The sequence below is a fragment of the Pyrus communis genome, chromosome 6 (assembly GCF_041283825.1).
Source record: "Pyrus communis isolate YQ-2024b chromosome 6, ASM4128382v1, whole genome shotgun sequence".
Taxonomy (NCBI): Eukaryota; Viridiplantae; Streptophyta; class Magnoliopsida; order Rosales; family Rosaceae; genus Pyrus; species Pyrus communis.
The window spans coordinates 21,607,940-21,668,887 of record NC_142570.1 but is presented as its reverse complement, the minus strand read 5'-3'; the positions used below and the strand labels follow the sequence as shown (position 1 = coordinate 21,668,887).

Here is a 60,948-nt window from a genome sequence, read left to right as displayed (position 1 = left end):
TAGCATCCCAACGGAGAAAAGCATTGCCTAGGACTTGTTCTCTAACCGGAATGCTTTGGGCCTAGTTTTTGGAAGCTCACAGCAGAGGGCACGAAAGCTTCGTCTAGTTCTTTAAACAAGTCCAACAAAGTCCTCGAACAAAAAAAGCCCAACAACTTATTATTGAAATGACTAATTTATCTCTAACATATTTAGTTCATGAGGTTTTCATTAGTCAATGGCAATTTTGGAATTTTCAAACTATTATTAGGATGACTAATTTGGCCCTATTATATTTAGTTGCTTCTTGTTGAGATTTTTACTAACCAGGGACCTTTTGGGGTTTTTCAACCATTTTGTCTTTTTCTGAGTAGAACGATATTTTACATTAAGAGGAAGGGGAGTTCGGCTAAGCCATGTAATAGACAACCTAATTTGGTATCAAATTCGCCATATATGAGATTTGAACTTAATACTTCTCACTTGAGGAATACTACTAGACCATTGTACTGAGTGACAACCATTTTGTCTTTTTAAAGAGTTTTAAATTTCTTTTTCAGTTCATAGAACAAAATAAAAAAATGCATAAGGTGAGTAACTTTCATGGAATGACTTCACTGTCCTATAATATGTTAGTGACATATCAACCCATTAAGATGTTAATGAGTTGCCATTAACAGTAGAGATTTTTCAGCCCATGACGTTGTGACATAATATAAAACTGAGATTGATAATATAAGATAAAATTAAACTAAATAGATTTTAACGAGTATTGATTAACAACTCGGTTAATTTTTCACATGTGACAGTGTCATAGGCTCAAAATTGTTGTCATTGTTACCGCATGAGACAAATGGACTAGAGGGCCAGCCGTCCGACCAAAAACAAAAGAACACGGCGCCAATTTCAATCCCAAGATAAGGTTCTTGCGTTCTCTATTTCCCTCTTCTAATCCTCTCTCGCGCAATTTTGTGGCTCTCAATCTCCTTCCTTGATATACCACCCACGCCCTTCTGTTCTGAAGAGAAAGAGGAGAGAGAGGGGGAGAGAAACAAAGCCATTCTGATAAACCCTAAACCATGACTACTCTACAAGCTTCACTTCTTCTCAGCCTTTCACTCTCTCCAACACCTTCTTCTAAATTCAAACGCTTTCAGCTCTCCCGCTCCTCCGCCTCTTTTACTTGGACCCCTAATCTTTATCAAGCTGCGCCTCCAAGTTGTCAAAGTTTCGGATTTGTCCATCGTACTTTATCGATTTCTTGCACATTGCACCCTGACAATGCCAGTACGAATCAAGAATCGGACTTGGCGGTGAGTTCTGAAGTTGAAGAATCGAGTTTGAATGAATTTAGTGGTGGGAATAATTCAGTATCCAATGTGGGTAAGCCGGAAACTGAGGAATTTGGCGGAGAAAGGTTGGATTTTGAGGTGGAGAGTACGTCTGGGGAAATGGGTTTGGAGAATGGGGACGGAAAGAGTGAGAAGGTGGTGGAAATGGAGGGAAAGAGTGGGAACTTGGTTGGGCAGAAGAATGGAAATGGGATGCCATTGGTGGTGTTCTTGATGGGGTTGTGGGCAACTACAAGAAGTGGGTTCTCGAAGGTGTTGGCTTCCGATTGGTTCAGTTGGTGGCCATTTTCGCAGCACGAAAAGCGGTTGGAGCGTTTGATTGCAGAGGCTGATGCCAATCCCAAGGACGCTGTAAAGCAGAGTGCTTTGCTGGCTGAGCTCAACAAGCACAGGTTAAGCCATAGAGTATAATAATTATACTTTGTGTTATAATTTAAAGATAAGTTTTCCATTTTCTAAAGTTTATAATGTTATGTTGCTGTTCGTATATAATGGGATAACCAATTCAAGTGAACCATACGACTGTATTAGTCTCAGTCAACGGTGGAAGGAAACCATTTGCTATGGAAAGATTTCAAATGTAAATAATCTCATTAAACTACGAAAGGTAGTTTGGTGTTCCAAGAGCTGTGCGGTTATGTCCTTTCTTTGGTTGGTGTTCCCTTTGATAGTTTCATATTCTTTGTTGAGTGGCTATGCTCATGGAGTGGAGGTTTTGTTAAGAGGAATAATAGGGCTGTTGGAAGTCTTGAAAGATTATCCTCTTGGGTACTTTTTGTGCTCTCATTGGTTGGAAAGCAGTAGGCGTAATTTTTGGAGTGGAAGTTTCTGACTGGGAGTTAATTTAGACTTAATCAGTGTTTTGAATTTGTCCTTTCTTTGGGCATGCAATTTTTGAATTTGTTCTTTATTCATGTTTAATGATTGATAGGAAACTTGGTAAAGGAAAAGAGAATGAAGTTCTTAACTAATTACTAAAGAGGCTTCAATTTGATTTAACTTTTTATTCATATCTCTGGAGATTAAAATATAAAACTTTTTTCTTTGTTGAATGAATAGGATAGATTTTCAATTTTTGGCAATCCAAAGATGATTTCATGTTTATACACTTTAGTTACCATTTACTTAATTCTACTTCCGCGTCATGTTTGATTCTATCAAAATAGATTTGGTTTCATATTTCAATATATATACGAAATACTTTTGCATAATATGTAATTTTTCATCTTCCTTGGAGGACTAACACACGAGCAATTGGTTTGATTTATTTGTTTGTCAACCTTTGGGTATTCTCCCCCCTGCCTAGCACTGTTCCAGTTAATTAATCTTTTGGTATTTTCTTTCAGTCCTCAGTCTGTCATCAAGCGCTTTGAACAAAGGGATCATAGTGTGGACAGTAAAGGAGTTGCTGAGTATCTTCGAGCTCTTGTGGTCACTGATGCTATTTCTGATTATCTTCCAGACGACGAATCCGGAAAGCCGTCTAGCCTTCCTTTATTGGTAATCATGTTGTCCTGCATTATTTTTTTGTAGCTCTTCCCTATCCTCTCTTAAAAGGAAAAAAACTCTTCTTTATTGTTTTTATCTACTATAATATCACATCCTTTATCTTCCTGTTTTGGGTTCTTAGTTCTTACATACTGATCCTTGAGTGTGTCACTTCCTTTCGTGGTTTAATAAAAGTCCAAATTATATGAATGAACCAATAATATGCTAGAGGAGAAACGAAAAGAGGCACTAAGGCCTTTCACAGTAGTTTGAGTGACTGTTATAACTATATATAGGAATCAGGCAGCCTGAGTTTTACTTATAACACTACTGCTACACTAGTGCAAGTTCAATAACTGTAAGAGTCATATTCTTTTTTATAAAATTAGATTTTGCATAATTATAAGTATCACACTCATGAGTTTAATATAATGATCATGAGTTCAATACATTGGTATCACACTCAAATTTTTTGGCCAACTGTAGGTGGTGATTCCTATATGAGTTCAATATATTGGTATCACACTCACTTTTTTTGTCTTACTGTGAAAGGCCTTAGCCTATGAAATTAATTCGGATCAAAATATTTAATGGGTAAAAATGTCCTGATGGTTATGTAGTTGTAGATCCATATATTATAGTAGGCTACCTAAGAGTATTTAATCTAGTGGTCAGGCCCTTGGTTTGCTCCCAAGTGGTCCGGGGTTTGACTCTCTCCCATGGTACCCACCTAGCAAATGCTAGAGTTTCTTGCTCCCCAAATGTTGTGGGGTCTAGCGGGGGGGCCTAGTGATTAGTTGGGTCAAAGACTTGGAGGCACTAGTTTAAAAAAAAAAAAAAAAAAAAAAAAAAAAAAAAAATATATATATATATATATATATATATATATTAGAGTAGGCTTGAAAAGATTGGAAAATGGGTCAAAGCATATATAAGCTCATTTCATTAATGCAGAAGTAGGATTGTTATTTTAACCCCAGGAGCTTCCCATGGACACTTGCTATTCATACGGTGTTCCATGCATTCAGATTCTACGTGAGATGAGTGTGTGTTGCCAAAATAAAGCACTGCATAAACTCAGTCATTGTATAAGAATGATATGTACAATAACTTGTCTGTACATTTTAGTTGGAATGTTACCAAGACAAGATTGTAATGGTTCTATGTCACTTCCTGCACAATAGATAAAATTAGAAGCTCTTGATGCACCGATATTATGACTGGAAGACCGATTCTTTAATCACAGTAGGAACAGATTCCAAATGATTAGCATCGGAAATTAGAGAGATTAAAGCAATACAATCAATGCAGAGTAGGTCCACACAACAAGCATCTTCTTCTTGTTTTCAAGAAATAGTTAGATATCTTTATTGAACTTCAGTAGAGACATTTAGGCAAAACAGAATGAAACTTTTTGTTAACTATATAATGTCAATCGTTAATAGATCTGTTAGTTGGTTTTCTGTTCTTTGTTTTTGTTGTGGTGTTTGGGCTGGTCTGCTGGACCACCCTCTCTGTTTGCCTTTTTCTTTCTCCTAATAAAATTCTCTCTTTATCAAATTTTTTTTAAGTAAAACTAATGAAAAGGGCTCGAAAACTTTAAGTTTTAACGATAAGGACAAAATAAAGGGTAAAGTGAATAGTACCATGATTGACTTTTTAGTTTTAAAATGTGGTTTTTCGTTAAAGTGAGCAATACCGGGAGCTTTTCGTTAAAGTTCCCATTTTTTTATTAGAATTGTACTCATATTTCCTGCTGTACTCGAGTAACCTCAGGGAAAAAAAGCTCCCCACACCTTTCTATTACTCTTAACTGTGCTCTTGCAACATTTAATTTCTTCCTAGTTTTTATTTTTATTTTTATTTTTTGTGGCATATTTCCCTTGGTTCGGTACTTTCATTCTCTGGACATGCCTTTATCTTCTTTTTGTGTCCCCTGTGATATAGTAGTTTTATTTGAATGAGTGAGTATATATGCAGCTGCAAGAGCTGAAGCAGCGTGCATCAGGCAACATGGACGATCCCTTTCTGAGCCCTGGCATAAATGAGAAGCAGCCATTGCATGTGGTGATGGTAAGTTTCAGTTCGAACTGTAATCTTGGTGCAGACAAAGGTTGTCAGCGTTGTGTTCTTTTGTACTGGTTTGCATTGTTTTGATTTTCATTACATACTCTCTCTCTCTCTCTCTCCCCCTCTCCCCCTCTCTCTCCCCCTCTCCCTCTCCCTCTCTCTCCCCGCCCCCTTGCTTCTCTTTTAATCCTTATTCCTGAATCCTAATACACATCTCATTTATTAGGTTGAACCTAAAGTATCAAATAAATCTCGTTTTGCACAAGAGATTATATCAACTATCTTGTTCACAGTTGCGGTTGGATTAGTGTGGTATGAACATTTCATTTTCGTAGTCTCTCTCCCTCTCTGTGTATTTACTGGTTGTTTGCATTTAATCTCAAGTGTTCATGCTCTTTAATGTGGAACTTGGTAAGGTTCGTGGGTGCTGCTGCTCTTCAAAAGTACATAGGGAGCTTGGGTGGGATAGGTACATCTGGTGTTGGCTCAAGTTCTTCCTATGCCCCAAAAGAGTTGAATAAAGAAGTGACTCCTGAGAAGGTAGATGCTTAATGATCTGCAATCAGATTATTGATAGTATCTAAGACTTTCTACAATTAATTTCTCTAAATATCTCTCTCTCTCTCTCTCTCTCTCTCTCTCTCTCTTCTCTTCTCTTCTCTTCTCTTCTCTTTTGGTTCCATGAATCAGGAATTAATGTTGTAATATGCGCTGATCGCTTAAAGTCTGCAAAGAAAATTTAACATAGAATTTAATAAAGAGAAGCTAACCTTTTAAATGGGATAATTAGTCTCATGTTTTGCTGCAAGTTGTGTGCTATTTAGTAACTAGATTGGTACTCATCAAGACAAAAATGAATGCTCAAATTGTTACTGTCATGATTTTGTAGTTAAAAATTTGGTAGTCTATGCATTAATTGAGGTTTTCTTTTTGGTTTGGAGGGGCCTATGAATCAGTCATGGAGTTCAAACTGGTTGACAAACCATTTTCATTGTTTTCTTGCAGAATGTTAAAACATTTAAAGATGTAAAAGGTTGTGATGATGCAAAGAAGGAACTTGAAGAGGTTGTGGAGTACCTGAAAAACCCAACTAAGTTTACTCGCCTTGGGGGCAAGTTACCTAAGGTTTGTGTTAGATTTTGGATTGTATGTTTCATTCTTCTCGGTAGATATACTTTTATATTCTTTGCTACTCAAAAGCTGCAAGGAGAATCTTGTTTCCTTAGAATTGCTGTAATACATTAGTATTTGTCCCTCCAACACATACACATACTTTTTTCATGTTTTAACTAAAATCACATACTTTGTTGTTGTATTCTAATTTTGCATGTTTCATTGATGAATTATTGATTGGTTTAACATCTGAAGTCTTATTCAGGCCCTTCATGCTTTAAACGAAAGTTTCATTGATGTCAATATTTCCACTGATTTATCTGTAAATTTCGACCCATTTATATTTCATCGACAATTTAATCGGGATTATGCATGAGCGATTTTTATTTATTTATTCATTTTTTGCTTGATATAACATACGGGTCTAAGATATACTTAAATTGCAGGGAATTCTTTTGACAGGAGCACCAGGAACTGGAAAGACTTTACTTGCTAAGGTAAGTTGATTTATTATCCTCAATATTCTTGAAAATTTATGGTTGGAGTTATCAAATGTTATATTTGATCTCAGTAACGCTTTTTGACACTTGTAAATTAATATGCTCCTTAGAATTCATATCCAAACTTCTCCTGCTGCCAAATGACAAGCATTTTGTTAAGATGTTTTAAATTTGGTTTTAATGTAACACATGTTAACACCAGAATAAAGCTTCTAGAGTCCCTTATCGACCGCAGACGAAAACAGGGGACTCTCCTCATCTATAAAAGGAGATCTTTCTCCCACAATTTACCCCGGATTATCTTATTCTACTTAATCCATTATTAGAACTCACTAAATGATGATGATGTCTAAACCCTTGTTTATGTAAATTCTACATAATGGGAACTCCTCTATCCTGGTGGACATAGCCTAACTTAGGGTGAACCACATGCATCTTGTGTTTGCTTCCCTTATCTCTTGTCTCTTTACATACCATCCTCACTAGGTGACTGAAGCAACCTAGCAAGGGTCATATCTTGACACTTTCCGCTGTTCCAAAGTCAACCCGGTTTTGTGCATCAACACCTATCTTAAATGTTTATTGTGATAGTTCTTGTAATGTGCAAATTATGTATAATCTGATTTATGTTGGACCTTGAAGGCTATTGCTGGAGAAGCTGGTGTACCATTTTTCTATAGAGCAGGATCTGAATTTGAAGAAATGTAAGTCATCTTTGACTATTTTTTTTTTTTTTTTTTCCATAAAAAAATATGTCAACCTTAAGTGTGTTTTTTTTTTTTTTTTTAAGCTTTATGGTTTCCCATATTTCTTTTTCAGTGTCTCCGACACTTTTTCTCTGCTTGGGTTGTAGGATGCACTAAAAAGTGTTAAGAAACAATTTTCTTTTATTTATATAAGTGGGTTTGCTTACTATTAAGCTAGATTCTACTGAGAATAATTTGAAGTACTGGTGTTTTGGACTGGTGAAATAATTTATACTATTTATTGGAGATGGTTAAAATCAATTATCCTATGCAGTACAACTCATATGTTCATCATAAGTTATATTCTGTCATCTATCTCAGGTTTTTTAGAAACATAATTTCCTTGTAATATTTCTCACCAATGAAATACCATTTATCTATTAAATGTTTTATATATTTATTTTTAAAATATCATCTCTGTAAACCTTTTCCTGCATTGTTTGTTATCTAACCCATTATTATGAGGTCAGTACCTGAAAATTGAATTGTAGCCCTTGCTCATTATTTAAATTGTTCAGTACTTTTTTTAAGTGTTTTTTTTTTTATTTCCTTAGTTATCTTGTGTGAACTGATATTGCTTTGATATGGGATTACTTAATATTACCATGTCCGAAGTGATCTCATGTTATTTGAATGACAGGTTTGTTGGAGTTGGTGCTCGCCGTGTAAGGTCCTTATTCCAAGCAGCCAAAAAAAAGGTTTGTGGTTGATGAGGCATTCTTTGGTGAAAATTTGGCACGCATGGAAAACTTTTTTATTAGAATATGGATTGGAATTGATTAATTAAGAAAATAAGACTTTTAATCGAGGCAACTAGTCATCATGAAAGAACCGCAATAAAAAAGATGAAATAATTTGGCATGCAAATACATAAAATAGAGACAAAATGATCACAACTGTGCCCATATGGTATTCCCTGTGTAAAGCGGGACAGGTTAGGGAAAGAAACTATGAGAGATTAAGAGAAGAGACTACAGAGATGGAGTTACAAGCACTTAGAAAAGGATCTTAGTATGGTAGGTAAGGCTTCTAGAGGTGGGGTGATGAGAAATGAGAATCACATAGCGAAATAAATGGATAAGTTATTCCACGAAATTCGACTGACAGCAATGTTCTTGATTCTCGACACAGTTGTTGCGAGGGCCCGTAAAGGAGAGAAGAGGAACCAATCCAGCCTCAGCCTCCATAATGAAACCATAAAATATTCTCATGCTCCTCGTCATTTAACCCCCATTTCGCTCACACAATAGTCTTCATTTTGTTTTCATAGGGTAATAGCATTCCTCAGAATTTGTTATTATTATTTTCTAAAATTGTGCACGCTGCCATACAAATGATTTGTTATGTTCTTTGCACGTGTTTCTTATTATTTATTGTAAGATTTCAAAATGTCACAGGCTCCTTGCATCATCTTTATTGATGAAATAGATGCTGTTGGGTCCACTAGGAAACAATGGGAAGGGCATACGAAGAAAACGCTGCATCAACTACTTGTAGAAATGGATGGTTTTGAGCAGAATGAGGTATATTAAAGCACTGTCAAGCATAGTTCAAGGTTTAATAAATGAAGTCTTTCTAGTTTATATAGTTTAAAGGTAGTTACACCTTTATCTGCAGATTTATTGTTTTGGGTTTCTCTAGGTGACAAGATTAATGTATAAGGTGTCATAAAATATGTCTTAGAGTGCCTAAGTGTATTAGTGTGGATATGTCAGAGTTCCTAAGCATATTAATGTGGATCTTTCCTGTTTCTTACCAATTAGCCTAGAAAAGGTTGTAAGCTTATAAATTTTGAATTAGTAAACCGAGGTCTGTTATTTCCTGCTTGTTTATGCGGCATCAGTTGACTTGGAGTGATTCCAAGGCACCTTCAGTGTGGTCGGTGTGATGCCGGAATTTTTCTAATTTCTGTATAGAATTATTTTGATACACCTTTGGTGATGCCAAAGGCTGGAGTGAGTCCGAACCTATATGTATTCCCATCTCTTGTTACTGTCCTACATCAGCCATTACCTGTATTCATGGTTTCATATTTGATACATCTAAATTGTTATAATTTGTGAAGGGAATAATTCTGATGGCTGCAACAAACTTGCCTGATATTCTTGATCCAGCATTGACAAGGCCTGGTAGATTTGATAGGCATGTAAGTTATTTATATTATCTATTGATTACACTATTTTATTTTTATGATTTCATTTCATTTTATAAGCATCAATTCATTACACTATCTTTTATCTTGGGAAATGGTTGTGGAGATTCCAAGTGCAGATGAAAGCCTTTTGTTATGTTGGCATTATAGTAAGATCACTTAGGGATAGCTCTTTCTTTGAGAATTTTCTGAATTTGAATATACCTGTTGTTTATTGTTTGTGGTATTCTTTGCTGGTTTTCTTTTTGTAATTATGGTTGGTGATGCAGTTTGGTTTCCTGTTTTAGAGCATCCTAGATCTCTGCTCCAGTAAACATGTTGTCCGTTATTTCTACTACTTCCTTTAAATTTGTAGAAACTGAAGCCACAAAGATTAGTGAGCAACAAAACTTTCTTCTAGCAACGATCAAGGTCTCCTTGCTAATTTCCACTTCCAATCACCTATATGATGTTGAAAGCCTTGTTAATCAAGACCACTTAAACACTAGGTTGACACGCAAACCAGAAACATGGCTTGTAAATTCGTAATCCTTCAACATCAACTTCCAACCAAGATCTCTCAAGAAGTACCAATTCCCAATATCTAACACAGCGGAAAATATAGGAAAGCCATAGAGCAGCATCTAAACCAAAGAACACAACAATTTGAATCCATCATATTAATTAAACTCTCAAACTTTGTAATGATGGACTGGAATTTGAATATTACAACAGAAAACTAGGCTTTTAAAATGCCACCATAACCTAATCCTTCTTGGTAATATAACAAGGACAGTGGAATTTGAATGAAAAATCGTAATTAATAAAGGGGAAAGAAAAACCAAATAGGAAAAGGAAAACTAATGAAGTCTTTATAGGATAATCATCCTAATCGAGCTTGTAGTCCATCACCACCTCCACTAGGGAAAAGTTTGACCTCAAATTCTCTACTGCATGCAATGGCATCCCAATAATATGGCAGGTAAATGACATAGGTATTGTCATTAATCTTCTTGAGGATTTTGTAAGGGCCATAATTACTAGACTTCAACTTATTGTAAGTACCAACAGGGAATCTCTCATTCCTTAGAGGAATCATTCAATCATCACATGGTCCCTTCAATGAACACCTTAGCTTTTTCATATGTAAATTTGCACCGGTTTTATACTTTACATTCATGTCCTCTAACTTTTAACATCCTCTTGGATTACTTTTACACCTTTCCAAAGGTTTTAGCTGTCAAACTAAATCCATGGACTTTGGGAAGCCTCCTTAAATCTAAAACATGCTTAGGAACAGAAACATAAACCGGTGACGCTATTGGTTTTAGGATGCGTAATGCCAAACACCTTCCATAAAGTAAGAAAAGGCCAAGAAACTTTTTATCATGACCAGATGTAATTGAGGAAGTCTGTAATATGACCACTTCTCAAATGAACAACCTTGCTATGTTTGATGTATCAGCAGTCTTCTATGAGGAATAAATGTGCCATATTTGAATACCTCAAGAAAAGATTCCACTCCTCTTTGTGTACCAGGCAGTCCCAAAATCACTGCTATGTTATTTTATACAATTCACTTTTTGGGAACACTTTGTATAGGGATGAGGTGGAGATCTCACATTTACACTTTGCAGATGACACTATATATTTTCTACTTGTGAAGGAGCAGGAGTTTGGAACTTATTCATGATTCTGAAAGTTTTTGGTATTTTTTATGGGATGAAAATGAATAAGAAAAATTGTTCAATTGCAGGGATAACATACCGGAGTTTTGGTTTATGAATTACCATTGCCTTTGGTTTGTGTTATGGGAAGATGGCGTTATAAATACTTCGGTCTTCCATTAGGGTGGATGTGGTGAAATTTTTTTCCTTCCAAAGGTGGAAATTTACCATTGCCCTTGGGTTGTGTTATGGGAAGTAGCATGCCAATCTATTGTTTTTCATTGTTAGGATTCCTATAAATGTGGCTAAAAGGCTTGAGTATGATGAAAATTTTCTGTGGGATGGGTAAATGAAAGAAACAAGGATCATGTGGTAAGATGGAATGTGATAGCTCAAGTAAACGACGGGTGTCTTAGGGGTGGGAAACTTGGTGAAGAGGAAAAAAACTATGCTTGGAAAAAAAAGGCTGAATCTTTTAATACTTCCATGGCTAGTTTGTATTTCATCCCTTTTCCTTTTGTCTTTGGATTTTGGGACTCAGTAATTTGAATGACGTAGAGCAGGAGGAGCTAACTGAGCTATTTTCTCTACGAGAAATTATTGTGCTGATCCATCTAGACAGGATAAAGAATGAATTGGAATCTTCAGAAGATTCTTCTTGTAAGTCAAAAGCTAATGGACAAAGCTAAAGTACCACCTGAGGTCAAGGTTCTAGTTTGGGTTATTGCTCAAAGGAAGGTGAATACCTTTTGGTATTGGTGAGGAAACCTTGTTGGTGCCTTTATATTCAATCATGTGCAACGTGCAAAAGTGATCTGAAATGTTTGAACCAACCACTTCTTCTCACTTTTGAGTTGTATTTTCGTTGTGGTTAATGTTAATGCTGCTTTGGAGGCCACTTTTAGTTTGGCAATTCCATTTACTTGCGATGTATTATTAACTGAAGAATTAAAGTTTTCTTGAAGATAGAAAAGGGGTTTGGTGCTAGGAAGATAGGCTGGGCTGGCAATACTTTGGGCTGTTTGGTTGGAGAGGAATAGGAGAATTTTTAAAGTTGTACAGTCCAGAACTTGAACGACCAATGGGAGAGAGTTCAACAATTGGCATCCTTGCTGCATTGGGATTGTTCTTTGCATGTTGCACATGATTGAATATAAAGGCACAAATAAGGTTTCCTCACCTTATTGGTGCCTTTATATTCAATCATGTGCAACGTGCAAAAGTGATCTGAAATGTTTGAACCAACCACTTCTTCTCACTTTTGAGTTGTATTTTCGTTGTGGTTAATGTTAATGCTGCTTTGGAGGCCACTTTTAGTTTGGCAATTCCATCTACTTGCGATGTATTATTAACTGAAGAATTAAAGTTTTCTTGAAGATAGAAAAGGGGTTTGGTGCTAGGAAGATAGGCTGTGCTGGCAATACATTGGGCTGTTTGGTTGGAGAGGAATAGGAGAACTTTTAAAGTTGTACATTCCAGAACTTGAACGACCAATGGGAGAGAGTTCAACAATTGCCATCCTTGCTGCATTGGGATTGTTCCATGTTTAGGAACTGATCTTTTCATCGATCGCCCTCCTTGCCCTTAGCTTTATTGAAATGCTGCAGTAGATTAGCTTATTCTTAGTTGTTGTCCAGGCTTACTCTGATATGCAAGTTTGGTGACAGTTTTCATGAGCACGTATAATTTTCATCTTTTCTCAGTAAAAGAAATTCAGTCTGCTTAGAAAATCAGTTCATGACATTTGTTTTAGATTTATGTAGGTTTTATAATCAATTTATCCGTAGAAATTTTTGTTTGGCTTTGAAAGATAGTAGACTGACAAATATTATTAAATAGATTGTTGTTCCTAATCCGGATGTGCGAGGTCGTCAAGAAATATTGGAGCTCTATCTACAGGACAAACCATTGGCTGATGATATAGATGTTAAAGCTATTGCTCGTGGGACACCAGGATTCAATGGGGCAGGTCAAGTCCTTTCATTCTATTAAATTAGCATTTCTTTCATAGAAAATTGTGTTTTTGTCTCAAAGTTTGTGTCTGCTGGCCTGAACCTCTCCATTTCTGTATTTTCTTTTTTCGTTCTCTACTTGGTCAGATCTTGCAAACTTGGTAAATATTGCTGCCATTAAAGCTGCTGTTGATGGCGCTGAGAAGCTGACTGCTTCACAGTTGGAGTTTGCGAAGGACAGGATTGTTATGGGTACTGAAAGGAAAACAATGTTCATATCTGAGGATTCGAAAAAGGTATTCATATCCTTCACATGTAAATTGAATTTAATGTTACAACCTCCGTTTGTATTGAACGTTTTGTTCATTTTGAATTTATGCTTGATGATTGTTTGTGTTCTTAAAGTTCAGTTTACACGTGCATGATGATAAAACTGTGTTCTTAAAGTTCAATTTCATGTTGAGAACCAGTTCAAACCTGTGCTGCTTTTGAAATCATTCTTGAAATCTGGGTACTCTGACCACACATGTGATTGAAAAGACTAGAATAGTATAATTGGAAAAGATCTAAGGACACAGATTTTCTTTAGGAGATACGGCATATGATAATGGTAACGGTATGAGAATTTATATGAGTAGAACAAAGATAAAGATTATGGCCCGAGCATCACACATTCACATGTGTGACAATCTAAAACAGATCTTTGCTTAGGACTTGCTTCTTAACTGTTGGGACATGGTTTATATTTTAGAGTGTGGCGTCCAGTGTTAGGCTATACTTTTTACCCCGATACCCATAACCTAACTGAACCTGAAGCCTAATTGGGCAAGGAAAAAGAAGCTTCAAAGGACAAGGAGCTTTGTTTAAATGATTGGAGCATCTGTTTAAAAACATGTACACTGGGCACCCTTCTAGAGGGGATGCCCTTGTTGTAGTCATTAGTAGTCATTATTGCATATTCACTAATTAGGAAAGAAAAAGGGTCTGCTTTACGGATGCCTCACAAACAATTTCGACAAAAGTGCCTTGTTGTTTATTGGTTTTAACATTCTTTGCACTTTAATTAAGGGCTGCATTTTATCTAGTCATGCTTTGGGAAAAAAGAAAAATAAAAAAAAGACTGCTGTTTTGTTTACTGTAATGATCCAGCCCCTTTTTCCCTCTCCCACCTGATAGAGAACCAAGCCCACAATTTAAGTGTTTCGAAACTCTATTTTCTCTTGAGACCTACCAGTTAATGCCACGTATATCTTCTCTTCTATGTTTCAGTCTGAAGAAGGCAGTAGCTTGACACACATTTTGACACTTTCTTAGGTCGTACACCCTAATGTATTTCAACAGCCCAACTGTCTATCTTTTAGATCTCTTTCAGATCATCTCTGCTAATAATAACCCAAACCCGAAACTAGTGGCAGCCATTTTCTTCACTACAAATGAATGTCTAAACGGTTTTGAATCTGTCTAATTTTTTGCTAGGATGATCATGAATGCTGAATTGTCCATTATGGAATGGATTGGGAACTACCATATATATATGTGTGTGTGTGTGTGTGTGTGTGTTTATATACACACACACATGATCGGGAGACATTTTTTGACACATCTTAACAGACATGATCGGGAGACATTTTTTGACACATCTTAACAGACATTTTAGACTGTTGGATTAAAGTACTTTCAATGGTTGAGATTGAACCCATTATCATAAAGTAATTCAAATTACCATAACAATTTGACAGTTGATATTTACATTCTTCTCTCTTTCCTCGATTGCCGTGCCCTAATTTTACCTGTCTTAATTTTTCTCTTCTTGTTTCTCTCTTTTCTACTTCAACTCTCATGTTAGGAATCCATTAGTTTCCCTAGCCATTGTTATACTGTTTACATCAATTTAGCTTTGAATCTGATCATTGAAGTATTAACTCAAGAAGTGAGGTCATCCAAGTGAGGGAACCTCAATTCACTGTTACAATAGAACGAAGTTTTTGAAGCCACTGAACCTGTAATCTTTCACATTGGATAATCCCTTGAATAATTATTTTAAGGGACACCTTGTCACCTTGTGGTACTCACTCCAGATTTTATTTCAAGTTTCAACAATCTAATTTATTTTTTTAGGTATCCCTTAACGATGAATCTTGCAAATTAGACAAATCCAAAACCACTAAGCCATCTATTTGTACCCCCAAAAACATAGACAAATAAGGTGTTTCAAGAACCCTGAAAGGACAATCATCTAATTAAGTGGGTTAATGGTTTCGGGGTTGAGTATTTTTCCAAGGATGATCTTTGAGGGAAGACGTAAAAATAGATGGTTCAAATTATTGAAATACAATATAGATGGGGACTAGTTTTGGGGTACACTCCATGTTCTTTTACATTGATGCGAACCATTTATTTTTCAAATCTCCATTCATAGATTATCCTTGCAAGAAATCAAATCAATTTGAAACCATTACCTTTTTTATTCTTATGAGCAAATTTGAATGTTTCTTTGAACACAATGTTCGTCAATTTCTTTGAGCACAATTAGATACCTCAGTCACACCTGATTTTGCTAATATTTGCAAGGGTGTTCCGTGAAGTGAAACTTGAATAGATAGTTCGGATCGTTGAAATTCAATGTGGAGTGGCCCCACAACTAGTCTCCCATATCTTAGAAAACATGTATATACATAATGTATATATTTGTCTATCTTTGGAATGGACGTGCTTCGACCTTATATCAATAATGCATCAATAGCGTGTCAATGGATGCATCAAATTGATACGTTATGTTGGTGACAATGATTATGACAAATTATTGATGCCAGCTTTAAATAAAGAACGGACAAATGTTATTGTAGACGGAATATTAGTAAGGGTTGTCGGACTTAGCTGAGAAGAGAATGAAGTTGGATGTGCAAAACAGATTGAATTTGTGAGTTTGTTCATATGTTGTTGTGGGAATGGCAGTAGTGAGTCAGTGATTGTGATAGCAGCCTCCTTTTTCCTGGTTTGGTTTTTTCAGTGATAGTAAAGAGTTTAAATATATGTATGTAGGTGATGTAGTCATATTGTCATCTGTTTTGCCTCTATATTCTAGTGCAGATTCTAATTTGGACCATTGCGTCCAGAAACGTTTTAGTTATTACAAATAGTCTGCTTACAGTTTGACCTTGCATTGTTATTTGCTAATATGCTTACCCATCGTTCAGCTCACGGCATATCATGAAAGTGGTCATGCAATTGTTGCTTTGAATACTGAGGGGGCACATCCAATTCACAAGGCAACAATTATGCCTCGTGGGTCTGCTTTAGGAATGGTCACCCAGCTCCCATCAAATGATGAGACATCAGTTAGCAAGAGGCAGTTGTTAGCCCGTCTTGATGTCTGTATGGGAGGAAGAGTGGCAGAAGAGATCATCTTCGGTCAGGATTATATCACAACTGGAGCAAGCAGTGATCTTCACACAGCTACAGAGCTTGCCCATTATATGGTATTTCTATTTTTCCTCTTATGTAAAAATTCATATTTTTCAAATCCAGTATTCATTCCCTTAAAAGTATTGATGTAAACATGTTAATATTCCTCCTAATTAATTTTATCTGCTCCTTGGATAGCTTTGCAAATTGTTCAGTCAATGCAATTGTATGTTTGAAATGGCCTTTCTTCATCTTTTGCTTAGTTATTAAATATATGCTCTGCTTTTGTAATGTTTGCCTTCAGAATTTCCATCTTGTGGTGACTGAAGCACTAGTCCTTTCTCAATTTCATCTTTTGCTCAGAAATAAGCACTTTTATGTTAATCGCCTAATGCTGTTGTCAACTTTGTGATTAAGGTATCAAACTGTGGCATGAGCAACATCATTGGGCCAGTTCATATCAAAGATCGTCCGAGTCCAGAAATGCAATCTCGTATTGACGCTGAAGTATGTTCTCGGAATCCTGGGTGATCATTATGAAATGATTATGATATTAGTTTGGGACCTAAATTTGGTTTAAATTGTTCTACAGGTGGTGAAACTGTTAAGAGAAGCATACGATCGTGTAAAAGCACTTCTGAAGAAGGTTTGTACGATATTTTATTGATTTATTTTGCACTAGATGCGTAGAACAGGATATGGGATATGGTCCCATAAAACAATATGAACATCTCCAAAAACTGGAAATCTCTCTCTCTGTCTCTCTCTCTCTCTCTCTCTCACACACACACACACACACACACACACACACACACACAAATGGTAAACCCGATTTGAAATTTGGATATGTCATCATGAGACGAGGCTTCCAATCTAGAAATTCATATCAATCAAATAGATGCAGATGGTGGATAAGGGAAGCAAAAAATAAAAAATAAAAAAGTTGATTGATGCTTTTCAATTTTATAATGCAATTTTATAGTTCAGACCCTGCCTCTTTTGTTTTTGGTAGAAGAGAAGGGGAGGAGAGTGGAGCAGAAAGAAAGAAAGATGGACAAGGAAAGGAGGTTGCCGGTGGGAGAGCTGTTGTGGAGGTTGCCGGTGGGTGGATTGGGTGGCCATGTTTTGGGGGGTTTAATTTCAGTGGGTGGCTTTAACAAGGGATATGGATAAAACAGGAATTTTGATCATATTTTGTAGGTGGGGAGTGATTTCAGCAGATTTAGAGGAGTCTATAGAGCTTCACTTAAAAAAATTACGAAAACCCTTACGGTATCCTGACTGTATCCGCCATGTATTCTTCTAGTCGATTCGTAGCGATATTTGAAATTCTAGTATGTCAAGAAGTTACATGGCATATATCCAGAAACTTCTTTCGGGGAACATTTTATATCTGTACAAAATCTTTTATGATGCAGTCATTCTATTGCCTTGGCACTAGAAACATTACCGCACAAGATAGTTTGATGCGTTAAGCATTTTATGTTGCCTTTACACTTGAAAATTGCACCTCTTGTTTGTTGCTTTGTTACTTTGCTTGGACTTGGCTGACTCCTTTTTTTCTTTAACATTTTTCAGCATGAAGAGGCATTGCATACATTGGCAAATGCACTTTTAGAGTACGAAACCCTTGGTGCAGAAGAAATCAAGCGTATTCTTCTTCCGTATCAGGATGGCTTGCTACCCGAGCAACAAGAGGAGCAACAAGAGGGGGATCTTGTACTGGTTTAAACTTCATCTCCTTTTCTTTGATGTAATTTTATCCTCTCTTTTTTTCGGGAAAAAGGGGAAAAGGAGGGGTGGGGTTTGGGGCGGGCGGAGCGGCGCCGGTGGTTGTATAGTGTATCTGATGCAGTACTGCTTACGAAACTTTTCCGATAGCATCCACACTGCATTTTAGGAATTGTGCCCATTTAGTTTGGAACATCACTTTTACTCTCGACTTCAATTGAAGGAGGATACAAATAAACACAAATAAAGAATATTTCCACAATCTTGGCAGAATTTTTTTTATACGAATTTTGAACAATGAAATGCATTATTTTGTACTAAGCTATGTTGATTGCTTTGGATGATTGAGAATACAATATGTACCGATTGTATTGTCAATCAATTGCTTTGGAACAATTGAGGGTAACATATGGTAAAAGGTCTGTATCAACAGAGTTCATATGGCTTCGCCACCTTATAGTGAGAATGATAACTCACTACTCAAGGATATTTCACGACTATGAGTGATATCTAGTTGTATATCTTATTTCCCAAGTTAATGTAAAACAAGTACATAGAACTTATTCAATTGAAATTATAATGCAATATGATTCTTCTTAATAGGTGCGGATAATAATGTCAAACCCCTAGTGTGATTAATCGCTTTACTTTCGTGATCCAAACTCAAGTCAATTTGATAATTATTACCGAAAACACTTGACATTCTGGCCGAAGAATTTCAGGATCATAGTAACGAAGTTTTGGACCTTCACATGTCATCACGAATAAGTGGATGACCCGAACGATACAGTTGTTAGCCCACTTAGAGGCGTAGTGCATAATCACAAAGTTATGGACTTATTCATATGCAGGGCCGGTTTAGAGATTTTTGAGGTCCAGGATGACGTTAAAAAATATCTTCTGTTTGGCTAATCACAAAGTTATGAACGGTACACTCATGCTTTGTAACTTCTGTTTGGCTACCAAGAAAGTATCTTTATATAAAATTACGAATACCGTTTTGTTTTTGGTTAATTTACAAATACCCTTTTGTTTGTTTGCTGAGAAAATGTGAATTTCGTAAATTTCAAGAAGCTGGAAAAGCGGAAGGTCCTCAGCAACATCGAGAAGGCTGGGCTTTTGTCCAAGGCGGAGGAGCTCGGGGTCAACCTGTCGTCGATTGAAAAAAAAAAAAAATGTTCAACAGGTGAAACAGATCACCCATTAGCTTAACAGGTTGGGTTTGAATGATCCGTTAAATTGACGGGTCGGGTTAAACCAAACTCAAACCTAATAAACCCGACCCGTTTATAGGTCTAGTTTACACATTTGACATGTCGATAGAACTCTATGCAAGAACTTGGCTAGTTTGATCACGTTCGGTGTACTCAATCTCTATTGAACACTTACATACTTATCTTAGTGTATAACACTAATGGCAAGAGACCCACCATTCTTTATTCGAGAGGATATAGTACGTAGCGATCTATCTGAAATAAAGATATCCACAAATATAATCCTATCATCGCCAATAGTTTAGGATTGCACATACTTAAGAGGGTCTCTATCAACAGAATTCCTATGAGTTCTCCAACTGAGATGGACTACCTCAATTTACGTGTAATGTTATTACGGATCCACTATTCCGTATTAGTTTCTTAATCTCCAATTGCTGGTCTCGGACCACGTTATTAATTACGATTGTCAAGGGTTTGTCGTTTGATGATTGACTTTTAGGCATACAGCCAACACGGCCAACAGGTTGTAGTACGACTCGAGCCGAACAACCCGATGCCCACCACAACCCAACACCACCCACACCACCCCCCCTCCTCCTCTTCCCGATGTAACGAAAGTGAGGGACATACGACAATTACATAATGTTCCCGTTTGTCAGGCAGAGTCTCACAAAATCTTCCCTCTTTTCCTTCAATTACATCTGAAATCGACTTGTAAACCTTATTGTCACCGTTCCGAAAATTTCTACAATAAAATTAGTTAGGTCGCTAGTATAATTCCCTATCTATAATTTTGCTATGTACTTGAATATTAAATATAAATAAATCTATTGGAATATTAAAGGAATCCCTTGGATGGGTAGTACGTACAATTTAAATGTTTTGCTTATGTGCAAAGTAACAAATATTATAATTGAGTCGTTTGACCACTTTTCAATCATTCATTGAATGATAAATCACTACACTGAATGAAATTATTCAGGAATAACCACTGAATGCTAATATGTCGTTCATCTAATTTGGGTTCTCCCTTCCCAAACACCTTAATTCCCATAAATTACCGATTCATCTGAAATGCGAATAGATTTGGACAAACTCACTCAGCCACCATTGACATGCGGATGTATATCATATAAACTCCCAAAATCTCTCAAGAAAGGACACAAATCAACTACTCTTTGGTCTAGTCGTACTTCACTTCCCGACGTTTAAATAGGTTCTACGAAAGCACGCATAACCAACTACCTTTTGGTCTAGTCGTACTCGACTTACCATGACGTTAAAAGAGGTTCCAAGTTCGTCACCCTCCGTCATTGATCCGAAAACAAGTCTGAATCCCAAAATAAAATAAAAAGATCCGAATCAAGAGACAATTAATCGTACTACCAAAACCTGACAGCTACTTGCTCCTGTTCCTAACAAAACTGCACAAGGGATGGGGTGTTAGCAGTTCAGAAACCTATACAAGCACATTGTTACCATCATCCATCCTGCTCGCCGTTTAAACCACTACCACAGCACCGCCAGTTAACGTTTCTAAAGCAGCAGCTTGATCCTGCACATTTTGGGCATTTAGGTCGCCAACAACATTTTACGCACTTTGGCTTCCAGCATGTAGGACATTTTAGACACCTTGGTCTTGAACATTCAGGGCATTTAGGTCGGCAGAGTTTTATACTACAACACATGCTTGCACACATTGCACATGATCTCTTCTTCTGCAAACGCATATTCTGCCGAATCTTTTTGAGACGGATTTCTGTGGTCATGTTCTCCATTTCTAGGATAAACCTGCAAAGATGGCGGATGTAATCAGGGTAAAGCTCCAAGTTGCAGTGTCCACCTCCTTTAATCCACAAAGGCTCATACGGATCCCTTGCCATTTTCCACAGCGCATTGCCATGTAACCAATTCACAATATCATCGTCTGTACCCTGGAAGACGAATTTTTCGACACATTTCAAATTATAATCATAATAAAACAAATCAGATGAGTTCAGTTGAGTTAGAGCACTAGTTGGATAATCATATGCGGCACACAAATAGTGAGAAGCTTACTTTAAAAGGTACAAAGATTGTGAACATACACGAGAGAGCCAGAACAGAATTAGCAGACAATCAAAGAAAATTCAGCGGAGGAATGTATGCGCGAGGGAAAAATCAACTGAGGGTGGAAAAAGTCAAGAACAATGACCAGTCTTAGATCCGATACCACTGTTAAATGTAGTAAACACAAGTTAATACATACAATGGCTTTGGTTCGATATACCCTCTAAAATGAAAAGAAATCACATCCCTTTATGTCTAAGGGGAAAAGCAAAAAGCAAATATCAAATACCAAGTAAATTTGGGGACAAACCCAATGCTTGCACTCCATTCTGAGTCGCTGACGTGTCCCTTGTATTCCCATCCTTTCATCTGCTTAACCCAAATATATCTAGAAAACAAACGTTGTAAAAACCCAAGACCTAACCCAAAAGTGCTAGCTGGAGGTGACTATTAAACTCATGGACCTTACTTAAGTACCAATATTTCATTTCCGGTACAAGATTCAGGGTATCACAATCTCCATACCTTGATAGCTTGGGATCCTCTCCAAGTTGTCTTAACCACTAGACGGACCTTTCCGATGTGGGAATAAATACGTATCTACATACGGATCACATCATTTTAACCACACTTTCCCTGTATATTATGAACACAGTAGGAGTGTAGGGCACACAGAAGCATCTCCTTCTTCATTGGACACTCAGTTTTTGCTTTAAACAAACAAGTTAATAGTGTTCTGATAAAAATAGAACCCCAAGAACAGGTCCAAATAGACATGACATATTAATCTTAAAATGGTCATATTCACTTGTTTAATCTGCTGGTGATTTGAAAAGCTCCTTTTTCAAGTAATTCAACAGCTCCGTTGAGGAAACGGAAGCAAGACTAATTGGACATGTTTATTTGGTCCTTAAGAAGCTAGGTTATTTCATCGAGTTTTTAGCATATTTTAAAGAGAGAAAATGTAAGAAACTCACAAAGAGAAAATTATCACACATGGCCAATGATCAGAGGTTACAGAGTCGAAGAGGAACTAAATAAAGATGCAATTCATAAAAGGAGCATGATAGAAGAGGAACTACGATTTTATATACATTAAATAATACTCAATGCATCTAAATGAAAAACGGCTCATAAAATTGGATTTCTTGAGAAGTTTTTAAACTCCTGGAATAAATTAATTCTAGCTTCCATGTTTTGCCTTCTTAAGTCCTCAAACTTCACCGAGCACTTACTTTACTGTCCTTCACAGATCATCAAGAAATTGGATTTATCAACTTATACCCCAAAAACCCTAAGTGTTTGATGTGCCTAACTGCAGTAGATCGCTTTCTTATATGCTAAATGCTGCACAGACTTTCACTCAAAATTGTCCCATTACCTCTAATAAACTTCTTATCTTTACCAGAAAAAGGTTTTGTGCATCAGTTAGATGAGATCACGAGAGCCATGAGGACACATAATTTCTATCTACAACTTTCTACCTCCCATGCATTCTCCGATAGTTCTCTATTAGTCCTGTATGCCAGTATCAGACCCTTGCATCGTATCCGAACCAAAGCTCTGTTGGTATTGAATATTTTGCAGGTTGCCAATCAAATCTATCATCTAATGTTCCATATAACTACAACTAAATTTGAATATATTTTAATATGCCCACAAACTTATCTTAAATACATTTTAATATCAACTAATTGGGGTTGGCTCTACCTAAGCTGTTTAGAGGTTGTTTGGTATTTCATTTATGACGAATTTGGGTTTAGGGTCCAAGAAGGATACCAAACAGGCTTTTATTTTCTCAGAGCATTGTCAAAGGAGCTAAGTTTTGCACTGGCCTATGATGTATAAAGTACAACGTCCTTCATTCAGGCTTGCAACTGTTAAATTTAAGCCATGACACACAATGAAGAGGTAAAAATCCAAAGTATACAACTAAAAGAGTGCATCTTTCCTTTAAAATCAAGAATCACCACATAAAGCCAGAAGTTCAGATTATACCAAACAATTTGACGATCTGATTCCGGAAGAGTCCTACACTACCAAGAAGAGTGGTTGACCAGCCAAATAGGGTTTTCCAGGCCCAAAAAACAAGGCAGTGACATATTTGATTAAGGGGAGAAAAGTCCATATTTGCTCAAAAGCATTGACATATTTTCTTAAGGGGAGAAAAGGTCCTTACTCAGCTAAATGACAATGGGGTCAGAGGTCAGTGAGGTACTAGCATATAACCTAATTTTATTTTTCAAGTAAATGATGGTGTGCTGCAAAATATGCTAATACAAAAAAAAAAACAAATGAATAAATTCAAGTGGAAGGATATTGTAACTTCAGCGGGCCAGGCCTTCAAAAAAGATCTAGCTTACTACTGTTTTAGGCACACGAACAATATGCATTCACATAGTTTTGTTTCACAGAAATTCAAACAGACAAAAACAATGGAAAACTGAAAGGGATCCTTGATTAATATAATTTTTGAACATTTCAAGAAGACAAGAAATACTTACATGTATTACTAGCACGGGGCACTTCACTTTCTTAATTTTATTGATGTTCTGCACACCATTAGAATAGTGAACAGCTTAGAATAGAAACAGAACGAGCTTTAGCAATACATAGTATTAAATCACTCTAACAGTCTATGAGGACGTCACCACGTCAGTGAGTCATTATAATAAGTTAAAAATAGCATAGTTGATAGTTGATAGACTGTTAAGCAAGATATAATCTGTACCTTGTAAATGTCAAAGCAGAATTTGAATTTCACATGGCAAAGAACACGGAGGCCGGAAAGAATTGCACTGTGCAGAACTACACCCCTCAGCCTTGGCAACTTAGCTGCCAAGTGCAATGTTGGTCCACTTCCAACTGACTGCCCATACAAGATCAAATCTTCCTGGCTAACTCCATACTCGGTCTCAAGGCACTCATATACTGCCTCTATGTCAGCATATGTATTTGTTTCACTAGGCTGGATTACATTTGTAAGAAGAAACAATTAAATATTTGTGCTGACAAACACTCAACGAATATGAGCTTTTCGGGATTTATATAAGATGACAAGCAAATCTAGAACAACTGAACTAACAAAGCCTTATCTCACTAAGTGGGGTTGGCATAACCCATAAGTTCCAAAGAAAGAAACAAAAGCATAACAAAATCCAGAAGATCAATCCACTCTAATATATCAATAGTTAAATATTGTGGCTACCAACTCTCATGTATGCATAAATATAAATAATTGAATGTAGATACATGTACAATGCAACATTGCTAAGCCATACTAATGATGGTCACAGATAACTGAATCCCAAACTGTTTTTGGAATTATTGATATATCCGATTCCTCGGGCGATAAATGAATCCCAAACTATTGGCATTAGAATTTAATAACAAGGAGGAACAAGAACAAATTTCACATAAATGACTGCAGTACCTTGCCAGTAGAGGCTCCATAGCCAGAATAGTCATACCTGCATAAAAAAATTACATCAGATGAGCGATTAAAGTGGAAAAAAAAAAAAAAAAACAAGAGTTGATGAAATGGGCATTAAAAAATCTGAAAATCCCATCTCTCACGGTCTTATAATTGCGAAGAAAACGCAGATAATTCGTCAATGAAAATCACAGAAAGCAATTCCCTTTTAACACAGAGATTAAAATAAAGAAACCCAATGATATTGATAGATCATATATCTCAAGTGCCGGAAAGACAAGGCACAAAAAGCCAACAAGAAAAAACCAGTACAGCTGGCTGCTGCGTCTCCATCCAATCCATCCAAACAAAACAAATTAATGACTTTATAAAAAGGGAAAAGGTAATAGCCAGAGATCTAAAACCCCATCCAGAAATCACTCCCAGAAAAAAAAAAAAATTATTTACCATATGGAAGTAAATAAATTTGATTGCAGGAAAGGCAAGGCAGTAAATAAAAGTAATTGATTCAAGTGTTATTGTTGTTTTAGCCTCAAAATAAATAAAAACCCCACAAAAAGTGAAGAAAAAAAAGTGTAGAGAGAGAGAGAGAGAGAGAGAGAGACCCAATGAGATTGACGCGCAGAGAGAGGTTGAGCTGGAGAAAGAGGTCATAGAGCTGGCCGAGGTCAGCAGCATTGCCATGGGAGTAAAGCAGAGTGAGGCGGGCGTAAGGGTTTCGCAGATAAAAAGCAACGATCTTGTTCCCCCGCTTTGTGTCAATCACCAACACGTCCAAGGATTTGTTATCAGGCGGAACAGCCGGCAACGACGTGGTGTTGGTGGTGGCCGATGCTGCTACTGCGCTGAGCTTGCCGTCGCGCTCCCGCTTTTGGATCTTGTAGGTCGGTGGAGATGGCGGAAAGAAGGCAAATTTCGCTGCTACCTGAGACAACATGCACCCCATTCCATTCAACAATATTCCAAATTCCAATCACAGTCCACCCCCAACCCTCTTTACTATGAATCTAATCCAATCCAATGCATGTGTGAAGAGACTCCCACCCACCCAGGTTCTATCTGAACTAGTTTTTGAAGCTAAGGTGGAGAGGGAATGAGAAAGGCCTAAGGTGGTGGAAGTGGTGGTGGGTGGCGGTGGTGGGGCAGTACAAAATAGTGCAAACTTAGTTGGGGGTTTCTGTTTGATACAGTACACAACACACTTGAGAGAGAGAGAGAGAGAGAGAGATAGAGATGAAGTTAAAAAAGCTGAGTCAAATTAAATTGCATGACTTCATTGCTTGTCAGCTGGACACTGTTGTCTGCAGTGGCAGCGAAAGAGGTCAATATTGTATCTCAACTGGTTTGCTTGCTCGCTACACGACATCTCGTTTTTCGGTCAATTTTGAGGACTCGTGCTTATTCTCTCTTTTAAGTTGATACGACTCAAAAACTGTAAATTGTTCTGGTCGTTAAAATCTTTTATTCAATTTACTCTTTTGGATTCAAAATTTTTTTCCTCTCTTTTTATTACTCGTAAAAACATAATTTGTAAAATTTACACGGCTCCCATGCTCGTTATTGTTTGTTTAGATTTGTAATCCTTTATCTAAGGTGACCAATGGTGCCCGCCTACATTTTTATTACCTTTTCGATATTTTACTAAAAGAAAAATATTATGACACATTTATGATCTATCGCATATTTAACTTATTTATATGATTAATTTACAATTTTGTACTATTTAAATATAATTTTTGGAATAAATTTATAAGATACTTACTTTTAGCACCTATTGTTGGAGACAAATATTTTAAATTGACATGTGTAACATTGAGAGCTATGTAGTAAGATTTCGTATAAAATTTTAGTCCAAGTGACACATTTTTCATAAATTGCATCTTTATCGTTTATGTAATGACCCAAAATAATTGGAAGCTAATTATGGGGATACACCAAACATACAACCATGGTTAACCTTTACACTATTAACCACAATAAATTTTCTTATTCGATAATTATTCATAAAATTTATTTCGATTACTTTATTGCTGCATCTAATCTTTTTATTAGACTGTCTACGTACCCTTAAACGGGATCAAGCCATTTGTAGTTCACAATCATATTTAAACCGTTTATCACTTAAATATTCAAGTGGCGAACTTTTACAATATGAGATTCAAACAATCGAATCACATCAATCGAACATCAAATATGAAATAAGAATATCGAAATTAACTTAAAAAGGCAAACTCAACTCACTGGCGTGCGACGGTTTCCTGCAAACGGAAACTCAATTTTCCAACTAACTCCAAAAATTACCAAAATTTATAGGATTGTAGAACAAGACAAGGGGAAGAATTTTCATATCTGGGCCAAAGTCCAATTCGCCTAGGAAATACCTGAAATTGCCCTTGATCTGTTGAAAACCCTAGAAATAGGTGTTCCTGATTCAACGCCAAAACAAACTCCAACGCCTCAACTAGTGCATGGGTCTTGTTCTTGAGGTTAAGGGGAGTCCTTTGGTGGTGGTGATCAACGGTGAAGGTTGTAGGTACATCGAATCGCCGCCATGAAACCCTTAGAGCCACCGACTGCGTTCTTTTCTCAAAATGGAAGCCAAACCTAGTCGGGTTTGGGTGGAAATGGAAAAAGGGAGGGTTGTGGAGTTTGGTTCTAGGTGGTGGCTCGATGCAATTAGCCAGAAATTAGCCCAGGAAAATGTTGGATTTCATGGCTGTTGTCAGGTTGAGTCGCACAGGGAAACAGGTCGAGGGTGGATATGGTTCTCTCCTTCTCCATTTTTTCCTTTTCTTCCTACTGGGCAGACCACTCTCTCCTTTCCCTCTTTTCTCTCCTCCTTTTTCCATCACAACCACACATGTGGCGCCCTAGATGGCTGCTCCAACAAAGCAGAAGCCTTTTAGATTAATGGTCAAATGACCATTTTACCCTTATCTTTGCTCGTTTAGATCTCTTTCGTTATAACTTCGTTTGGCGAACGGTTTTTGCCTACACACTCGTAGGATCGACCTCTATCCAAATATGCCAAGAAAAACGGTGAAACTTATAAGGATAAATTACGTCCTCGTATAATTTTGTTTAGCGAACTAGGGACATTTTCGTCTTTTTTCACTTATCAAACAAACTTAGGCCGTAATATAAATGCGTCCTAACTCCGAATACAACTACAAAATACTTAATTTAACAATAAAATCCAGGGACGAGATTTTACATTTCCCTTCACTTGGATTTCATAATCATCAATTAATTTGAATGTCATAACTAAATTACATATTTAAAAATAATCATGGTATTACAACTTATCAATATGATTTCGAGTGACATGTGCTAGTTCATGACCAACTTTCTAGATTTCCTATTTAGATTTTGTCAACGTGCCAAATCTTCTCCTTTAATCATTTTTCATATGTGATTTAGAGTGACACATATCAGTTCATGAGCAACTCTCTATATTTTCAATTAGAATGTTGTTGACGTTGTACCTTTTATCTTCAGCGTTACATGTCAATTTTCATATTGTTGATGAAACAACAATCGGAACTAAGTTTTATTCAATATAAATTAAATAAATACAGCAAATTGTACAAATATCAACATGTTAATACGAGATCGTTTTAAGATCATTAAAAATCAATAAAGTCCTACTATGAGCAATTAGACCATCACCCCAAAAAGATATAGAACACCACTTCAACCCAAGCAAAGCCCCATGAGCTATAAGGAAAAAGTGGCCGGTTTTCTCGATGAGTCCAGATATAACGATGTACCTCGAGCGCTAAGCCAGAGTGTTGTCCTAAAAAGAGATTTTTGGTTTTTGGGGTTGTGTTGGTGTTGGATTGTCGGCCTTAAATTGAGTTTTATTGATATTGGGCCTAATTATGGTATAAGATGGGTTTAAATTAATTGAATATTAAAATAATAACAAATAAGTAATATACGGTTCATACAGTTTTCACAATGCATAAACCGGGACTGAAACTGATTTGAACGGTTCGGTTCTCGAAACTAAGTTGAATTTTTTTTTTTTGTCAATGCTGTTTTTTACGCTTTATTTTGTTGTGATTCGATTCACGGTTCCACGGCTTTTACGCCCACCCCATTGGTGGGTGACTCCATGACGAGAGGAGAGATGAAAGTATAGGTCTTCCAAGTGAGCGATTTGGTGCAAATAGGGAGTGGACAAGCTAGGTTAAGAGGGACTGAGAGGAGGAGATCAGAGATGGGGGAGGATGGAGGAGGGGACTAGATTTGTTCAATGATAAGGGAACAAAGAAGAAAAAGAAAAGGGACGGAAGAATAGGAGCAGCAGAAAAAGCCAGCAAACGATCACAAGAGAGCAGGCATTTTCCTTTCTTAGCAGTCAGTGGAATTTGATTAACTTATTTACTCCATGTAGTTTGAGATTAAAAAGGGATCAATGTGGCACGCAGCACAAAATGAAATGAGAAGAGGTTTGGCCACCCACAATATGAGAGAGCAGTTTCCTTGTATTTTTAACTCTTTCGTTTCCTCCGATGTGTGATTGACTATTTAATAACTTTCATATAGTTTACCTCCGGACTGTGGAGTGTGGACTAACGGAAGGATTTGTAAACCCATATTACGGATCGAATACAACCAAACCATGGAAAATTATATATACAGCAGAGGATGATGGAATTCATATACTGCAGCATTTATTGCAGTGCATGCATATTAGGGTTTATAACTCTAATGGAGATCACTTACTTGTAGTAGCAGACATCGAAGCCATGATTTTGTCTCCTCTTCTCTTGGATTCGAAAAAGGATCTCTATATTCTCAGTAGGACTAGTATATCACAGTAAGAACCAACAACCCCGATAAGAGAGACCAATCATCTCTTCTCTATTAATTAATGTAACCCTATTTGTCAACCAAAATGGGATGAAAAGACTACTTAGTCTTCTATCACACAAAAAAAATGATGGGCAATAATGTAATTTCACAGATCCAAATTTTACTATTTTTTATTGAAGTCTCACTTACCGATGATGTTAAAATATCTTCAATATTAAAAAAAAAAAAAAAACCAAAAACAAAAACCCCCCACTCACCCCACGTTCTCTCTCTCTCTCTCTCTCATTCCCTCCTTCTTAGTTTCTAAAAAAATATGTTCATATACACAAAGTGTGTAGGCAATTGCTTGTATATATACATATATATATATATATATGTATGTATGTATGTATGTATGAATGTATGTATGTATGTATGTATGTATGTATTTCACAATTACATCTTCCTTTCAAAGATGCGGTTGCCATCAGTTTGCTTGGGTTTCAACTGCTGTAGTTTCAAATTGATAACCACCTTAAGTTTCCCTCTAATATGGTATTAATCCGGTGTATTCCATATTATTGAGTCCATATGAAATACAATCTTTTTACTTAATATATTTACATCTACATTATGGTTTAATGACACTCAAAAGTCATTAGATTATCTAGTTCACTCCTTTTGCTGTCTTGAGTATGTCACACCTTCAATTTCATATGTTCCAGTAGGTTTTTACCGTCGAGTTTGCTGGTTACGACGTGTTTAATATACTCCTCGCTGCTTACGGTCTTGTAGTTTGCTGCAGTATCCTTGACAAGATCTGGCAAGGGACCAATCGCGGTCCTCATATTCGGGCTGTGAAACGCTGCAATTGAAAGCCGTTCCCTTTCTGTGTTCACCACAGCTCTGTGCTCTATGCTCTTATACTCTCCATTACTCATTATCTGCAATAACAAAGTAATATTATATGCTAAGTGAAATCTACTCGTTAAATCAGTAGTTATATATTCAGTTACACATAACTCGTCCTATAATGCAGTAAAGAAATGTGTTTCATGTGTCGTATAATAGTATTCCACTCAATATTCATCGTATACCTCAATGATGTCGCCAATGTTGACGATGAATGCACCGGGTACCGGTTTAACGGCTACCCATCTGCCATTTTTCTTGATTTGTAAACCTTGAACTTCGTTAACTTGAACTAATAGAGTCAAACCCACAGAATCTGAATGTGGAGTGAGACCCATAACCCTGCTAGCTTGCTGACAGGGTGGATAATAATTCATCCTTAGACCTTGCGTTCCATCCTCGAACATGCTTGCCAGCTCCTCTGAATCGAGCCCCAGATTCTTACTTATCAACTTCCATAGATAGAGTGTGATTTGTTGAAGTTCCTCCGAGTACTTATCCAGTGTCTCCCTAAAGTTAGCAATATGACCAGGAAGAAGTACATTTAGTTCAATGGATAAAAAACCTAAAGTAAAAGTAAAAGAGTTGAATGTTCTTCTGTTTCAGGTTTTGAAGTTTGATGGAGTCTTAACGAAATATAGATGCAAGAGGCTCGTAGTTAAATAAGAGCATTTACCACTACACCGAAGGTTTCGTGATTGAATGTTTGATTAGGTCAAAATTGCTTGTAGATTTACACGATTTACCTGAAAGAAGTGGGGAGGGTAGGCCAGAATGTGAGATTTCTGACGGAGAGCGGTTGTGAGAGTAGGAAGAGCATGTCTCCCCAGTCAAGTTTTTGGTCTTCAGAAACTACAAAGGCTTGGCCATAACCTTCAATATGATTTGGCAGCTGTGCATAAGTCTTCTTTACTTCTAGTGGCAGCTGGAAGAACTCCTCAGTGTCACTCTTCATTTTCTTAATCACTTCTTCTGGTACATCATGATTGATCAACTGCATCAACGACGCAATTTTATATCAATGAATTGAATTGCGATTGTAAAACCTTACGAGTAATACAAGACAACTCAAGTTTTGGTTTTAACGGAGTATTGAACATATGATCTTAGATGCAAGAGTGAATGCTTTTCAACTACTTGCATCATGATGAATTTAAAGATGGGAATTGTAGAATATGTATACCTGAAAGAAACCCCATTCCTTACAAGCCAAATGAAGTTTAGCTAATTCATCATCATCATCATCATCATTAAGCTTGTTCATATCAACAACTGGAATTTGAAGCGAGTCCTCAACGGAAGCTGGCTCATGTTCGATTTGAGGTCGGATGTATCGGGGTGGTATTTCTTTCAAGGTGTTGGAAGCAAGAGCTTGAACATTCTCAACTGGTAGAGAACCGCCCAAGTCTTTTCTGCTGAATACTACCTCATCAGTTTCCATTCTCACACCACTAATCTGAAACTCTCAAATTCTGTTGTGTATATAAATTATGTACTTTGTGGACGGCATTTATAATTTATTTGCATCTTTTTATTTAATTTGTGAAAGCTTGTCTACATATGGCCTGCAATTCGTGGATTGCTAGTTTGTTTTCATGAAAGAAACAAAGATGCTCCAAACAAAAACAACACAGAAAAAGAATCTATATTCGGCCAAAAACGACAATTTCTCCGGCCTCAGTCTCTTTCGCAAACACATACAACCCCAACATTTTTGTTAATTCGACCACACTTACGGCAGCGTGGCAATATATTTCTTACTAGATGACCCTACAAGTCGGACCACACGATTGACATCATTATAATTCGAGTATTATTTAAATGTTGTAAGGGGCTAAGAAGTCATAAACACAGTCATAGATCAGCATGAAATAGTAGAAATACAACGTAAACTAATATTAAACACTCTTGAGTCTCTGAGCTCCCTCAACCTCCATGCATTTCTTATTAATTAGGTGTTGACGAACCTACAATTCTTTCTGATCTCTCCATGGCTTCCAGTGAGTACATTGATATTTCCCATCTTGATCATCGACTCTGCAAACGAAGCGAAGAACAATTTCTCATTGGATGCGTAAGCCCACACCTGCTTCACTATCTCCCCTTCATCATCTTGTGTGACCAACACATTATCAGACCCCAGCAAGCCCTTTCCTTGGAGTAAGTTGATGTAATAATGGTTGTCAAATCTGGTTGGTGTTTGAGGATCGAGCGGTGCTAGGTCGTGGTCCCTCCCCGATTCAGGGCATATGGACCTTAAGATTCTTCGAAAGGTTGTATATCGCTTGTATTTATCGTGCAATTCATATTCTCCTCTCAGCTGCACATCATACACCCTCTGCCTGAAACTCAAACATTGTGCCTCTCCCATTGTGTGGCTACCTGATAAGGCAACCAAGTCTCCTATATCAAGGCCCTGTTGTTTGAAATTGGCAATGAGAGTTTCTAGAGAGGAATTCGGAGAAGGGATGAACTGGTTGGCACCGCTGAAGCTTGCTTCCAGCGAGTCTCTCCTGCCTAGCCACACATTCCACCGTGGTCCGCCTCTCTTTTCATGAGAAGAAAAAGGAAAATGTGTAACGAAAGAAATACAGTTTGAGAAACAGTGTAATGCTACATGTACCACATTTATTGACTATATTTTTTGATCGGTCACGCTAAAATTTACTGCAAGTTGTTACGTATTACAACATTTGTTCAAGAGAGGAACGTACCAGTGCAACAGCATCACGGGCAGCCAAGGCTAGAATGTCAGCACATGAAACTGTTCCTGGACAAGCCTCTTCCAGGAGATACTTTATCTCATCAACAACCTTAAATCCTCGTAAAGACTTGTGGTTGGGGCCGGCTTGTTTCTCACTTGTTATGCCTCCATAGCTATCCAAAAGAACAGATGCATCGCACCCCTAAAGAATCGAAAACATTAACGAAAAATAGAAAGAAGGCAAAAAGTACGTAAACATTTTGTCTTTCCTTATGCATGTAATTTGCTATGTCTCTCATCACATATATTTAACTCCGCGAAAGAGATGGAAAGAGGGAGGAAGAGAGAGAGGTGTAACCATGACAAAACAATCATGAAAGTGCAGTCGAAGGAGGGAAGCAGCCATTCGAGGATCTTTAGCCACTGCAACCGCAACACTACGGCTCACAATCTCTTCCGCCAAAGGGCACTGTTCTCTATAGTAGTCAAGAACAAGAGGTCCATCTTCGTCATTCAGCGGTTCAGTGCCCTGCAAAACTACTGCTGCCAGTACTAAACTCAAGAAAATCCTCCACATCATTGAAAAAAACAGGATTAATGTTCAAGTAACATCATCTATATGCATATATGTATATACTAGCTTAATCGGTGGCTAGGTCTTTCAGTGACGTTTTACTCTACTTTGTTTCAAGATGTTTCTTATCCATATTTTCAAACCAACTTAACAATAAAAAACATTCCCTTTTTAGGTTTTGTTAAAAGTTGATGCAACGACTCTACCTAATTGTATCCCATAAGATTTAACAAATCTCATTAGGCAAGTTGTTTCAAGGGTCTTCCAAAGGTCGCCAAGGTCTAGGTTGCATGCACACGAACAAGGATATTATCACACGCAATACGGTGATTCGCTAAATTTTAAAAAATAAAGACACAGACACAGCTAGGACATTGTGAATAAAATATAATAAATATTACATATACTCAAAACAATATTTCAAATCATAATACAACAAAGTAAATAGAGAGAAAGAAGACTGAAGAGAGGACTAAAAATATGACTGGACTATGACTAGATCTACCAATTAAGTTTAAAAGAGGATTGAAGTCTAGAGCAGGGGTTGGGTAGTCTTTAGGTTTTAGAAGTTTTGATATTTATAAAAATGCCCCAAAATATATTGTTAATTTTACAAAAATGCCCTTAATGTGTCTTGACCATGTCCAAACCATGTTGGGGATGTGTTTGAGGCATGTCGGGGTGTTTGACACTCCGACACTTCAGGGTTTTGGAGTGTCCATGAAACCTAGACCAAGATTGCTTTGTATTTTAACTTTCTCACATGACATTATGTGATTGATTTGGAACACTGCCACCTTTACGTTTGCACCTTGGACTATGCCTAGATCTACCAATTAAGTTTAAGCCCACTAATAGCAAATAGTACGCGTGGAATACTAGCCCTAGTTCTGCCACCAGTAGCTCTTTTGTGCCTGATTGAAGAGAAGCATGATTTTTTACCGACTTGTAGCTCAAGTGGCAGCGAGTATTTACCCCCACATCCGACGGTCAGGTTCGAATTCCCAGCTTCTCAGTTGACCTCTTACATTCGGGTGATTTGAAAAGCCAAGATACACATCCAAACCGAAAAAACATAGTGCAACTTCCATGTTCTATTAATCACAACCCAAATGTTCAAACTACACATAAACGATCGAAAAAGAGAGAACAAACAAACATCCGCAGACACTCTGTAGATCAATCAATATACACAAAATCGAACAAAAAAACACCACTGTTTAAGTTCAATATCTAAGAAAGAAATACGCTTTTTTTTACGTTGACGTTTGATGTATATATCTGTAACTTGGTGTTATCCTAGCTATTGTTTTACTTTTGCACACTGGTATGACAGTAATGGTGTTTGCGAGCAGCATCTTGAATCCAGTGTGTCCAAAAAGGTGTCAACTTTTCAACCTCGTCAGCATGATCCCCAATTCCCTGCTCGAAAGATATGTCTGTTAAAATGGGCGTGCAACACCAATGACATTATGTTTCTTGTACCGCAAAAAAGCAAGAACTGAAAGATGTTCGGTCAGCAACCATTTGGTTAAAACTTCTTTACCAGTTTACACAACAAAAGATTTTAAGTATTTCCTTGGTTCATATTGACTGAGTTACCAATACTCTTCAGAAAAGAAGAAAATAAGACATTCTCGAGCAAGTTACCTGGTCTCTTATAATTAAGATTCTAAATCCTCATATTCGTCCAGGAATATCTCAGGATGTACTGCTACGCTAGTACAATTGAGAGCTCGTTGCAGCTTCCAGTGATCTAGGACTTCAACTTCAACCATGAAGGTTGAGCTAACCGGTCGATGATCTGAAAGCTTTAGTTCTGCCCGCTTATAAGAAAGTTGTTTGATGCCTTTTCCCAGCCATAGTACGCGATCACACCTGTCGTATTATACCAAGTACATAATAGGAAACACTCATCAATTGTTTGATTCAGATTAATAGTAGGGTCTTTACAACGCCCCCCTCCCCAACGAAAAGAAACAAGAAGGAACAATTTCGGAAGCTAAATATACGATCAGAATTACGAACTGTATGAAATATCCTAAGAACACCAGCAGCTATGTGTGCTTAAATTTTGACAGAAGTTGTACTTACCATGCTGGTGTTCTTTTCTTCTCTCCTTCTTTTGGATTCTCTCCAAAATATCTGTCAGAGTTGTTTTCATACTTGTAGGTTGGGGGAAATTGTATCAATCCCTCTTTCCATCCTTCGAATACATGCCCACTACGAAGTTCTATGATTAGCTGCACATTTAGCGGTTGCATCAAGGGCCAGTGTATTATACAAGAAACTGGGGCTGTTTCTTGAACATTCAAAAGATAGAGAAGACAGAAGGGTGCGGAGCTTATTCATGAAAAAAACTCTTAAGCAATTTCAGAAAATACTAGAAAAGAGAATGTATAATGTTCATACGTAGTAGAGTCTTTATCAACCCTAGAAAGTTAAGTTCATATGTGGACAACTTAACTGTTAATGTCCCATGAACATCAGTTTGCAGTATGTCACAGATACGAAAGAGGAAATCCACATTTCGACTAAAATGTTGGGAAACTATCTCGTATTTGGCTCAGAAGACATCAATCCCAAACATTTACAGAAACTGTTGAGTTTTGGACACAATTCCTGTATCCTTGCCAGGGTAAAATGAATTCAGATGTTTCACATACTGGGGAAAAATGAACTATGTTGGAATACTGAACATGACAGTGTAAAGAGAATGATGAGCACACCTGATCATTGTTGATAAGTTCATCCCATCGTTTGAGAGCAATGAGCCTCCTTGCCTCCCTGTCCGACATATTGAGCCGATAGTTCAAATCCCCAAACCAGAAAATCTGACTGCCAACAAAAGCACCCCGATCACATCAAATCACGGTTCAAGCACTTTGTGACAAAAGATATGTGTATAAAGAGATTACACCAAATTCACTATCAAGAGATGGCATCAAAAACGTGTGTGCTTCAATTAGATTGACAAACAGAAAATGTCATGAGATGGCATATTCAGTGGTTAATCTGTGTGCTTACTCATGAGATGGAATTGTCAGTGGTTGATCCGTATCAAAGACAGATGAGAAACAGGTACGCCGTACAATTTCATACACATCTGAGTTCCGCCTTTGCTCAGCCCCCTCCTTCTGACCAGAGGTCAGATGAGAACAAACAAAGCACATTCGCGATTGGTAAAGTGACAAGCTAACAGAAACTGATCCCTGCTTCAGCAACCATGAATTAAGATGGTCAGTTGCATTAAGGCAAGAACATTCAACATTGATGCAACACGATGCAATCTGCTCCAGATTATTCGTGATCGAAAAATAAACATAAGCAGAAGTGGAACTACCTTGTTTCCCATGTAGCCCATTAGACCAACCCCAACTGGAGATACTTTCATATTGTTGACATGTCTCCTCAACTTCTTACGTACCCATACAGACACATATATCCCGACCATTTGCTTGCTCACAATTCGCACATACGTAGAAGGTAATTTCGCGCCCTCATCATCGTCAATAAGTCCATTTTTCTCTAGTTCATATGGTAATTCATGAAAAGTATCATCATCTTCCTCTTCCCCAAAACTGTCAGACACATCAGACAGATTGTCAAAAAATGGACGCATCCCTTGCTGCTCCACTGAAATTGACCTCAGCAGGTTCCCATGCGATTGTTTCAATCCACCATATTTTGGTGCAAAACTTTGAGGACTGAATATTAAAGGATTATCCACCAAACCTATTCCAATTCTTGCAGAACTGCTCAGCACCCGCCGCAATTTGGAATTGGTTAAGACAATTTGAGGGGTTGCATCTAACGAAAGTTCAGGCCACTCTAGTCTACTGTCACAATCAAGGCCATAAGTTCTCTTCCAGTGTAAACTCTTTCCAATACTGAGTGCTCTGGTCAATTCACCTTGTTTCAAGTTGCTACCATCAGTAGCTCCAACATATTCCTTACCCAGCAAGCCTAACGGAACATCAGGGACAGAAGAAGTTCTTGCAACCGGAGAATGTGGAGCACTGTAGCTTATGTGTTTACTTTCGGGTTCCAAGGATCTGTTCAGAGTTCTTCGGATGATTGTCTCCCATTTTGGTATTGGTTTATTATCCTCTGCTCCCAGTACATTCCCAGCATTCAAAGGGACAACCTCTTGAAAACTGAACGATGATTAGTACCAATCAAATTGACATTTAAATTTTCTCTGCAGCAAAAACTTTTTGTTATAACTGCAGCATTAACCTTCAGATAGGCTGCAATTTTGATGTCAAGTATATGCAAACTGTTTTCATGCTTAGACAATAATTGGCAATAGAATACACGATGCACATACTATCGGAGAAAATGAACTTGCAGATAGAATAGAACAGGTGAGAGCCTGCCTCAAGCATATACCAGGCAAACCACTTATCAAAAAGAAGAAACCACCGGAAACCTATGCCAAACATTAGAACTGCGACAAAAATAAAGAAAATTGACTAGAGATTTAATGCTGAAAACGCTTAAGGATGTACGGGATCAGTAGTTTCACCAATTCTGCTCTACTGCCATTTCATTTATCACAAATACCAGGAATTTGAAATAATAATAAAAAGCTGAATTCTTCAATCCATCGGTAGCTGCTGATTAGCAGAATGCATATATTTTAGGTGCGGCATGTTGTTTTGAAGCATGCAATTTACGTTAAAGTGCTACTTCCAAGAACTTTAGACAGCTTGCCACCAAATAGAAGCAGAAAAATGCAGTTGTTGGGGATGGGGTAAAGAGAGGAAAGATCCCTGATCCTAAGAGGATATTATGTCAAGGACAAAAGAATGACATAAGGCCAACAAATTGAGAAAGCACTCACCCAAGAATGTAAACGTCTGCAGATTCTTCGTTACATAACCAATCATCAATATCAAGATCTTCATCCGGAAGTCTTCCACCAACATTCCAAGTGCCTATTGTCACCCTACACAAAACAATGTCCCCGGAGGTACATTCGAGTAAGAAACATAACGATACCACTTCTAGGCTAATGTTCCCAGTGTATAAGAATAACAGCCGAACCTCACATCCTTTGTGTTTATGTACTGAGCACGCACGGTTTCTGATTTTCCTCTCCGGTGTTTTAACTGATAACCCATAGACGGTAGATCTGAGCCAATCAAACAGTGGTTAAATTCTTGTTGAGATTATGAAAGTATGAAGCACAAGGCACAGATTGTAGTAATTATATACTCGATAACATGAACAATTTACTGAAAGAGCGATAAGTATTACCTGAAATCGGACTTTGGCCAAGGGAATGCTTCTCCCGAAGGCCATGATCCTTGCGTGTGTGCGTTCTTGCATCTCTGTGAGAGTAAGCTGGAAGAAAAGAAAAGCAGCAAAAACATGATTAAGCAACCACAGGATACTTGAGAAACAATGTAATGTTGGAAGTAGGAAGCCGAATCCAGAAAGCATACCGTCATCTTCGCTTTCAATTTCGGTTTCGGTTTCGGTTTCGGTTTCAACCTCGTCCGCACTGAAGTCATATTCCTTAGGCTTGATGTTTAACCATTTCTTCATCATAAGTGAAGGCCAAAAGGCCTGCAACAAAAATGCAACACAACGAGATCAATAACTCGGTTGAAAACCATGTCCTCGATCTTGAGATTCATAAAAGTATATATTCAACAGCAGAATAAAAAAGCATAATTTGTTCATGAGAAAAGCATACCTCAGAGGGCTTTCCTCTTCTGCTTTTCATACTTGCCAGCTAAAAACTCTACAAATGACTACTTATATATACCTACTACAGACTTTGAAGGCAGAAGCACTTATGGAAGCCGCGTGCTTTCCAACGGAATCCAAGTGCCTCCGTTCCTATATATATATATTAAAACTAATTATAAAAATAAATAAAAAAATATTTTCAAAACCATTAAAATGTAAAGTAGTTTACAAGTTTGTTTGATTCCAGGCACAAAGCAAAAAGGACAGAGAAGGTGAAGACATATTTATCAGACTTCCACGATCTCTTCTTCTCAACTTGTAAAACAGGATTACTATACGCAACGGCCCTCCCACTTCATCTTCTCTCACATCATGCCAGTATTTTTTTTATTTTTTCTGGTTCGTAAAACAGCAGAATATTTATATATAATATATATATATATATATATATCGTATATATGCGTATATATACTGAAAAATCTTAAATCCCGATAAAGATACCCACGAGACTGATGTCATTTTCATGATGACAAACTTGTAGTCATAAGAAGACCAACAAACATGCTGCAGCCATTATTTTCAGATTGTAAAATGGGCGGATAATACAAAAGAGAAGAGTAAAGGATAAAAAAATAACAATAATACAAATTTTCATGACAAAAAACAATTCATTTAAAAATAAGAAGATGGTGCCAAATGATAGAATAGTTTAGTTAGGAATAAATTATACAAAAAAATCTCAATCGAATCACAATCTCATATCTCATGTTTAAAACAATACAATGTCATAACTTAATTTTTAAATTCGTTGCAATATTAGATATCCGTTAAATTTTTTGTTAATTCAATTGTTCAATGATGATGCGGCAGGAGTCAAGCCAACTACTTTGCCAACCGGAATAAAAAACTAATTAATTACTAATAAATTATTGATTTTTTATTTAATAATTAAAATTAATTGAAAAAATTAATTAATTAATAATTAAAATTAATTAAATGAAACCTCTCTCCCCCCTTTCTTCTCAGATCCCCAATCTCCTCCCCTCACTCCTTCCTCCACCATCACTCCCTCCTCCTCATACCATCCCATCCCAAACTCAATCCTACTCTGACTCGCAGCCTCCTTCTTCTTTTCCCCGGGAACTCTGATCGTTGACGGCATCCTCGACAAATTGCTCGAGCCCAGCGCCGACCCTTTGTAATTCTGGTTTTGCAGGGAAAGAGGCGCGGAAGCTCATGAAATTGGGAAGGAGAAAGTCCATTCCATGCCGCAAAACAAAGCCGTCGACCAAGGAGTTTGGGTTTGTCCGATCTGTGAGTGGTGGCCCGGGAAGAGAGTGAGGTGAGGATGGGGAATTGGCCGTAGAGAATAGGTGGAGGAGACGGTTTCGGGTGGGTAGGTGGTATAATTTTATATTTTCTGAGGTAGTGAAGGAGGAGGAGGGAGCGAGGGGAGGAGACGACCGGCGATGTGGGGAGTGTGAGAGAGAGAGAGAGAGAGAGATTTCTTAATTAATTTTAATTATTAAATAAATAATTAATAATTAATTCAGTTTTTCAATTAATTTCAATTATTAAATAAAATTAATAATTAATTAATTTTCTATTCCAATTGGCAAAAGAGCGGGTCCCCTTTTTGCCAAGTTATTATTTAACAGCGAAATGGACAAAATATTTAATAGAGATCCGACAGTGTAACAAATTCATAAGTTGAGATACGACATTGCAATGTTTAAAATACGAGGTATGAGATTGTGGTTCGACCAATAGTTGAGGTAGTTTTGTGTAATTTATCCTTTAGTGAATTAAATTAATATTGCTAATGTGCATAATTAAGGAGAAATTACACTTAAAATTAAGTTATATTGTAGAGAGACAAATTTATTTATTTATTTCATATATGGACAAAACTTATTTATGTTGCAGGTGATGTTAGAGTTGCTTTGGTTGGCTTTGTATTTACAATGTTTTCCTATTATGTTTGAAACTCTTAAAAGATCTTGTATAATTGTTGGAATTTTGAAACTAATCTTGCAGAATTGTTTGAATTTTGAAAATGGTCTTGCAAGATTGCTAGAATTTTGAAACTGATCTTGAATAAGTGCAATCTAAAATCAAATTTTGAAGTTTTTATAGATAGTGTGGTTTCGGACAAGTCTAATGGGGGCATGGTTGGAATTTCAAAATTTTGGTTCGCTTGTTTTTGGATTAGGTTTGTTGAAATTTGTTTGTCTCTCTGTAAAATGATTCAAAATTAGTGAAGTTCTATTTATAAAATATATTTTGCCTTTATAGATAAAGCTCCTAATTAAGAAAAAGAAAGTACGAAAATTCCAACAGCTTTTTATTTATTTATTTATTTTTAATTTCTAAAAAGGAACCAGCTGATGACTTTATCACGGCAGTCCACCCTTTCGGAGGTTGAAAAGACTCACAGAGGCACCAACTTCTTCCTTGCCATCATCATGCAATTCATTAGCGTCAAGAATTGAATCCAAAATATGTCGTGTAGAATATGGGCTTACAATTCATTCCAACCTCTTGCCACCCTGTGGTGGTTTACAGAGTTTTAGTTGAGACATTTAAGCAAACAGGGGCCTTCACCAATCACTAACGAAATACAACAGTAATGGGTATTGCCTATTTCCCACCGCAAATCATTGCTCAAAGCAGAAACAAATAAAGCATGATAACAAATCAACCAAGATACAGCATTGATTAAGACTTCCAACTATACAAGCTTTAGGCTCACCCTTCACTTTGCAAATCATTAAACAAGTGCTTCTGCTGAGACTCTGGTTCCGAAACCATGTTAGACAACTAGTTAAATTCAAAAATTCTAATTTGTCATGAAATTAGCCAACAATGCTTTTCGAGTCTTGCTCTAATACCATATTATACAACTAAATAGTTTTTATTTCTTTTTTATTTTTAAACAAATGATATTATTTATACTAATAAACTAATAATAATAAGATTCAATTTTCTATTTGACTAATTAATTTGAAAGCTGTAATTTGTTGCGAAACTTGCAGACAATTTATATCGAGCTTGAAATATGTGCTAATTTTTTTTATCTCATTAATACAATTAAGACACCAATTAAAGTTGACAGAACCATCACTCAACAACCAAGTTGAACAAAATAGGGTTGGCGCGAGGCACTTAGATTATGGCAGACAACGATCCATTGTCTAACCTAACAATATGAAAATATGACTTTACTTCTAAAATGGTCTTTACATAAAATTTGACAAAGCATAGTTTATTTTTTTGAGTGAGGATCCTTGCCAGATTTTTTTTTTTTTGTGAGGATTCCGAGAATTCTCAAATTATATATGTTCATCGTACATTGTGCGATCATAATCATTGTAAACTTTTTTATTTAAAATTGAATATAAACAGTATTTACCGAAAACTAACTGTACGATGCACGATGAATGAATGTGATTGGAGGATTCTCAGGATCATCATAAAGAGGATCCATCAAGGATCTTCTCTCTATTTTTTGTACTAAAACCTAATGACTAGATTTCGCTTAAACAATTTTGTTCATTGTTTGACGACTGAGAACTTGTTTACAACTGCTTTTTAAATTAATGAAAACGTTTTTAGCAAAAATGTTTTTGGATTCAAAAAGCACTTGAAGTGGTTCCTAAGAGCAGTTCCATTGGAGGTGGAATTGCCCATCACCCAGTCCAAAACACAGGCCAGCACCCTGTCCAAGTGCTCCAGCCCGCAAAACAACCTGGCAGCCAGCCCAAGCTAGGCAGCAGACCAGCCCATTTCAGACAGACCCAGAAGCCGACCTATTTGGCTGGCGCGTGCACAACACTCGCGACTGGGCGTGGGTAGGAGACAAGGGTGCAGGCGGTGGGGCCTGCTTGTCAGCCCACTTGTGTTTACCCGGATGAGGGCTACGTGGCCTTCCTCAGAGTCGTTGGATTTCCAACGGCTAATTTTTGTAGGCCGTTGGATTTCCAACGGTAAAAAAAATTTAAATTTGACTTTTAAAATGGACTGTCGGATGACAGATTAACGGTCCACGTTTTTTCACCAAAAAAATAAATAAAACAAAAAAAAAAAAGGCCCAACGGTCATAATTTTGACCGTTGGCCACGTGGCAGCTCGTTGGCTGTTGGATTTGATTATTTTTCAAATCCAACGGTCCAGATTAATTACAACATTAAAATTAATTAAAAATTGTGAAATTTAAAAAAAAAAAATACAGAAAAATTTTATAATATTAATTTTTTTTATTTATAAATACCTAACCCTCATCTTCCACCTTACACCACATTTCAATATTTTCTACACTTTCTACACTTTCTACATTTGAATATTTTGTACACTTTGAGAGAAAAAAATGACTTCGTGGAAGCTCATTGAAGATGTTACGTTGTGTGAATGTTGGGTTCACACTACTCATGACCCGATTACGAGTAATGAGATGGATAAGCGAGAAATGTGTAGCAAAATTACGAAATCGTTTTGCGATGTACATGGAAAAGATGCTAGATCTAGTCAAGGTCTTCAAGGTCGTTGGAAAAAACTCAACGCATCCTTTACTTGTTGGAAAAATGTCATCTCTCATGCTTCCGGTAATTTGCTTAGTGGGACAAGTTTAGCGGATCAGGTAACAATATTTTTATTTATTTATATGCATTCCACCCACATCAATATTTTAATTTATTTAATTTCTTATGTAATTTCTTATGCAATTTTTATGTAATTTCTTATGTAATTTATATGCATTCCACGCCCATCAATATTTTAATTTATTTATTTGTGTTACACCCGTATTTTTTAATACTATCTTATCCCACATTTTTATAGACACTACAAGCACAAGCATTCTACAATGCAAAGAACCGTAACAAATCATTCAACAAATAGGAATGTTGGCAAATTGTCAAAGATTGCCCTAGATACAAAATTGTGGCAACCAGTCCAGAAGTTGTCATGCACGGTATGGGCTTACACAGTTCGCCAGAAGCAGATACGGCCGAACAAGAAGCCAACACATTTGAAGACACGGAAGGGACGACTGAAGAAGTGCCGAAGACCCAACCGACTCGTCAGTCCCTCAGGCCTCAAGGTAAAAAAGCATCAAAGAAAAAAGGTAGTTCTTCCAAAAATGACTACACTAAATATATGGAGGAACTTGCTCGCCAAGGTGAACTGAACATGGCATGGGAAAAGGTTAGAGATGAGGAAAAAGCTACTGCTATGGCATCAATAATAGCAGCTACTGAGGCTCGTGATGCGGCGGCTGAGAGACAAAGAGAAATAGTTAATCGAGAAAACGAGATGATTAGAGAAGCACTTCATCGAGAGAATGAGATGCTTAGAGAAGAAAGGATGGCTCAAGCAAATCGTGACACTATGAACAAGTCTCTAGTAGGACTGTCTTCGAATTCAAAATATTTTTGGACATCAGAAACAAGAGATGTCGTGCGAATGAGGCGTGCAAGAGATGCCAAAACAAGTCAAGGGGGTTCTAGCTACAGAAATCCTAGTAACGAAGATCCTAGCACCACATATCCTAACTCCACAGACTTTGTATAATTTCGTATTTATTTGTACTACATTATTTAATTTGTTATGTAATTTCTTAACATTTTTAGAACTTTATTTAATTTCTTATGTAATTTCTTATTTATTTTTAGAACTTTATTTAATTTCTTATGTATTTTTTGTACTTTATTTAAATATTTGAATAAGATTACATAAACTCACCAAATAGACATTTAAAAAAAAACACCAAATAAAATTACATAACCTCACCATATAAACTTAAAAAAAAAAAAAAAACACACTAAATAAGATTACTTAAAAAACAATACACTTTCTTCTTCAACCATAAGCCTTATTTTAATTATCTTCGCCTTCATACAATCCCCACTGGTGGTCAATCAAGTCATTCTGGCGGGTTATGTGCCATTATGGCTTTTGCAATGAAGTGTACCTCTGAACGATCAATTCATTGTAACTTCTATCCCGTTCCAACGGCTCGTATTGCACGGGATCCTCGGTCCGGTCATGAGCATAGTAGATTTGTGTTATTGAGTTGTTCATCGGATCCGGCTTGTATTCATCGACGACATCATAATCATACTCGTCTTCAACAATCATGTTGTGGAGAATAATACACGTCATCATGATGGATCGAAGAGCCTCGACATCAAACATTCTAGCTGCAGCCCTGACAATCGCCCAACGAGCTTGCAGGATACTAAAACAACGCTCGACATCCTTCCTACACCCTTCTTGACACTTTGCGAAGTGTTTTTCTTTTTCACTACGTGGATGTGGCACTGTTTTGACAAATGTTGACCACCTTGGGTAAATACCATCTGTAAGGTAGTATGGTCCCTCGTATTTATTACCATTAACCCAATATGTGCATCTCGGCCCATTTCCTTGTAGCAGTTCGTCAAACACTGGAGATTGGGCAAGGACATTTAGGTCATTCTGAGCTCCTGGAACACCAAAAAAAGCATGCCAAATCCATGTATCAAAAGAAGTCACCGCTTCCAAAATGATGCTTTTGGCTCATTTTCTATTGCCATAAGCTCCTTGCCACGCACCTGGACAATTTTTCCAAGTCCAGTGCATGCAGTCGATGCTTCTAATCATGCTAGGGAAGCCTCGCATCTCACCCTTCCTCAGAAGCCTTCGCATGTCCGTTGGTGTGAGTTTCCGAAGGTCCTCATTCGTGTAGAGGGCTTCAATTGCAAAGCAAAACCGCATCAGGGACTCCAGAACAGTTGTTTTTCCCATCCTTGCAATCTCATCCACTTGATCTGCAGATACTCCATATGCAAGCATTCGTAAGGCAACCGTAATTTTTGCTCAGGAAGAAGACCTAGAACATGAAAAACATCCTCTTTTTGCACAAAATATGGATCATGGTTGCAAACAGCACTCATGATTTTGTCGAACAAACTTCGTTGCATTCTAAAACGACGTCTAAAAACATGATTAGGGAAAACGCTGTTAGGAATAAAATAATCTTCCAAGAGATCTTTACCTCGTTTTTCCTTCTTCTATCGATGTTTGCCGCACGCCTGGGTTTGGCTATCTGACCCACAACTTCCATGATACAGCGGGAATGTGAGGCCCTTCGCCTTCTATGGTGATCATCCTCATTCTCCTTCATTGTGAAAGCCTCATTTCCACCTCCACCTTCGTCAAGATTGACCAATTCTTCCTGTTGTGCCAACAACCTTTTCTGCTGTTCTTGCAACTGTTTATACACTCTCCTTGAAGAAGACATTGTAAGAACTCAAGATTTGAAAACGATAAAGAAGAATTCTGAGCTAAAAAAAATGATTGAGTTTAGTGTGAGGATGGATGTAGGGATGTAGGGTTTATATGGACAAAAAAAGAGAAGATGAGGTTCTGGACAATGCCACGTGGCACTACGTGATTGGTTGAAAATCTTATTGAAATATTGGTTAAATTATTGTAAACAGGAAGTGACACGTGGCGTGTCGGGATTGGTTGAAAATCTTATCAGAAATTTATCTACAAAATAGTACGTTCGGATAATGACACGTGGCGTGACAAGATTGGTTGAAAATCTTATCGAAATCTTGCCTAAATTATTGTAAACAGGAAGTGACACGTGGCTTGTCGGGACTGGTTGAAAATCTTAGCAGAAATCTATTCACAAAATAGTACGTTCGGATAATGACACGTGTCGTGACGAGATTGGTTAAAAATCCTATCCGAAATTAAAACTATTTTTTTAATTTATTATTTTATAAAAAAATTATTTAATATTTTATGGACTGGGTGCCGGCGCATTTTGTAGGGGTGGAGATTGTTTGTGCCAGCGCATTTTTAGACTGGGTGCCAGCACATTTTTTTGGGGTGGAGATGCTTTGGCTTATTACTGTTTATTATGGTCTATTATTGTTCACTGAAGTGGATAAATGGGCTGGGTGCTGACGCAAAGTCTTTAGGGGTGAAGTTGCTCTAAAAGAAGCACTAGTTATATACTAAACTCAAGAAAAGCACTCGCTTCAATTATTTTAAAAGTACACCCAAAAGATTTATAATTTTTTTTGTACCAAAATGCCCTTCATTATTTCAAACAATTTTTGTAGAATTCATTGCAAAATTGGCTACATTGATTAAAAGTTCCACATTAATTGGCATGTTTAATCGGTAGGGATGAGATTCTTTTTACAAACTATAGTGTTAATAGATTAAGTTGTTAATTGTTAAAGGGAATAGTGATCAATGGAGATTGAATCTGCACTAGAATGCATAAACATGATACTTTTAGCCACTACGTTAAAGCGATATCTGTTGGATATGAGATTGTTTGACAGTCACTTTTTCATTCTTCTTTTTCATTTTTGTTACACAATAACACAAACTTGTGATCTAAAGAATTTAGTCTATTATCTAATATGTTCCCGCTGAATTTAGTTTATTACCTTAACCATACAAGCTGGATATATGAAGTGGAAGAGTCCATTAGGTGTACTGTTGTGCGACCACCGTATGCCATTAAAGCTCAAGGGAATATTTTATAGGACGATAATAATACCAGCATTGATTTATATCACGGAATGTCGAGCTGTCAAGCATCAACACGTACATAAAATGATTGCAGCGAAAAAAAAAATGCTTTGCTGGATGTTAACTGGGCACATGAGAAAAGATAGGGGTAGGATTAAGGATATTTGAGGTAAAGTAGGAGCAATCGAAATTGAAGATAAGATGAGAAAATCGGTTGAGGTGGTTTGGACATGTGAAACGAAGATCTACAGACCCTCCGATTAAAAGATGCGATTATGAGCCAGAGGCTCGGGGCCAAATGGGTATAGGAAGACCTATGAAGACTTGGAAAGAGACTCTAAGTATAAGATCCCACATCGCCCAAGGGAGAGGAGGTGATGTACCTTATATGTACATGCCCACCTCCCTATAGTAAGACGCGTTTTGGGTGGAAACCCAAGAAAAAATCCGTGAGGGCATGACCTAAAGCGAACAATATCTTACTATACGGATTGGGATGTGACATTAAGAATAGACTTGGAATATGTGGATCTAATGGAAGACTTGGCACATAACCGAGCGCAATAACTTTCTAGGATTCATACAGCGAACCTGTTTGGGCCCAAAATAATGTTATTGGGCTGAGCTTAAGTTTATGTTTGGTCCAAAGCTTTTCCAAAAATACTATGGGCCGTCTAGTGGTCATAAGCCGCCTAGTCAGGTCGGCCGAGTCTTATTACAAGAATGATTAATTAGGGTAGGAGCGAATGAGTTGAATCCTAGTAGTATAAGGAGTCTCAATGGAATGAGGATGTTGAGGTTTGAGAAGTAAATGTGGCCGGATAAAGAGGTTGGTTCAAAGTCCTACTGGAGGAAGGATTGGCCGAGATTTGTTTAGATTAGGATAAGGAATCCTAACCCAAGTATAGTTCTAGTTTGGTCATGACGAAGTTGGCTGCTATAAATAAGATGGGGGTGCATCATTGAAAAACCCTCTAATTCCATATAAACTGCCCTGCGCAAACTTTCGCTCTACGCGAAACCTTTCAATAACCTTGAGATTTTTATTTTCTTTTTCCCGCCGACACATCTTCAGTTCGGATAAATAGCAATGTGAAGGCAACTGGCAAACATCTTCAGTTTGGATAAACAACACTGTTGTCGTATAATTAGCCGACCGCAGAGCACCTTCAGTTTAGATAAACAGCACCACGTCGAGGTCAACAGGTTATCTATCTAAGTCTCGGTTAAGAAGGATTTTTGAATCCTTATTGGCAGAGGTCATCTTACTAGCCTTCTCAGCGAAGTGAGGTATTACAGGTTACTACATTCAGCACATTGAAAGCTGAATTTTATATTGAACTTCACAGAACTAGCAGCCTTATTTTCAAACTCTAGAACCCGAAGGCCGAGACGTGTTCCTTCCTCGGCCGTAGTCACAAGATCAAGAAGCCAGCAGCGCGCCCAACACGACATCAACACATTTTACTCCTCGCCCGAGCTTGGCCAACGAGTTGGCATGCGCCACACACAACTGAATGACGTAGTTAGCTTATTAATTACTCAGCCTGCGCGCCACATAGGTTTGGTAGTTTTTAGGGTCAACATTTTGGCACGCCCAGTGGGACACATTGCTGAAGCTACGAAGTTCATGACCATTGAGACACGGTCAGTAAAAAAGAAAATAGGGATGGGTAAATCAACGACTAATCTTCCATTTATTGTCCAAAACCCAGATCATGATGGCCTGTCACAAGCATAGAATCCTTCTGCGACCATCACACCCGAAGCAACGAGTGCAACACGCTGAGAAAAGGAAGTTAGTCTCAACAGACAAGCTCATGATGTAGAGAACACCACCAAAGCGACAAAAGCAATTTTTGTCGAAGGAATAATCAAAGACTACGATGAAGATGGTGGTGAAGGTTCAGATCCACCGAATAGATCTTTTCTTCAGAGAAGACTCGAAGAGCAATCTTCGATTTTTAGTCGAGAAGTAAAGAGCATACTTAAAGTAATTCATAGTAATGGTAAGGCGCATAACAAAATGCTCGAACTGTTGGTTAGTAAAGTGTATGACGACGGACCCACCACTCGTTCCCGGTAACTTCCACCTAAGGGTAATCCGGTACCAACGCTACAGGTCGAAACAGGATCTACTCGGCTCAAAATGATCGATTTGGAAAAAAAGGAGGATTAAGCAGCAAATCAGACGGGTCCGATCAGAGAGAGGAAACGGCATCCATCGATGTGATCGAGGTCCAAAGAATGATTGATTCAGCCTTAAAAAGGGGCCGAAGTTCCCAAAGTTCATCCATCCATACCCACCTTATGTAGAGAAGTTTAAATATCCTAAAGGTTTCAAAATCCTAGACTTCAGCCTTTTTACTGGCGAATGTCCCTGTCTTCGTTAGAACATGTGGCTCAGTTCACTGCACAATGCAAAGATGTTAATATCGACTTCTATAAACTGTGATTATTCAACTTCTTGCTAATAGGTTCGGTATTCGCTTTGTACATCAACCTTCCGCCTAATTCCATCCAAAGTTGGAATGAACTGGTTGAGAAATTCCATGAACAATTTTATCGGTCGGGGATGTAAATGTTAGTTTCATCACTGGCTAGGATGGCTCAAACATTAGACGAGTCGCTAACGAAATACTTAACGAGGTTTAAGTTGGCCAGAAATTGGTCCTAAGTACCTCTCCCTGAAGTTGAATTTGTTAGAATGGCTTTAAACAACCTGGATATGGAATATAAAAAGAAATTCTTGGGGGCAAACTTCTGAGATATGTACGAATTGGCCCAGCACATCGAACAATATGATTATTTGCTTCGAGAAGAAAAGATCTCGAAATCCTCATCCCTGGGAACGATTTACAAAAATCCCACGGTTAGTTATGCATCGGTCGAAGGCGAAGAGCCCCTTTACGTCAATATGGATGCGGTCGAGATAGTGATAGATAAATTGTACGTATGCAAGGTTTTGGTTTAAATTAATTCCAAGGAGGTCAAAACCCACTCGGCCTCTAAAGAGACAATGAAAACATCAAAAGTTTACACCTTTGATATCACCAAGGTCGATGCAATTTTTGACCAGTTGTTACTGACAAAGATCATCAAACTTCGGCCAGGACATAACATTCCAAAAGCTGAAGAGCTGAAAGGAAAAACGTATTGTAAGTACCACAACTCGAATAAGCATACCACAAATAACTGCGTCGTGTTCTGTGATGCCATTCAAAGCTGGATTGATAAAGGCAAGCTAAAATTTCCTGAAAAATAAATGACCATCAATGTTGATCCCTTCCCTTCAGCAACAGTTGGCATGGTAGATGCTCATCTGCCCAAGAACAAAGGGAAGGGGAAGGCCGAGTTCGTTCTAATACAACATGTCGAAGCTTGCTTTCCGCTTCTTTTTTGAAATGCTTAAAAGGGCTTTCATCTCCCCGGGTCGAAGGAGAAGTTTGATACGTTTCTTGGATTCTTAAATGGTGGTTTCAAAGTCGCGATCAATTACTTTTTTCCCTTGAAGTAATTCAGCCATGATTGCTTGGGGTTGTCCGTCGTCTCCACTTCCTGCGGCTTCTTTCGGTTGCCATTTGGTAGCCGAAGTAGCTTGAGTTACCTGTCGTCGAGCCATTCAGTCTATCCGCTGGCCTCGACGTTTCTGAGATTTGGATAATGCATTATACATGCCCGTAGAAGAATTGTAATTATACGAACGTTGGTTTCGTGGTTTAAGTGGCTTGAAGGTTTTTTTTTTGTTCGCCGATGAACTTAAACTGCTGGAGTTATGCGAGTAATAATCCTCATTATAAAACGGCACATCGAAATCAAGATGTCGTCTGGCTGAAGTTAGGCCGTCCGTTCGTATTTGAGGACTGAGCCTATAAAACACCTTCTGGCGTTGGCCTGCGTTGTTACCTTTGGAGGTGTTACTGCGATCGTGGATAGTTGTCATGGTGTTGAGACCTGAGCTGGTTTCTCCTTTGGTTCGGTGAGAACGATGCGTGTTTTACAATGGTTACACAAAACCATTGGTTCATCAGTTTCTTCTGCACTAGAGTCTGACATTGATTCGAGTATAGCTGGTCCCGATAACTCTATAGGTGGTTTGTTTGAAAAAAGATCAAGCTTGAGTTATAGCCGAGAATACCCCTGCAAGAGCCGTTAGTGAGAGTCTAACGGAACCTACACCTTCAATTTCTCGGAGAGTCCTTGGAGTACATGCGAGAATTTCATAAGAGACATTCTGATAATGACTTGTACAGCCTACCCAAAGCATGTCAAGAAGCCCTCGACGTGGCCCTAACTTGCCCTGACACTGAACAAATTATCCAGAAAACCACTGATTCAGCACATACAAGAAGCTCAAGTCCTTGGTTTAAGGTCGACCCGTACACAGAAATAGACACCACTAAGCTCCATTTTTCTCTCGAAAACCTTCACTATTTACAACATCACTTCGAAGTCTTTTCAGCCGTATCCCTCTTCGGCCTTACGGCCAATGAGAAGGAGCGTGTGGTGCGTTTAGATGCTTATTTAGACATAAGGGACGCCCGAATCACCTATGAAGAATGAGCTCGTAAAACACTACAGGGACAAAATCAAACCCTAGCGACGAACAAGCTCGAGGACGATAGTTCGCATGAAACAGTTTCAGTCGATATACCACGAAAGTAGGTACTCAATAAAGTGAAAGATGATCATGTCAAAAATACTCCAAAGCATGATACCGCACTCGATAACCTATAGGACGACGACCAAGACCCGATGGGCTATTCAGTCCTTGAAAATATAGAAATCAGCATGGTAGTGCGGATGCGGCTCCTTTTGACAAAGCTGCACGCGTCTTCTGAAAAGCAGAGAAAGCGTTGCCGAACTTTGCGCTTGTCGGCTAAAGATGTGTAGTTGCGGTGATGGCCTCCACGTGTTGTCTGAAAAGAAGAAATCTTTTGACAAAGTTGAACGCGTCTTCTGAAAAGTCGAGAAAGCGTCGCCTAAATTACGCCGGAAATTCTGGCTTTTTGAATCGGTGGACGCGTCGCCTTGGCTTTTTATAGAGGTATCGATCACCCCAACAAACACACTCTGAAGAATTCCCATTCTTGAACATCGTCTCCGGCCCTTTGAAATTTAACTCCATCCACCCCTTCTCTTTGAACACTTTTGAAAAATGGCAAACCCATCGAACCTTAGCTTAGAATTGAGTCTCAGCAGTGATACGGACGCACCGCGTCAAGGTAACGTATGACGCCCTTCTTTCTTATCTTCTAACGGTCCTCTTACAGGTGAAGACTCCGTGATGCAGGACGCCACAACAGCTACAATAGTAGCTAGGAACCTCCTCACTCCAAAAGATAGTAGGCTGCTGTCAGGACGGTCCGATGAGTTGGCCGTTCAAGAGTCCCTCGCTCTTAGTGTTCAGTGTGCGAGCTCTGTGTCCAACATGGGCCAATGCCTGCTTGCCCGCTCCCGTCAGGTGGAATCATTGATGGCAGATGTGGAAAGTCTTAAGCAAGAGATCCAGCAGCTTAAGTACGAGAATAGAAGTTTGCATGTGCTTGCAAATAACTATTCGTCGGGCATGAAGAGGAAGCTTGATGAGCTGCAAGAATCTGAAGGTCGGATTCAAGGTGACCGTCAAAGGCTTGCGGCTTATCTCCAGAGGCACCTTTTTCCTGGGTCATCCAGCGTTTGGCCAAGTATTGAGGCCTGGAATGCTCTAGCTCCAATGTCTCCCGCTCCGATGCCTTCCGCTCCTATGTCTTCTGCTCCGATGCCTTCCCCTTCGATGCCTTCCGTTCCAATGCCTTCTGCTCCTACGCCTTCCGCTTCAAGAGTATTGCCACGTAGTGGGGCTTCAAGCAAACAACCTCTGTGAAGGCTACATCTGCTTTATTTTTCTTTTTATCTCTATTTTTTTTTTTTTTTTTTTTTCAAATCAAACGGCATGGAATTGGTCTTTGAATGGGCGGTGATACTTGAAATGATCCGGTAATAGTTTAAATTCTAGAGTGGATGCCTGAATCATTAACGACATATTAGTATAAAAGAAAATTGAAATTCGGGGAGGCGTCTTACCTTTGTGTTCCGACAAGAACTTAAGAATAAACACCCCTTCGAAAGTTATGACTTGTCCCGTGTCATAAAATCCAACTTCCTTGGGAATTGTGGTTGCAAATATGTCCTCTTTGATGCCTTCATGAAATTCCCTATTTTGCACCTTTGGAAGGGGTTCCAAGATGTCTTTTTCACCTTCTTCTTCCTTGGAAGTCATGAATCTGCAAGGAATAGGGATATTTGTTGGAACGGGGTTAAAAATAATGAAATTTGGAACAACCATACCTGAATTAGATGGCATAGGAGCAATAGGTGCCTTCGGTAAAGGTGTTTCCACCCTTTCCGTGGGTTAGGTGTATTCCTCTTCCTTGTGATTTGATTTTGATGGTTGAGGGTCCGTTCCAACCTCTTTGTCAGTTCTCAACATGATTTCCTTGGCAGTTTCAAATTCTCCCTTCGGATTTGCAATGGTTGAACTAGGGAGTTCGCCTTGGCCTCGAAACTGTCCTACGAACTCCGCGATCTGCCCAATTTGCATTTCCAAGTGGTCCAACCTTTTGTCTTGATTTTGGCCCTCCTTGACTTGATTTTGTGAGCCCTGCACCAAACAAATTAATTCATTAAGCTTTTGATTATAATCTATTGACGAACTTGAGTTTGGTTGGGCATATTGAATATGAGGTGGTTGCCAATATCCTTCTTGTTGAACATTTTGAGGTTCCCACCACATAGAAGTTGAATGATCACTCCAATCCGAATTGTAAGTATTGGAAAACACGTTATTCCTTGATTGAAGATCAAATATATCAATGCTTTGCATTTGGGACCTTTCCATGAGCTGTGACAAAAGAGAAGCATTATCAAGTGCCATGTTATGCTTCTCTAGTACTTGAATTCAATAAACAAAACACAAATCACAAACTAAAACTAAAATATATAACCGAAACGAAAACTAAAACTAATAAGAAAACGAAAATAACAATCCAAAGGATTAGCAAAGTTGCTAATCCCCGGCAACGGCGCCAAAATTTGATGCGAGATTTATACGCACACAAATTAAACCCTCTTTTTGTCAAGTTGTAGTATAGATATAAGTAGGGATCGTTCTTAACCCGGGATTAGGAGGGATTGCAAAATCACTTGGAAACTGACTCAAAAACGTAAAATAAAGTTTAAAACACTAAACTAGACTCAAAGAATGCAAAACTAAACACGTAAAACACAAACAAACCAAAAGACTCAAACAGCACCCAAAACACTCAAAACTGCCTTAAAAACACTTTCTGGGCAGTTTTGAGCACTTTGACTACTTTGGACGAATTTGGGAAATAAATTGATTCAAAACACTTAGAAACACAATCTAAGACACTTTCTAACTAAATTGGACAATAAAGTAAAGGGGGATTGAGTTTTGGACGAAATTAAACTAAATGCACAGATTGCAATTTAAAACAGAATGTAAATATGAATTTGATGGAATGGAATGAATGGATGAATGCTAGCTAAAGGGTTCATCTCCACACATGTTACACTTGCATAATAAAACGATTTCCAATTGCATTTCAATAAACCATGAATTCTCAACACCCCGGGTTAATTAGGTCCGCTAAAATTAACCGTCAAGTTTTCCTTAAGTTAATGAATTGGATGATTGCATACGACAACCCAAAGCATTCCCCACAAGTTCCCTACATGAATTGCATAATAGAGATACAAGCAAGAATCATTAAGTTCTTTGAAAACTATAAGTGTTGACGAGGCATTCGTTACTATGATTGCATGAAACTTATGCCAAGAATTTATTTAACGCGATTGTTTATAAGCAACCTCCACTACTTGTGAATATAAGTTCATAACTATTAGGTGAAACTCACTTATATTCTAGCGTCATATTCATGCATGAAAATTAAGCGTGCACTCTCAATAAACATACATAAATAGGTTATCAATAAAACAGTTAAACAAATTGAATTCACAACTTATGAAACGCAATTAGAAGTAATCAAATCAAAATGCAAGCATAAACATATATTTCGAATCCCCCCCTAGCCAAGGGGGGTTTAGTTGAATTTAAACATTGGAATCAAAGAAACACCTAAACATTCCAACAACTCAAACTTGAATTGTATGAACGTTTAGGCCCTCTTCTCTTCCATTCCTCATTCGCACAAAACAAAGAGCATTGAAATTAAACATTGAAATCAAAGAAACACCTAAACATTCCAACAACTCAAACTTGAATTGTATGAACGTTTAGGCCCTCTTATCTTCCTCTTCGTTGTAGCACAAGGTCTAAGGATAGTTTGATGGTGTGAATGGTTTGGGGAGTGGTTGGAGTGGCTGCAATGGAGGAGAAAAGTGTTTTGGTGGCTGCTGCAAGGGTGTGGAGAGGTTTTGACGAATTTCTGGAATATGGAAGAGTGGGATGAATTGAGGTGTGAATGAGTGTGAATGAATGTTGTGTGAAGTGTGTATGGTTTTTATAGGGAGATGAATGGATGGGAGAGGGAACATGACAGCTAGGTTAAGTGAATGCATGTGCAAAACAGCTAGGATGGCTGAAATTGTAAGGGGAATGCATGTGCAATGTTGGAAATCTGATGGGAGAAAGGTGGATGCATGTGTTGGCTGATTTAAAGAATGTGAGGGAATGATGAAAGGGGAAACATGACAGCTAGGATGAATGCATGTGGAGTGCATGTGCAATGTTTTAAAGGATGGAATGCATGTGAATATGCTAGAAATCTGATGGGAATGAATGATTAAATGTGAATGGCTGATTAGAATCTAGGGTGCATGTGGGTTAGAAATGCATGTGGGTGAATGTTTGAATGATTTAAAGGGGAAACATGACAGCTAGGTTGGTTGGTGGCTGCCATGGAGGTGTGGAATGATGGAATTGCACAAGGGGAATGCATGTGCACGGTTTTGGTGTAGAGAAATGATTATGGATGCATGTGTTGAATGATTTCTTGGTGAGGGATGTGGAGTGGCTGGAATGATGAAAGAATAAAGGGTGCATGTGGGTTAATTAATTAAAGGGAGTGCATGTGCAATGTTGTTGTTGGTGCAATGATGGAGGAACAAGTGCATGTGGCTGAAATGTGGAAGGTGTGTGGCTACTTCAAGTAGGAATCCTTGTGACATCAACTCTTCAATTTCGTCCATTCATTTTGCTCCAAGTATAAGTTATCCCTTCCAATTCCAATTTTGCTCCAAAATGCTCCAAAATGCATCTTTTTGCTTCCTTAGCCACATGAACCTAAAAACACACGAAAATGGCTTAAACGCCAAAAACAACTATGAATTAACAATATAAATGCACGAAAACAAGCTAAGTAAGTCGCCTAAATATGCTCCTATCAATGAGATAACGGTCCAGTACTTTTACTAGACAAAGTTCAGGCTGCACCAGCCGAGCTCGAGGATAGTCAACCTCAAGTCAAAGATCCTTTCGAGGAAATAAATGTTGGAATGGCCGAAGACCCACGACCTTTGTACGTTAGTGTTTTGTTACCCCAACATGTAAAAACTGAGCTTTGTAATTTGCTAAGAGAATTTAAGGATTGTTTTGCTTAGAGTTACCATGAGATGCCTGGTTTAGATCGAACACTAGTCAAACATGAATTACATATTAAACCTGGGTGTAAACCATTCTACCAACCACCTCGACGTTTCTCAACCGAAGTATAACTCGACATAAAAGACGAACTTGTTCGACTTTTAAAGGCTGGGTTTATTCGGACAGTTCAATACATCGAATGGTTGGCAAACATCATCCCAGTTTTAAAGAAAAATTGTGCCTTGCGTATCTGCATCGATTTGAGAAATTTGAACCTGGCAACTCCTAAAGATGATATCCAATGCCAATTTCAGATTTGTTAATTAATGCGGCAGCAAACCACGAGATCTTATCCTTTATGGATGGACATGTTGGTTATAACCAGATTTTCATTGCCGAGGTTGATGTTCATAAGACCATTTTCCGTTGCCCGGGGGCACTCGACACATACGAATGGGTCTTTATGCCATTCGACCTTAAGAATGCTGGTGCCATATAACAACGTCGGCGGACACATTTGGATGATCTTCGTCAGGTTTTCCTACGTATGCGCTAGCACAACCTTAAAATGAATCCCGCCAAATGTGTTTTCGGTGTATCAGCCGACAATTTTTTAGGATTCCTTATACATCATCGTGGTATTGAGGTAGATGAAAATGAGGCTCGAGCATTCATCAATGCTCCACCCTCGACGACTAAGAAACAACTACAGTCGTTGCTCAGCAAGATTAACTTTTTTCGTCGATTCATTGCCAATTTGGAGGGAAAAATGAAAGCCTTCTCCACGTTCTTGAAACTTAAGGATTCTAACATCTTCGAATGACGTGTAGAACACTAAAAGGTGTTTACCCAGATCAAGGTCTCCCTCAGGACTCCACCTATCTTGGTCCTACCGCGACGTGGCAGACTTCTCAAGCTGTACATCTTAGCGGTTGAAGAATCCATCTGATGCCTTCTTGCATAAGACAATGATGTGGAGCGAGAATAGGCCATTTTTTATCTTAGTCGAAATCTAAACCCACCGGAGATTAATTATTCCATCGTTGAGAAACTTCGCCTAGCCTTATTTTTCGCTGCATCAAAACTCAGGCATTACATGCTCCCGTCGGTTACTTAGGTCATTGCCCAGACCGATGTCATTCGTTACATGCTCACTTAGTCGATAGTAAAAGGCTGAATTAGAAAGTGGACAATAGTACTGTCTGAATTCAGTTTACAATATGTGCCCCAGAAAGCTGTCAAAGGCCAAGCGTTGGCCGATTTCTGGCCCAACATTCTTCACCATGCGGATTTTAGGGCAATGATGTTGAAATCGGAATGGTGGAAACACGTGATAATTACTGGACAATGTACTTTGATGGCTCTAGTACTTCAATCTCAGCTGGTGTTGGGATCATTATTCAATCCCCAAATCACAGCCATTAGTATTTTTCTCTCAAGCTCGATTTTGATTGTATGAATAATCAGGCCGAATACGAAGCCCTTATCATCAGCCTTGGTGTTCTACACGATTTGTGGATAGCTCGTGTCCTTATTCTCGGTGATTTTGAACTTGTGATTAACCAACTTAATGAGACTTTTCATTGCATGAGTTGCACTCTGGCGCCTTATCATATGGTTGCCAGCTATTTAGCCGAGTATTTCGATGACATTACCTTCAAACACATTTCACGAGTTTGAAAAACTTACGTAAACGAATTAGCTCAAATAGTCTTCGGAGCACAACTCATGGGGGGTAAACTAGACTGAGAAATACCTGTGTCACGACGAGCACACCATGCCTTGGTTAATCAGTAAGTTCTCCAACGCGATTGCATGATCTGTACACGAGTTATGTCCTTACCTTCGTTGTTGGAACGGAATGACCCTATAGAGGTTTGCGCGCAATCGAGGCAATACCAGATGACTGGAGAAAGTTAATTATACGGTATCTTGACAATCCCAATGGCAAACACGACCGTAAAACAAGGGTTCATGCCACGAATTATGTAACATACCAAAATGAGTTCTAACCCAAAGGTGAGGATGGTTTATTGTTACTATGCCTCGGCCCGCAGAAGGCTGCCTAAGTAAATGCAGAAGTTCATGAAGGAATTTGCGGAGCCTATCAATCTGGACGCAAGATGTGATGGTTGCTCCGTCGACATGGATATTTCTGGCCAAGTATATTGAAAGATTGTATCGAGTATGCATGAAGATGTGTACAATGTCAAATTCATGGGCCTATACAAAGAGTCCCGGCCGAACTACTTCACTCAATCACCAAACCTTGGCCATTCAGACGATGAGTCATGGACGTAATTGGTAAAATTACACCGTCGTCTGGAGCATCAAAACATGCATGGATATTTGTGGCAACCGACTACTTCACTAAGTGGGTCGAAGCAAAATCATACACCGAATTGACATCCAAGGAAGTTTGCAATTTTGTAGAAGAAAACATCGTGACCAGATTCGGCATACCAGAAATAATTATAACGGACAATGGTACGATCTTTACATCCAACAGGTTCAAAGAGTACATGGGAAGTTTAAAAATTTGGTTCGAACAGTCCACGCCGTATTACCCACAAGCAAATGGACAGGTCGAAGCAAGCAATAAAGTGTTGATCGGCATTCTTGAAAAAACGATAAAAGAAAAGCCTGGTATGTGGCATTTAATGTTAAACGAGGTTTTATGGGCATATCGGACTTCGCTCTACTAGGTAACAAGGACAACCCCGTACGCATTAACCTATGGACACGACGCAATGTTACCAGTCGAGCTAAGTATAAACTCGTTATGAGTGATTGAACAAAGTAGTTTGTTCAGTGCCGAGTATAGTCAAGCCATGAGACAAGAGTTAGAAGACGTGGAAGAAATTCGGCTTGACGTTTATAATTTATTGGTGGCACATAAGAAGATTGCCAAGCGAGCCTATAATCAACGAGTTAGACGAAAAACATTTGAAGAAGGAGAGTTGGTTTGGCAAATTGTACTGCCTGTGGGGATTAAAGACCCTAGGTTCGGTAAATGGTCATCGAATTAGGAAGAACTAATCGTTGTTCACAAAGTTCTTAGTAAAGAGGCGTACTACCTCAAGGATCAAACTGGTTTAATTCACAAATTGCCAATCAACAAGAAATTTTTAAAGAAATACTATCCAATCACTTGGGAAATGAGGGAATAATGGTTTTTCATTAACTTTGAAAAGGAAACAAGTGACAAGAAATTAAAGAAGCCTACATATATACAAAGTTCTAAGGTGTTGAAGGAAAGAAGGCCTCGAGAGTGGCTTTTAAT

The 60,948-nt window shown here is 38.0% G+C and overlaps 5 protein-coding genes across 8 annotated transcripts; 1 reads left to right on the top strand and 4 right to left on the bottom strand.

The window, feature by feature from the left end:
• The first annotated feature begins 821 nt into the window (after positions 1-821).
• On the top strand, positions 822-18,396 carry FTSH11 (FTSH protease 11). The gene is made up of 17 exons (XM_068448900.2): positions 822-1,723; positions 2,678-2,831; positions 4,800-4,892; positions 5,116-5,201; positions 5,306-5,429; positions 5,895-6,014; positions 6,449-6,499; positions 7,145-7,206; positions 7,889-7,946; positions 8,646-8,771; positions 9,314-9,394; positions 12,886-13,015; positions 13,146-13,294; positions 16,196-16,477; positions 16,821-16,910; positions 16,996-17,049; positions 17,982-18,396. Exons 1-17 carry the CDS (start codon positions 1,059-1,061, stop codon positions 18,132-18,134), a joined length of 2,478 nt encoding a protein of 825 aa, XP_068305001.2. The 5' UTR covers positions 822-1,058; the 3' UTR covers positions 18,135-18,396.
• Positions 18,397-20,436: 2,040 nt separating this feature from the next.
• On the bottom strand, positions 20,437-26,190 carry LOC137711643 (alpha/beta-Hydrolases superfamily protein). Its single transcript, XM_068450895.2, has 5 exons — positions 25,439-26,190; positions 24,834-24,870; positions 24,132-24,368; positions 23,905-23,952; positions 20,437-21,285 (listed from the first exon to the last, which is right to left on the bottom strand). Exons 1-5 carry the CDS (start codon positions 25,777-25,779, stop codon positions 20,833-20,835), a joined length of 1,116 nt encoding a protein of 371 aa, XP_068306996.1. The 5' UTR covers positions 25,780-26,190; the 3' UTR covers positions 20,437-20,832.
• Positions 26,191-30,202: 4,012 nt separating this feature from the next.
• On the bottom strand, positions 30,203-32,114 carry LOC137711330 (S-norcoclaurine synthase 1-like). The gene is made up of 4 exons (XM_068450560.2): positions 31,729-32,114; positions 31,292-31,539; positions 30,731-31,055; positions 30,203-30,577 (listed from the first exon to the last, which is right to left on the bottom strand). The coding sequence occupies exons 1-4, from the start codon at positions 31,984-31,986 to the stop codon at positions 30,332-30,334; spliced, it is 1,077 nt and encodes a 358-aa protein (XP_068306661.2). The 5' UTR covers positions 31,987-32,114; the 3' UTR covers positions 30,203-30,331.
• Positions 32,115-32,170: 56 nt separating this feature from the next.
• On the bottom strand, positions 32,171-34,847 carry LOC137710984 (Peroxidase superfamily protein). The gene is made up of 3 exons (XM_068450171.2): positions 33,608-34,847; positions 33,260-33,451; positions 32,171-33,093 (listed from the first exon to the last, which is right to left on the bottom strand). The coding sequence occupies exons 1-3, from the start codon at positions 33,827-33,829 to the stop codon at positions 32,497-32,499; spliced, it is 1,011 nt and encodes a 336-aa protein (XP_068306272.2). The 5' UTR covers positions 33,830-34,847; the 3' UTR covers positions 32,171-32,496.
• Positions 34,848-34,899: 52 nt separating this feature from the next.
• On the bottom strand, positions 34,900-39,960 carry IP5PII (myo-inositol polyphosphate 5-phosphatase 2). 4 transcript variants are annotated; one of them, XR_015963686.1, is made up of 13 exons: positions 39,753-39,936; positions 39,528-39,673; positions 39,274-39,397; positions 39,086-39,172; positions 38,873-38,960; positions 38,670-38,774; positions 37,167-37,980; positions 36,851-37,035; positions 36,553-36,661; positions 36,291-36,452; positions 35,918-36,066; positions 35,474-35,701; positions 34,900-35,245 (listed from the first exon to the last, which is right to left on the bottom strand). XR_015963686.1 is itself a non-coding variant. In XM_068450169.2 (12 exons), exons 2-11 carry the CDS (start codon positions 39,555-39,557, stop codon positions 35,488-35,490), a joined length of 1,905 nt encoding a protein of 634 aa, XP_068306270.2. In that variant the 5' UTR covers positions 39,558-39,673; positions 39,753-39,960; the 3' UTR covers positions 34,900-35,245; positions 35,474-35,487. The 4 variants fall into 4 exon arrangements, 2 of the variants coding, with proteins under 2 accessions (XP_068306270.2, XP_088552093.1); XR_015963685.1 differs by having other exon boundaries at positions 36,291-36,445; XM_068450169.2 differs by lacking the exon at positions 36,291-36,452 and having other exon boundaries at positions 39,753-39,960.
• Positions 39,961-60,948: the final 20,988 nt, after the last annotated feature.

Bases quoted from the DNA above. Each gene is read 5' to 3' on its own strand.
- LOC137711330 (XM_068450560.2), bottom strand. From the start codon at position 31,986: ATGGAAACTGATGAGGTAGTATTCAGCAGAAAAGACTTGGGCGGTTCT. The intron at 31,056-31,291 runs GTAAATCGTGTA...TGCTAACTTTAG, and splicing joins ACCCTCCCCACTTCTTTCAG to GGAGACACTGGATAAGTACT. The intron at 30,578-30,730 runs GTATACGATGAA...TTGTTATTGCAG, and splicing joins ACATTGGCGACATCATTGAG to ATAATGAGTAATGGAGAGTA.
- LOC137710984 (XM_068450171.2), bottom strand. From the start codon at position 33,829: ATGATGTGGAGGATTTTCTTGAGTTTAGTACTGGCAGCAGTAGTTTTG. The intron at 33,452-33,607 runs GTTACACCTCTC...TCGATTCTTTAG, and splicing joins TTCATGATTGTTTTGTCATG to GGGTGCGATGCATCTGTTCT. The intron at 33,094-33,259 runs GTACGTTCCTCT...TCTCATGAAAAG, and splicing joins CCCGTGATGCTGTTGCACTG to AGAGGCGGACCACGGTGGAA.
- IP5PII (XM_068450169.2), bottom strand. From the start codon at position 39,557: ATGAAAAGCAGAAGAGGAAAGCCCTCTGAG. The intron at 38,961-39,085 runs GTAATACTTATC...TGATTGGCTCAG, and splicing joins TGGCCAAAGTCCGATTTCAG to ATCTACCGTCTATGGGTTAT. The intron at 35,702-35,917 runs GTAAGTACAACT...ATAATACGACAG, and splicing joins AAGAAAAGAACACCAGCATG to GTGTGATCGCGTACTATGGC.
- LOC137711643 (XM_068450895.2), bottom strand. From the start codon at position 25,779: ATGGGGTGCATGTTGTCTCAGGTAGCAGCGAAATTTGCCTTCTTTCCG. The intron at 24,369-24,833 runs GTACTGCAGTCA...AATGTAATCCAG, and splicing joins ATGGAGCCTCTACTGGCAAG to CCTAGTGAAACAAATACATA. The intron at 23,953-24,131 runs GTACAGATTATA...AATGGTGTGCAG, and splicing joins TCTGCTTTGACATTTACAAG to AACATCAATAAAATTAAGAA.
- FTSH11 (XM_068448900.2), top strand. From the start codon at position 1,059: ATGACTACTCTACAAGCTTCACTTCTTCTCAGCCTTTCACTCTCTCCA. The intron at 7,207-7,888 runs GTAAGTCATCTT...TTTGAATGACAG, and splicing joins GGATCTGAATTTGAAGAAAT to GTTTGTTGGAGTTGGTGCTC. The intron at 17,050-17,981 runs GTTTGTACGATA...AACATTTTTCAG, and splicing joins TAAAAGCACTTCTGAAGAAG to CATGAAGAGGCATTGCATAC.